The following is a 72,089-nucleotide window of genomic DNA, read 5'->3' as shown; positions in this document are numbered from 1 at the left end:
ACGTTGTACCAGTTAAAGATAAAGGAAATAAACAAACTTTCAGTTCATCCATAGAACCCGCTTCACCTAGCTGAGCAAGATATTTACTAACATGCTCCCATGTGGTTTTGCTATCCTCAACATTAAATTTAGAAAATTCAGGAACCTTATACCGGCCCGCATCAAAGTAAGATGGGTATGGCTTTTGATAAGTTTGTCCTCTAACCTTCGGTTCAACTCCAAAAGATTCAACAAACATCCTATGCATATCTTCTCGTATCCCAGCCATAACTTCTTCTAAATTGGTTGGGAGTCCTTTGGGTGATGACATAGGATTTATAGGAGTGTTGCACGTATTTAAAATCTGTGATGTAGGCATCGGCGCTGCAGACAATTGTGGCATGGTTTTACTTGGCGCCGAAACTCCCAAAGATGGTATGCTAACGATGGGATTAGGATATGTAGGCATTACCATTTATCCACCTCCAAGTTTAGCTCGCTGTCTAGGAAAGAAATTCATCGGCATGCCATATTTGGGTTGTTGCGGCAATTCCGATGAATCAATAGGTGCTGTTGGGTTAGGGTTTACTACGCTAGTGGATGCACCAGCATGTCTATTATTAGAGGGCTGTGGTGTATTTTTCTTAGCGTTCACCATATCTATCATAAATTGATTAAGAAGATTGTTATTCTGTGCAACGCAAAACTGTAATTCAGCCAACTGTTCAGGAGAAAAAGCGCTACTTACAGTATTTTGTACCGTTTCTTTGCCTTGTAGAGGAGGGAACGTGATGTCGCCAACCGCTGTGATGTTGCCCTGCCGATCCTTGTTGAAGTTGGCGAGAAACCTGTCCATATCTTCCTCATCACACTTCTTCTTATATGCCTAATAAGCTTGGCGATGCTCTTCGGATAATTCATCAAAGCTAGGCTTGATAATGTTGTCGGTGCTGATATCCGGAGGCTTTGGGATCTTATTGCCGGACATGATGGACGGCGGTGTAGATGTAACTTTATTTTCTTCTTTCCCTAGCGGAGTCGTCAAAAAGTGTGTTCGCACACGAACACGTCACGTGTGCCCCGGCGACGAGCGCGATGCGCAAGACACGTCGCAAGGGGAGTCTCGTTGGGAGCGTAATACGCAAGACACGCTGGCGAGAGATCTTGAAACCCGACACCCCACGCTCCCGGAAGGGACCCCGTCAGGGAGAATGGCGGCGATGGGCTGCCCTAGGTCGGCCTAACCGCCCTTAGGACCTTGTGCTCGCTGTCGTAACGAAGTAGACGACAACAAAGAATAAGAAGCAAAAACTAGATAGAAAATAGTAGATACAAAATAATGTAGTAGATTGATATGTCGATTGTATGTTGTCAATCAGCCGTAACCCTTTATATTTATAGGGCGGCTGGTCTTTCCGTGTACAAAATCTCTACGTTGCAGAAAACAGAGTCGGAGGCGCGTATCCTTCCTACTCACGATCGGCCAGCTACGTGAATATCTTCCTGTCCAAATATACATTTATACGTGTGTACTAATCCACCGCATGAGTACTAATCCACCGGCCAACTTGATCTCCTGAACTGCTAGCATGACTCCGATTGCACCAAGGCAGGGAAATTATTTCCTTCTTTGCCGATTCTGGCCATATTAATTTCCTGTATGGACTCAATTGTATTGCCGTGAAACTCCTGTAGACTCCGGACAGGATCGCCCCAAATATCTGGATACCCGAGACAGAAGTCATGCGAAGGCTCTGTACATCTCAGACAAAACTGCAAACTTGCCTACCGCTGCAGATATACTAGGAATAGCTGTACATGCACGAAAAGGTCCATGAAAACTTCTGTATGCTTGATGCAGCGGCCCAGATATGTTTATCATTAATAGCAGCTCCGCATATCTGTCCAAATAAAATTCTTAACAAGACTGTTAGGCTCAAATATACTCATGATGTCAAATTTGACCATCAACACATAGGACGTTGAAGGTGAAAAGCAACCGCTTGCATCCCCCACAGCTAAATCTGCTGAATTCAGGTCGATGGTTTGAGTTCCCTTGGCATCTCCGCTTTGAAGGCCTAGCCAAGGCTGCGCAAGGCAAGGACACCCGCCATGGGTCACCATGTCGCAGTGCACGACTTCCCAAAAAGAACAAGTCCTCTGCTGCTAACTCCTCTAAAAAAAGGATGATGTCTTAACTATCTATTACTTTTGTGTCTCACTGAACTACCCTTCTTGGTTACAAAAGTTTGTAGCTATCTAGTTTCGCCAATACTTTTTTGAGGATTGATGCTCTTAGTGAAATAATTCTTGTATAGCTAACAGTGGTCGTCAGTTGCTTGAATTTTAAAATCTGACCTCTGCGAAATGCAGAGACGGGAATGATGAGAAGGCATTAGAGAGGTTCAGGTGAATTTTGGGATCCACGGATGGCCAACTACCCATCCCAGAAGGATCCACGGATCCGAAGGCGGCCCATCCCCATGCGGCGGCGCACAACTACACGCAGGCGAAGACGACGGTCTGGGGGCTCCGTCCTCCGAGGAAGCAGCAACAGCCCGCACAGGGGACAGAGGCCCCATTGCCAATTCTTCAGCTGTCCGGATGACAGGGATCGAGGCGACGAGCTCCAGCAGCATTTCAGATCTTTATCTACAGAACATGGAGATTCTCTATGTCAATCCAAGCTCGCAGCAGCATCGAATCACCAAAACAGCTTGCAATCATCGAAATCGATACCACTGCCACAGTTGCACAAAAAGAGGAATCGTATTATCAAGCATGAAGCATGAAGCAAGGAGACAGAGGATTAAAAAAAAGACCATGAGAAGAAAATGCTAACCACGAACTGAGCTCCCTCTGGATCTCACCAAAATGCTAACCACGTTGGTAGATCGTACCAGTCAACCGAAGTTGCTTCTTTCAAAACTATTTCCAAGATCACAGGAGCACTTTCAAGTTGATCCACTCGTCGTGCGCAGGCAATCGGCGGCGGTGCTCCTTAGACGTCCTCTCGCCGCAGAAGGAGCTGCGCCAAAGCAAAGCAAAACCCAATCCAATCTCCACCTCCCTTGATCCTCCTTGTTCAGATCTTAAGTTTCTCCCCGCGCTAGAAGCCGTGGACGTCCTGGTCTACATACCGTGACCACACAACAGGAAGGGAGGCCAAGCAGCGCTCAAGCCGTCAAGCGCGTGCCGTAAGACCTGAGGGGAACCGCCGCAGCCTGCAGGCGGGCAGCGTTGTCCTTTGCTTATGTTCATAGATGGAAGCCACAAAAAGAAGTTGAGAATTCCTATGTTTAGACATGTTCATTCAGAGAGATTAATTATGAGGTTCTACAGAGATCTATGATCAGTGCGTTTGTTAAACGTTTTGGTTACTATATATCCTTTCCCTACGTCGTCTATCGATCATAATAACTGGTTAGAGACTGGTAGACTCCAGCTAGCAAAAGCTCAGCCGTCTGGATCTCTGCCAAGAGCATGCTTTCTTTTCTTGCCCTATTTCTTAACTATGCCCGTTGACCTTCCGTGCCGGGGTGGTTGTCGCGGAAGGTAGGACAGGCTTCCGGCACACGGGAAAGCAAGATACGAGCAAAGGCCAGGGATTAGTGGAGTTTGGACTAGATTTTGGCTAGAACGCCGCTCCTTCTGTGCCCATGCGACGAGGATGTCCATGGAGACGGGAGAGCACCGCCGCCGGCTATGGATGGCCAAACGGGCCACCTGGCCCGGGCCCACCCAAGGCACAGCCCCATGGGGATCGGGCCAGCACGGCACGGTTGACTCATCGGGCCATACCGTGCCTGTGAAAGCTCTAGTTTGATTTTGGTGAATTGATGAAACACTAAGTGCTAACCTAGTTTATCAAGTGATCATAAGATAGGTAGCACATTCCAAGTGGTGAAGCAAATAAAGATCATGACATGATGATGACGATGCCATGGTGATGATCAAGTGCTTGGACTTAAAAAGAAGAAAGAGAAAAACAAAAGGCTCAAGACATAGGTATAAGTGGAAGGAGTCATTTTGTTTTGGTGATCGAGACACTTAGTGAGTGTGATCACATTTAGGATTGATAGCCGTACTATTAAGAGGGGTGAAACTCGTATCGAAATGTGGTTATCAAAGTGCCACTAGATGCTCTAACTTATTGCATATGCATTTAGGATCTAGTGGAGTGCTAATACCCTTGAAAATGTTTGTGAAAATATGCTAACACACATGTGCACAAGGTGATACACTTGGTGGTTGGCCCATTTGAGCAAGGGTTAGAAACTTCACTAGCGGAGTGTCCGCCCATAGAGTGCGAACAGTTCGACGGTGCCACCGGCGACCTGTACAGAAAAGATAGGGTTTCAAGAGTGTAATGGACGTGTCCGATGGCTAAACTCAAGTGAACGTGGTCACTATAAGTGACCGGACGCTGGTCTCTGAAGGACCGACGCGTCCGGTCAGTGGTAGCAGTGAGCGTGCAATTTCAGTCTCATGACCAGACGCTAGCGCAAGAAATAACCGGACACTCAGGGCTTGAGTCCGGTCAGTATGACATATGATGACGTTGAGTGACCGGACGCTGGGTGTGTCTGGTCGTGATTTTTTTGCTTCTGGATGCTTACTGGAAACGACCGGACGCTGAGGTCCTGCGTCCGGTCACTTCGAAGCAGCACGTCCGGTCACAACTTAAATGTGTTGATGACCGTTGAGATCGGGTGATCAGCGTTTGAAGTAGGGGACACATGGCACACATCGCTCCAGCGTCCGGTCAATCTGACCTGCGCGTCCGGTCGCCCCGTGTTTAGTGCTGTGAGGAGCCCAACGGTCGTGGGAGCTCTCTATTTAAGCCCCATGGCCAGCTCAGCTCATCCTCTTGGCCATTTGCATTGATATAGCAACCTTGTGAGCTTAGCCATAGCGCTCCCACTCATCTCCATCATTGATTCATCATCTTTGTGAGATTGGGATTTGGGAGTGAATCCAAGTGCATTGCTTGAGTGTTTGCATCTATAGGCACTTGGTGTTCGTGTTTCGCTGCGGGATTCGCTTGTTACTCTTGGTGGTTGCCGCCACCTAGATGGCTTGGAGCAGCGAGGATCGTCGAGCGGAGGTTGGTGATTGTCTCTGGCTCCGATCATGGTGATTGTGAGGGGTTCTTGACCTTTCCTCGGCGGAGAGCCAAAAGGTACTCTAGTGGATTGCTCGTGGCTTGTGTGATCCTCATCTTGTGTTGGTTGTGCGGCACCCTATTGAGGGTTTGACGTGTGATGCCAATTAGCGCGTGAACCTCCAAGTGAGTGAATCACCACAACGAGGACTAGCTTGCCGGCAAGCAAGTGAACCTCGGTAAAAATCATTGTGCCATCATTTGATTCCGAGGTGATTGGTCTTCATTGGTATTCATTCTTGTGATTGATTAGTTCACACTCCTCGACTCGGTGGTATAACCATCTTGCTCACTCTTTTTACATTACCGCAAACTAGTTATCAAGCTCTTTAGTATAGCTAGTTGTGAGAGCTTGTTAGTTTTGTTAGCGTGGCTCTTTAGTTAGCCTTTGAAAGCACACTAACTTAGTATAGTGACATAGCCATTGTGTGGTTAGAAACTATAGAAATTAGAATTGTGGTAGGTAGCTTGCAATTTTAGTAGGCTAGCGTAACACTAGCTTCGTCGCATAATTGTCTAACCGGTTTGCTAAGTGTTGTTGTAGAATTTTTTAATAGGCTATTCACCCCCCTCTAGCCATTAGGACCTTTCAAGTGGTATCAGAGCCGAGGTCACCGTGATTTGAGGCTTAACAACATTCGGTGTAAAAATGACTCAAATTATCCCTATTAGAAAGCTAAGATGACAACTTATATCAAGTCAATCAATAGGAAGGTTTGGAAGGTGGTAGAGACAAAGATTGAGATTGAAGATAAAGAGGCTCCCACCGCCGCCGAAGAAATGCTACTCCAAAATAATGACATTGCTCTTAGTGCCATCCATGATGCTTGGGATGGGAGAACTTTTGAGCAAATCAAGAACATTGAGAGAGCACATGAGGCATGGAAGAAATTGGAGGAATCATTTGAGGGCACTCAAGCCGTGAAGGGTGCAAAGACATACCTTAAAGAGAAGCTTGCAAGCTTCAAGATGAAGGAGGATGAGAGTGTGCCAGAGATGTTTCATAGGCTTCAAGTGCTTGTCAATGATCTCAAAGCACTTGGAGAAGAGGTAAAGGACAAGGACTTCTCCCATAAGTTCTTGAGATGCTTGCCTTTAAGATTTGGCATATTGGTCACTATTCTAGTGAGGAGTGGTTTAGACACCATGACACCAAACCAAGTGTTGGGAGATATAATGACCGATGATACATATAGAGATGATGATGAGAAGGAAGAAAAGAAGGAGAAGAAAGATAAGAAGAAGGATGAGAAGAAGAAGAGCGTGGCATTCAAGGCCACATCATCTAAGGGCAAGGCAAAGCAAGATACATCAAGTGAAGATGATGGCTCATGGGATGATGATGAGAAGATGGCTCTCTTTGTCAAAAGATTTGAGAAGTTCATGATGAAGAAAGGCTACCGTGCTAGAAGAAAGAAGTCTTGATCCAAGAACAAGGAAGAGTCAAGAATGTGCTTCAATTGTGGAAGCAAAGATCATCTTGTTGCTCAATGCCCATACAATAGCGACAAAGATGATGACAAGAAGAACAAGAAGAAGGACAAGAAGAAAAAGAAAGAGAAGAAGGACAAGATGACCTTCAAGAAGAAGAAGGGTGGTTCATATGTGGTCACTTGGGATAATGATGCTTCCTCAAGTGATGATGATGAGAGTGATGATGACAAGACCACCAAGAAGAAGGCACTTGCAAGCATTGCTATCAATGAGAAGCCTTCTCTCTTTGACCCTCCATCATGCTTCATGGCTAAGGCCACTAAGGTACAAATTTGTGATGATGGAAGTGATGAAGAACATGATAATGAAAATGATAGTGATAGTGATGATGATGAACCTACTAAGGATGAACTATTTGACATGCTAGAAGATGCTAAAGAACACTTTGGCATTAAGAGAAGGGAATGCAAAAGCTTGTGTAAGGAACTAAAAGCTCTTAAGCAAGTCTTTGATGAGCTCAATGCATCTCATGAGAGGCTAGAGGAAGCCCATGAGGAGCTTGGCAAGGCTTACAAAAAGCTTGAAAAGGCTCATTCCTCTTTGCTTAATGAACATAATGATGGCGATGTTATCATTGTTGCTCCCGTTAACCCTTCTTGTAGTACTTCTACTTCCACCTCATCTAGTAGTGATGGTTTCACTTGTGATGCCTCACTAATGGTTGAGAATGAGAACCTCAAGAAGGAGGTTAATAAGCTCACTCACACCTTGGCTAAGGCCTATGGTGGTGAGGACCGCTTGCTTATGTGCTTGGGTAGCCAAAGAGCTTCTCTCTACAAAGAGAGATTGGGCTATATCCCCAAGAAAGGCAAGGCAGCCTTCGCTCCTCATAAGACTAATTTTGTGAAGAACAATGGATGGCTTTGCACTAGTTGCAAGCAAGTGGGTCATAAAGAGCATGAGTGCAAGAACAAGAGCAAAAATACTAATGTATCCTCAATTAAGATTAATTCTTTATATGTGCTTACCAAGGGTACAAATAGTGTGAAGGCTAAGTTCATTGGTAAACCTTGGATGGGCTCAAAGAAGAAAGCTATTTGGGTACCAAAGAGCTTGGTCACTAACCTTTAAGGGCCCAAGCAAGTTTGAGTACCTAAAAAGAATTGATCTTCTTTTGTAGGTCAATTACAAAGTCGAAGAAAGGCATCAGGTTCTTGATAGTGGGTGCACTCAACACATGACCGGTGATGCAAGAATGTTCAACTCAATCAACACCAATGGCAATGATGGTTATGATAGTATCACATTTGGTGATAATGGCAAAGGCAAGGTCAAAGGGCTTGGTAAGATTGCAATATCCAATGACATGAGCATATTCAATGTATTGCTAGTAGAGAGCTTGACCTTCAATTTGCTATCCGTAACTCAATTGTGTGATCTTGGATTCAAATGCATATTTGGGGTAGATGATATAGAGATCATAAGTGTAGATGGCTCTAACTTGATCCTCAAGGGCTTTAGATATGAGAATCTATACTTGGTTGATTTCAATGCTAGTGAAGCTAAATTATCTATATGTTTGTTCACTAAGTCTAGCATAGGTTGGTTATGACATAGAAGGCTTGGTCATATTGGAATGAAACAATTGAATAGATTGGTTAAGCATAACTTGGTTAGAGGCTTGAAAGATGTTGTGTTTGAGAAGGATAAACTTTGTAGCTCTTGTCAAGCCGGCAAACAAGTTGGAAACACCCATCCTAAGAAAAGCATGATGAGCACTAGTAAAACATTTGAGTTATTGCACATGGATTTGTTTGGGCCAACACAATATACTAGCATCGGTGGAAACAAATATGGCTTCGTGATAGTGGATGATTACACTAGATACACATGGGTATTCTTTCTAGTGGACAAAAGTGATGAGTTTGCAACATTCAAATCATTTGTCAAGGGCATTCACAATGAGTTTGAAGCAACCATCAAGAGAGTTAGAAGTGACAATGGTAGTGAGTTCAAGAACACTAGAATTGATGAGTTGTGTGATGAATTTGGAATTAGACATCAATTCTCGGCCAAGTACACTTCACAATCAAATGGCCTTGTTGAGAGGAAGAATAGAACACTCATTGATATGGCAAGGTCTATGCTTAGTGAGTACAATATGAGTCAATCTTTTTGGGCCGAAGCTATCAACATGGCTTGCCATTGTAGCAACCGCCTCTATTATCACCCATTGAAAGAGAAGACACGATATAAACTCTTGAATGGTAGAAAGCCCAATATTGCATATTTTCGGGTCTTTGGTTGCAAATGCTATATCTTGAAGAAAGGCACTAGATTGGGCAAGTTTGACAAGAAATGTAATGAAGGATTCTTACTTGGATACTCAACCACTAGCAAAGCATATAGAGTTTGGAATTTGGAAAATGGTACTCTTGAGGAAGTTCATGATGTTGAATTTGATGAAACCAAGGGTTCACAAGAAGAGAATGAGAACTTGGAAGATGTTAGAGGCATTCAACTTTCAAATGCCATGAAGAACATAGATGTTGGTGAATTAAGGCTTAGGCAAGTGAATGATGATGAAGATGATCAAGTGCAAGTGCTCTCTAACTCAAATGTGTAATATGACACAAATCAAGCTAGTACAAGTGGCTCTCATGATAATGAACTAGATCAAGTGGCTAGTACATTATCTCAACCTAATGATCAAGCAAGTGCAAGCAATCAAGTTCCAATCCTCCAACTAACCAATGTTGCAAGGGATCATCCATTGGACACTATCATTAGTGATATTTCAAGAGGTGTGCAAACTAGATCAAGATTGGCTTCATTTTGTGAGCACTTCTCATTTGTGTCATCCATTGAACCAAAGAAGATAGATGAAGCATTGAAGGATGTTGATTGGGTGAATGCTATGCATGAAGAATTGAATAACTTCACAAGAAATCAAGTATAGGAATGAGTAGAGAGACCAAAGGGACACAATGTGATTGGAACCAAATGGGTCTTTAGAAACAGGCAAAATCAAGATGGGATAGTAGTAAGGAACAAAGTAAGATTGGTAGCTCAAGGATATACACAAGTTGAAGAAGGCATTATATGGCTTAAAGCAAGCACCTAGAGCATGGTATGAGAGATTGAGGGACATTCTACTCTCTAAAGGGTTCATGATGGGCAAGGTTGACACCACTCTTTTCATAAAGAAGATTGGAAAATATTTATTTGTGTTGCAAATCTATGTTGATGACATCATATTTGGATCAACCAATCAAGACTTTTGTCAAGAGTTTGGAAAGATGATGGCTAATGGGTTTAAGATGTCCATGATTGGAGAGTTTTGTTACTTGCTTGGTCTTCAAATCAAGCAATTAAATAATGGTACATTTGTGAGTCAAGGCAAGTATATCAAGGACATGATCAAAAAGTTTGGCATGAGTGATAGTAAAGCCATTAGTACACCAATGGGAACAAATGGCAACTTGGATAGTGATGCAAGTAGAAATATGGTGAATCAAAAATCGTATCGGTCTATGATTGGAAGCCTACTCTATGTGACCGCATTAATGCCGGATGTCATGTTTAGTGTATGCATGTGTACAAGATTTCAAGCCTCACCAAGAGAAAGTCATTTAAAGGCTACTAAGATAATATTGAGGTACTTGAAGCATATACAAAATGTTGGTTTGTGGTATCCGAAAGGAGCAAAGTTTGAGCTAGTTGGTTACTCCGACTCGGATTATGCAGGATGCAAGGTTGAAAGGAAGAGCACCTTGGGCACATGTCAATTATTGGGAAGATCACTTATTTCATGGTCATCAAAGAAGCAAAATAGTGTTGCATTATCAATCGCCAAAGCTGAATACATATCCGCCGGTAGTTGTTGTGCACAAATACTTTGGATGAAGGCCACTTTGAGTGACTTTGGAATCAAGTTCAAGGAAGTGCCATTGTTATGTGACAATGAGAGTGCAATCAAGTTAACCAATAATCCGGTTCAACATGCAAGAACAAAGCACATTGATGTCCGCCACCATTTCATGAGATCACCAACAAAAAGGGGGCATTTGCATTGAGAGTGTAGGCACCGAAGATTGACTTGCCGATATATTCACCAAGCCATTGGATAAGAAAAGGTTTTGCAAGCTAAGGAATAAGTTAAACATATTGGATTTCTCAAATATATGTTGATGCACCCCCCCCCACTTATATGACATGTCTCTCATTCGAGCAATCCAAGGTAAAAGTTGATTGGCATGGCATACATCCTTGCTAAGGACTTGTTTAGTGCATCTAGACATCTTTCACATTGAATAGGCTCATCCATGAAAATCAAATGATTTTGATGATTGTATGGTACCACTATTGCTTCTATGCTTATTTTGATCTAGTGGTAGCATATGACATATTTGTGGGCATGCAAACCTAGTGTTTGATCTAGAAAATGAGCTCTAAGTGTTTAACTCAACATGGTACAAGATAACCCTTATTTGGAGGTATGAAGAAGCTTGTCCTTGGATCAAACTGAGTTAAATATCTTTGGCAAATGATCTAGATTAGACCAAATTTGGGAAAATGATCCTCACCCCATTGATTGACATTGATAATCTCAACCTATCTACATTTTGAACCTTTGTGGTCATTGATGACAAAGGGGGAGAAAAACAAATATATTAGTACATGGGGAGAAAAACAAAGATATTAGTGTACTAAGATAGTGAAAAGACAACAAAGGGGGAGAGATATAACAAAGGAAAGGGATCAATTAAAAATTTGAGCACACAAGTAGGGGGAGCAAGCTCATGAACTTATATGGTGCATTTGAATGTGCATTTCATATGTTTACTTGCATGGCACAAGTTTTAAATTTCAATATCCATGCTTGTGTGGTGTATGCTAGTTGTAGGTTTGAATGATAAAATGAACAATAGCATGCATAGGTTATCTAGTGATTTCATTTCCAAGTGGTATCGAGCTAACTATGGTGCTAAGGATGGTATATTGGTGCACTCCATTTGATATCACACTTCAATGGTCCATCTTTTATACCTTAGCATCATTTGGTAGACATTGTCTCCTATATTTCCTATCAAAGCATATGTGCAAGCTACAATCTAAACTCTTAGCACATATGTAGGGGGAGCAATTGCTACCATTTGGGGTTCATGAAACTTGTCCATATCCTTTTACACATAGTAAACATGCTTGGACAAGCAACATGGATTCAATTGAATTTCAATTCATATCTTTGTGAAAGGGTTGTCATCAATTGACAAAAAGGGGGAGATTGAAAGCTCTAGTTTGGTTTTGGTGAATTGATGAAACCCTAAGTGCTAACCTAGTTTATCAAGTGATCATGAGATAGGTAGCACATTCCAAGTGGTGAAGCAAATGAAGATCATGACATGATGATGGCGATGCTAGGGTGATGATCAAGTGCTTGGACTTGAAAAGAAGAAAGAGAAAAACAAAAGACTCAAGACAAAGGTATAAGTGGAAGGAGCCATTTTGTTTTGGTGATCGAGACACTTAGTGAGTGTGATCACATTTAGGATCGATAGACGTACTATTAAGAGGGGTGAAACTCGTATCGAAATGCGGTTATCAAAGTGCCACTAGATGCTCTAACTCATTGCATATGCATTTAGGATCTAGTGGAGTGCTAACACCCTTGAAAATGTTTGTGAAAATATGCTAACACACATGTGCACAAGGTGATACACTTGGTGGTTGGCCCATTTGAGCAAGGGTTAGGAACTTCACCGGCGCCCTATATAGAAAAGATAGAGTTTCACAGAGTGTAACAGACGTGTCTGGTGGCTAAACTCAAGTGAATGTGGTCACCATAAGTGACCGGACGTTGGTCTCTAAAGGACCGGCGCATCCGGTTTGTGGTAGCAGTGAGCGTGCGATTTCTGTCTCATGACCGGACGCTGGTGCAAGAAATGACCGGATGCTCAAGGCCTGAGTCCGGTCAGTATGACATATGATGACGTTGAGTGACTGGACGCTGGGTTTGTCCAGTCGGGCATGACCAGACATGTCCAGTCATGATTTTTGCTTCTGGATGCTTACTAGAAACGATCAGACGCTGAGGTCCTGCGTCTGGTCACTTCAAAGCAGCATGTCCGGTCACAACTTAAGTGTGCTAATGACCGTTGAGATCGGATGATCAACGTTTGAAGCAGGGGACATGTGGCACACATCGCGCCAGTGTCCGGTCGATCTAACCTGCGCGTCCGGTCGCCCCGTATTCAGTGCTGTGAGGAGCCCAACGGCTCTATTCGTGGGGGCTCTCTATTTAAGCCCCATGGCCAGCTTGGCTCATCCTCTTGGCTATTTGCATTGATATAGCAACCTTGTGAGCTTAGCCAAAGCCCTCCCACTCATCTCCATCATTGATTCATCATCTTTGTGAGATTGGGAGTGAATCCAAGTACATTGCTTAAGTGTTTGCATCTAGAGACACTTGGTGTTCGTATTTCACTGTGGGATTCACTGGTTACTATTGGTGGTTGCCGCCACCTAGACGGCTTGGAGCAGCGAGGATCGTCGAGCGGAGGTTGGTGATTATCTTCGGCTCCGATCATGGTGATTGTGAGGGGTTCTTGACCTTTCCCCGACGGAGAGCCAAAAGGTACTCTAGTGGATTGCTCGTGGCTTATGTGATCCTCATCTTGTGTTGGTTGTGCGGCACCCTCGACTTGGCGGTATAACCATCTTGCTCACTCTCTTTACATTACCGCAAACTAGTTATCGAGCTCTTTAGTGTAGCTAGTTGTAAGAGCATGTTAGTTTGGTTAGTGTGGCTCTTTAGTTAGCCTTTGAGAGCACACTAACCTAGTATAGTGACATAGCCATTGTGTGGTTAGAAACTATAGAAACTAGAATTGTGGTAGGTAGCTTGCAATTTTAGTAGGCTAGCGTAACACTTGCTTCACCTCATAATTGTCTAACCGGTTTGCTAAGTGTTGTTGTAGAATTTTTTAATAGGCTATTCACCCCCCTCTAGCCATTAGGACCTTTCAAGTGGTATCAGAGCCGAGGTCACCGTGATTTGCGGCTTAAGAACCTTCGGTGTAAAAATGGCTCAAATCAACAACACCAAGAAGACACCCCAATTTAATGGCTCAAATTATCCCTATTAGAAAGCTAAGATTAAGGCTAGCTTGTTAACCAAATATTCATCACAGGGCTTTACTTACCATCCCGATGTTGTGGAATGCTAGGTTCTTCAAGCAGTATCTCCTTTTGTTCGCACTCAATCAGATGGCAGCATCACTCTTCCGATTCATTGCTGGGGCAGCAAGGAACATGATTGTTGCAAACGTCTTTGGAGCATTCATGCTGCTAATCTTTATGGTGTTGGGTGGATTTATTCTAGTAAGAGGTACACCCTCACCATGTTTTTTTTCAAAAAAATAAAGAGAATAACCTCGGCGTTTTTTCTATATGTAGTACTATTTATTATTGCTCTTTTTTCTAAAAAAAGGTGGGTGCCTCTTTCTTTTTAAATTTGCAGATAAAGTGAAGAAGTGGTGGATATGGGGCTACTGGATCTCCCCACTGATGTATGCCTAGAATGCCATCTCAGTAAATGAGATGCTAGGGCACAGTTGGGACAAAATTTTGAATAGCTCTGTGTCCAATGAAACCCTAGGTGTGCAATCCCTGAAGTCCCGTGGAGTTTTCCTAGAAGCAAAGTGGTATTGGATCGGCTTAGGCGCATTGATTGGATTTGTCATGCTTTTCAATTGCCTCTTCACGCTTTCCCTAGCGTACTTGAACCGTGAGTTCCTCTAGGATTGGTTTGCTCATGGTTTTTGTATTTGAAAATACCTAAAATTAAGAAGGTTTTATTTTAAGTTTACAGCATATGGCAAGTCCCATAGATCGATATCTGAAGAGGAACTGAAGGAGAAGTATGCAAACCTCAATGGTAATGCTATGGTTGAAGACAACTTGCCACTAGGAAGTAGCCATTTAGAAACAGTTGGCATCACTAGATCCGGTTCAGCAACCGTTGAAAATCATTCGGGCACTACGCAATGGGGTATGGTTCTTCTGTTTGCCCTGCTTTCACTGACTTTCAATAACGTCAAGTACTTTGTTGACATGCCCCAGGTAAGTATTGAAATTATTTCTGTAAATCATCAGCCGTGAGCAATTAACAATCAGACAGTAATCTTTGGATGAAACTCATTCAGGAGATGAAAACACATGGTGTAGTCGGGGACCGGTTAGAGCTCCTCAAAGGTATCAGTGGATCTTTCAGACTAGGAGTGCTGACCGCACTGATGGGCGTTAGTGGTGCTGGCAAGACAACTCTAATGGATGCATTGGCTGGGAGAAAGACCAGTGGTTACATTGAAGGAAACATTAGCATTTCAGGATACCCAAAGAAACAAGAGACCTTTGCACGTGTATCAGGATACTGTGAGCAAAATGATATCCACTCGCCGCTGGTGACAATCTATGAGTCACTTGTTTTCTCAGCGTGGCTCCGCCTTCCTAGGGATGTAGATTCAAACACCAGAAAGGTCAGCCAAACAGAATAGATTCAACTTCCAGCCTCTATGTATACTTGATATATTAGACAACATTGCTTACCTTTATGCATGCAGATGTTCATTGAGGAGGTCATGGAGCTTGTGGAGCTCAAGCCATTGAGAAATGCTTTGGTTGGACTTCCTGGTGTGAATGGTCTGTCAACTGAACAGAGGAAAAGATTGACCATTGCTGTGGAGCTGGTTGCAAATCCCTCAATCATTTTCATGGATGAACCAACCTCTGGTCTTGATGCCCGAGCAGCTGTAATTGTTATGAGGACAGTGAGGAATACTATTGATACAGGTAAAACTGTAGTTTGCACGATTCATCAGCCTAGCATTGACATATTTGAATCATTCGATGAGGTGAGCTTATTTATGGTGGATCTTTGCACTTTCCAGTTATTTCTTCTTACCACCATTACTTTGCATCTGGATAACTAGGCTGATTTTGAAATGTAATTGACCTTGGTTAGTATTATAAATATGATATGAAGCAATGTTGCAAAGTCTAAGGTGTTTGATGAATTGTTGCAGCTTTTCCTTATGAAGCGAGGAGGAGAGGAGATCTACGTTGGTCCACTAGGCCATCATTCTTCTGAGCTGATTAAGTATTTTGAGGTGTTGTGATATTACAAGAATATTAAAAAAACTACTCGACTTTATTGCTTCAATTTACTGATTACATTGTATTGCTCATATTGTCTAGGGAATTCACGGAGTCAAGAAAATTAAAGATGGCTACAATCCAGCAACATGGATGTTAGAAGTAACAACAGTCTCACAAGAACAGATACTAGGTGTTGATTTCAGTGACCTGTACAAGAAATCTGAATTATACTAGTGAGTAACTTACAACTCTCCTATTCACTTCATCTCCTGACTTTCCTATTGTTACTAGGTGGTCTTTGGTTTAAACTACACCACTAGCAGCCCTGATGAGCGAAATCTATGTCGGAAGTCTTTATTAACCCTTAAAATATAGGGTCTAATCTACCCTGTAATTGTGGTGCCATTTAAATACCCTCTGAACTTATTACAAACTTTTTGTAGTCAGTACTGAAACTTTAGCTTCTAGTTTGTTCCGTTGAAGCCAAAGTCTCATACTCATATGTAAACTGGAGCGTGTGCCCCCACGTCGCCTCCCCCACGCGGGCGACTCAGGTGGCGGCCGAACCCTAACCGCCTCCCGCCCTTTCTTCCTCCTCTCCCTCCATGCCACCTCCAGAGCAGGCCACCGGTAGGGCCGCGCGGCTTGCCGGGATGGCGACAGCGGGGCTCTCCCTCGCGCTCAGCGGTGGCGGTGCCATGCGCTACAGCAGGCCAGCGGGGGCCCTTGCACAAGCCACGTGAGGCTCACCGGGGCTGCCTGCTGCGGCGGCGCCGGCCTGTGCCTGTGTCGGCTCTGGGCGGTAGCCTGGGGCTCTCCTTCCTCCTCCACTTCCTCCTCCTTTATGATCCATGGCAGCAGCGGCGGCGCACCCTGGGCCACTTCCAGGGCTTGGGCGGGCAGATCTGGTGCCTAGGAGGCTGGATCTGGAGCCAGGGCACAAGCGCCCATGGCGGCAACCATGGTGGAGGCGGTGGTGCCTACTGGGGCTACCGAGTCCGGTGCCCTAGCATCCAGATCAAGCATCCCCAGGGCAAGGGGCGACCCCCGTGGTGGTGGAGCATGCGCTCGGCGATGGCTGCCTCAGGTCAGGTGCGTTGACGATGGGTGCTTCGGTCGATGACGGCCTCGGCATGGTGTAGTGTGACACGCGCGCAGGTTAAGGCCAGTTTTGTATGTTGCCCGGTTGGAGGGGATGGCGGCCGACGTAGCTATGCGGCTGCTGTGAGCAGCCAACACGTCGATGCCCCTCTGGAGAGGCTTCTGCGGGATGACTGGGCAGTGGTGACGATGGGTCTGGTGGTAGGATAGGGTTCTGGCATCTTGGCCTGATGTACTTGCTGGGGGCACCTTGGGTGAAAGCCTTGGCGACTGTGATGCCTATGGGCGCCTCTTTCCTTGTTGGGGTTGTTGTGTTCCCCTCCAGTAATGTCTTCCACGGGTGAAAACCTGGTCCATTCCTTGGACGAGTGACAGCGGCGCTATCGGCGTCGTTCCCTTCCTAAAGGCGTCGCTTTTGGAAGTTTAGTCTCGGCGGCGATGTCGCCTTCGATGGTTGCTATGTGTTTCTTGGTGCCCGGTCAATGTGAGACGGCAGTAACTGCATCGTGAAGTCGGAGCTACTACATCAGGGGGTGTGGCTCGGCAACGATGATACGGGGTGAACCCTCCTTCGACGACTGAGATTCGGCTTGGGAAGCCCAGCAATTGCCGTGGGCGGGGTGTGAGATCAAGTCAGGAAGTCGGAGCTGCTCTTCGCGGCGTGTTTGAGCTCGGCAACGATGACCTATTGTGACCTCTTGCTTTGGGCCCGACTGCTTGGCTTCGTAGGGTGGGTCGTCTATGTGTTGTATTCTGTCGCGTCGCGTCCGCCTGCCCTTTCTTCCTCCTCTCCCACCACGCCGCCGCGGCTAGCCTTCCGTGGTGGTTGGCATCACATTGGGCTACCCTTTCATGTACATAATAAAACTTTATTCGTCCTAATTGAAAGGCAGATGGCAAAAGCATTTGAACCTGAACTGGTGGCGGGGATTTCATGATTCTCGGACTTCATCGATCTAACTAATGTAACTCAGGACTAGGGGTAGAGCATTTTAATCTAATTGGATTGTTTGTATTAAAGTTCAAAATGTTAAAGGTTGGAGCTAGAAGTCAGAGTTCTTATATGGGATCTGAATTTATTTTGAATAATTGAAAAAAAAATTCAAATATACTTTCGTCATTTTGCTTTTGATTAGAAATATAATTTCTTTGTACATATACACCTCTTTTTTTAGCGAATCACAGCACAGACAGTCACACACACACACTCATTTCTATAAACGCACGTACACACACCCTACCTGTCTTATTTGTTCAATATAGTCACCATTTTGATGACTACGTATGTATGTTTTGTATTTGTTTTGCACCTATACTTTCCTCAAGTAACTACTACACGTCGCATCTAGTTTAAAAAAAACTACTACACGTCTTATACAAGTGTAAAATGTTAGTGTTATTATTAGCAAGGAAAATATTTTGAGTAATTTTGCATCTTGGAGATTTAAAAAAAAACTTTGCTATCAAAATGAATGTAACACTTTGTTTAATGGAACTGGTATTTATGATAAGTTCATAAGTAGTGTCTACTTTCCTGGAATTTTCTTATTTCCGCATCATTGCTACACCATGATAACGATACGTCATGCCTGCGACTAGTTTTCCAATTTAAAAGTCATATATATATATATATATACATATATATATATATATATATATATATATATATATATATATATATATATATATATTATAAGTTTGCTTAGCTTAACAAGACGTTAGATACAGTTCTATTAGAGGTTCTCACATGTTCTTTTATTTTGAAAAGCTAAGTTTATTCTGGTTAAATAATACATGCTAGTTTATAAATTAAAATATGATTAGTTTAACCATATTACATATAATAGACGTAGATGCTCTCAAATATTTATTTCTTTTGCAAAGTAAATTTAAAATGACTTTAATATGTTTTTTTCATATATAGTTAAACATGTTGGTTTAATTTATATATACATGCAACTAGTTTTATAACTAAAAATCAATATATAGGTTTTATACTTCGGTATTTTATATATAAATATTAATATGATTAATTGTTATCACCAATGTACTTTTGAGTTATAAGTTATTTAGCGTAAGCCGCATGATATGTAGTTTGAGTGGGTGTTTCACATGTCCTTTTATTTTTCAAAGTTAGTGTTTAATTTTCTTAAATATATAACAAAATTGATAGGTAACATATGACTAGATTTAACTTGGCTTTTAAATTGAATTATGATTTGACTAATCTGAACTAATAACCACTCTTTGATTTTGTTCAACTAAAATTAATCAAGCTTGTAGTCATCTCTTTTCTTATATAATTTAAAACTCTGTTAGTGGTTTCTTTTTAATGATAGTTTGGCTATCGGTGTTTCTTACGTTCTCTCGGTCGTAGTAACGAGTTCTTGTTTAGTACGATGTTTTCTCCAGTGTAGTTTGTGTTGTTCTTAGTCTACTTTGTTTCCTTGTATGTTGGTTGGTGTGCTTTGATCCGCGAGTAGAACCAGAATTGTTTGTAAGCGCCGGTGATCAGAAGCTGAGTACCGAAGCTACAGAAGTTGCAAAATGGAAGATAGAGTGAGGCTTCTGAAGCAAGTTGCTTTGGGTGTAAAGCAAGACTAAGGCAAGTATAGCTTGGGTTTTCTTTCTGTGACCATGATCTTGAAACTTGATTAATGAATATGCTATAAACATAAACAAGATGACTTTTTAGCAACAGAAGGACTTGTCTTGTAACTGATTATCCAGGATTTAACGTACAGCTGTGAGGGCTATATGGCTCTGGCTCTAGTTGCCTGAGAAACCCTTTTCTAGCTGGTTAGAGGTCTGCGAGTTGGGTATAGGACAGCCTCTGTCCTGTTGAGCCTAGCTTTGGAAGCGGCCTTTTACTTTATTTTTGGAAGGGGGGTTCCTATATCTGATGACCCTGCGGCCCTGGCCGGTTAGACGAGCTCTTGGGTGGCTTTATATGGTTCTCTGTGTTTTGGGCCTAGCTAACCCGGGCATATGAGAATCATGACTCACAGTGAAAGTGTACACCTCTACGTAGAGTTAACAAACTGGTATACTAGCCGTGCTCACGGATACGAGCGGCCTTGGGACACTTACATAAGGGATGATGACTTTTACTTGTTAAGATGATCATTTATGTTAATTGTTTAAGATATTGATTATTCATGTTCATTGATCATGTGGTTATGGAATACACTACCTTGTTGTTATATTTGCTGAGTTCGACATGGACTCACCCTTGCAATTTCCCCCACACCTCAGGCTGGATATCAGTTTGCTAGAGTCTAAAGGATGTAGGCTTGTGATCAACCAGTCAGTTGGATCCAGTGGAGTGAAGTCTACACCCGGAGATCAGAGTTGTCTATCCGTTGATTGCTTTCTAAGGTTATCTCTTTTGCTAAGTTCGCTATATATTAAGCATTATGAATTGATACTGCCCCTTCATTTGTAGCTATATGTGAGGTTTGATTACCAGGGCTCACATATGGTGTGCATTCGGCTTTGTCCTTGAAACCGGGTGTTACAAGTGGTATCAGAGCAATGCTGACTGTAGGACGCAAGCCTAGTTAGCACCGGTCGATTTGCAAAGTTTATTTTGCTATCAAACTATTTTTCTAAGTTCCTTGATCATTGATTTGCTATTTCTCATCCTTGTCTTATTGTCTCCTCCTTGATAGCCTCCTTTGAGCTATTGCTTCTTAACTCCTTGTTTTCCCTATTTTCTTTGGTTTACTAAAGTTTTCTGATCTCATCTTGTTCAAATCACGATGGCCTTTCATCATCTATTAATCCACTCCTTAAGATGTCCGCCATTTCTACAGAAGCACGTGTAGTGTCGATGTGGTGCTATGTGTTGTTTTGCTTGTAGTGTTTCTTGTATGCCATCTCAATGTTTGTGTTCAAAAAAAAACTTGAAGATGAAGTTCCAAAGTCAAGTAAAGCCCTTGTTAAGTGGGGTAGCATCTGCTGCCAATGACATGAGACCTGAGTATCTCAAGCGAGAAGGAACGAAGAACTAAATCTTCATCTTTGTCTTTCTTGTCATCCTTTTTCTATCCTTGATACATGTTTTACATCACCATCAGCCTCGAACCTAAGGAGGCAGGAGATCCGTTTTATCTTTCTCCCTAGTCTCTCCGAATCTCGGGACGAGATTCCTGTTAAGTGGGGTAGAATTGTCACACCCCAAAATTTCTAATTTTGGGTTGTGCATAGAAAACACTAATTAAAATAAATGTTTTGATATTTGGATAAAATTTACCAATCTTAGTTTGAACTAGCGTAAATTTAGTTACAGGAAAAATGTGAATTTTCAAGCTTTTCCAAATCAATTTGACGAGCTATTGCTTGATGTGATGCTTGGTTGTTGATTTATTTCATGTTGTGAGAAAAGATTTTTAAAATGCGTTTAGTAAGTCGATCTTCTTTCTCCAGCAATTCTTAGTCTTTCTCACCGATCAAATTCCTTGTTTTCCGACTTAATATTTGCTTGAGAAGTATCCTAAAATATTTTCCATGAAATCCAAATCACTCCTTCCTACTCACTATTCATCAACCTATCTCCATGGATACCTCGGGAATTTCTTTGGCTTTTTCCGGAACTTGTTCTCACTTGTTTGTGAGCATAGTCTAATTTTTAAATGCTCCAAAATATCTTTTCATGAGCTCCAAATACTTTATTTGGGTTCGTCTTGTTCTAAATTATCTCTGAGAATTTTCCCTGAATTTTCGGAGCCTTCGGAGTATTTTTCGTGGCTTAAAATTCAATTCTGGGCTTTTCTAGAATTATTTTATCCATGAAATTAATTAATTCCGAAAATAATGAAATATCTCAGATTTCCTCATGCCCAAAGGCCCATGTCTTTATTTACTAATGGGCTTTAATAATTAATTAGGCCTATTAGTAAAGGTGGAGGGTGCAACATCAATTAGTACCATATTGCTAGTTGATGTAGATGTGGGGAGTTTTCTTCCTATATATATCAACCAACCCCTTGGGCAAAGCACACCAAAACTACCGTAAGGGTTATTTTATCCATGAAATTAATTAATTCCAAAAATAATGAAATATCTCAGATTTCCTCATGCCCAAAGGCCCATGTCTTTATTTACTAATGGGCTTTAATAATTAATTAGGCCTATTAGTAAAGGTGGAGAGTGCAACATCAATTATTACCATATTGCTAGTTGATGTAGATGTGGGGAGTTTTCTTCCTATATATATCAACCAACCCCTTGGGCAAAGCACACCAAAACTACCGTAAGAGGAGCCCCTAGTTTAGGAAATCCTTCGTGTAGTAAATTATATTTTTCTGCTCGTTCCCTCGCCGCCGCCGTCCCTGCCGTTCTCCAACTCGTGGCTACATCCTGTCGTTGCTCCGTGGCCATGCAATCTGCTACTCATTGCCGAGCCCTAAGGTATGTGTTCCAACTAGCCAGCAAGCCGTCATGCAGATGCCCTGCAAATCTTTCCAGCTGGACATCATGTTCATATATTCATCTCAGACACGACGGAACGAAGTTGTTCGCTGGCCAGTTCCAACAATGTTTGCACGACGTCTTATGCGTTCTATCACCGCCTGAGCTTCTCTGCATTGGTGCCCGGTGCCCTGACGTCTACAAGTCACAAGTCATCAACATCATTGATCCATCAGCTGACGGGCACACCTACGTGAAGAGTCGTTCGTCCATCGTCGGGCATGCAGCGCAAGCTCTATCAAGCTGCCGAGAACCACCAACGTGACGTGAGCTCGCCGAGCCGCCTGACGGAAGTTGCATCTGCTGCTGCAGTTCTTTGCAACTGGTGCTATGTCTAGCGTCCAGAACACTGCATCGGCTGCAAGTAAACGACAGGACACCTACGTTCAATGGTCAGCCCAGCCTTCCTTGCCCTATTATTTTATTAGCCGTAAATACTATCAACGTCATGCCTGCGACTAGTTTTCCAATTTAAAAGTCATATATATATATATATATATATATATATATATATATATATATATATATATATATATATATATATATATTATAAGTTTGCTTAGCTTAACAAGACGTTAGATACAGTTCTATTAGAGGTTCTCACATGTTCTTTTATTTTGAAAAGCTAAAGTTTATTCTGGTTAAATAATACATGCTAGTTTATAAATTAAAATATGATTAGTTTAACCATATTACATATAATAGACGTAGATGCTCTCAAATATTTATTTCTTTTGCAAAGTAAATTTAAAATGACTTTAATATGTTTTTTTCATATATAGTTAAACATGTTGGTTTAATTTATATATACATGCAACTAGTTTTATAACTAAAAATCAATATATAGGTTTTATACTTCGGTATTTTATATATAAATATTAATATGATTAATTGTTATCACCAATGTACTTTTGAGTTATAAGTTATTTAGCGTAAGCCGCATGATATGTAGTTTGAGTGGGTGTTTCACATGTCCTTTTATTTTTCAAAGTTAGTGTTTAATTTTCTTAAATATATAACAAAATTGATAGGTAACATATGACTAGATTTAACTTGGCTTTTAAATTGAATTATGATTTGACTAATCTGAACTAATAACCACTCTTTGATTTTGTTCAACTAAAATTAATCAAGCTTGTAGTCATCTCTTTTCTTATATAATTTAAAACTCCGTTAGTGGTTTCTTTTTAATGATAGTTTGGCTATCGGTGTTTCTTACGTTCTCTCGGTCGTAGTAACGAGTTCTTGTTTAGTACGATGTTTTCTCCAGTGTAGTTTGTGTTGTTCTTAGTCTACTTTGTTTCCTTGTATGTTGGTTGGTGTGCTTTGATCCGCGAGTAGAACCAGAATTGTTTGTAAGCGCCGGTGATCAGAAGCTGAGTACCGAAGCTACAGAAGTTGCAGAATGGAAGATAGAGTGAGGCTTCTGAAGCAAGTTGCTTTGGGTGTAAAGCAAGACTAAGGCAAGTATAGCTTGGGTTTTCTTTCTGTGACCATGATCTTGAAACTTGATTAATAAATATGCTATAAACATAAACAAGATGACTTTTTAGCAACAGAAGGACTTGTCTTGTAACTGATTATCCAGGATTTAACGTACAGCTGTGAGGGCTATATGGCTCTGGCTCTAGTCGCCTGAGAAACCCTTTTCTAGCTGGTTAGAGGTCTGCGAGTTGGGTATAGGACAGCCTCTGTCCTGTTGAGCCTAGTTTTGGAAGCGGCCTTTTACTTTATTTTTGGAAGGGGGGTTCCTATATCTGATGACCCTGCGGCCCTGGCCGGTTAGACGAGCTCTTGGGTGGCTTTATATGGTTCTCTGTGTTTTGGGCCTAGCTAACCCGGGCATATGAGAATCATGACTCACAGTGAAAGTGTACACCTCTACGTAGAGTTAACAAACTGGTATACTAGCCGTGCTCACGGATACGAGCGGCCTTGGGACACTTACATAAGGGATGATGACTTTTACTTGTTAAGATGATCATTTATGTTAATTGTTTAAGATATTGATTATTCATGTTCATTGATCATGTGGTTATGGAATACACTACCTTGTTGTTATATTTGCTGAGTTCGACATGGACTCACCCTTGCAATTTCCCCCACACCTCAGGCTGGATATCAGTTTGCTAGAGTCTAAAGGATGTAGGCTTGTGATCAACCAGTCAGTTGGATCCAGTGGAGTGAAGTCTGCACCCGGAGATCAGAGTTGTCTATCCGTTGATTGCTTTCTAAGGTTATCTCTTTTGCTAAGTTCGCTATATATTAAGCATTATGAATTGATACTGCCCCTTCATTTGTAGCTATATGTGAGGTTTGATTACCAGGGCTCACATATGGTGTGCATTCGGCTTTGTCCTTGAAACCGGGTGTTACAAGTGGTATCAGAGCAATGCTGACTGTAGGACGCAAGCCTAGTTAGCACCGGTCGATTTGCAAAGTTTATTTTGCTATCAAACTATTTTTCTAAGTTCCTTGATCATTGATTTGCTATTTCTCATCCTTGTCTTATTGTCTCCTCCTTGATAGCCTCCTTTGAGCTATTGCTTCTTAACTCCTTGTTTTCCCTATTTTCTTTGGTTTACTAAAGTTTTCTGATCTCATCTTGTTCAAATCACGATGGCCTTTCATCATCTATTAATCCACTCCTTAAGATGTCCGCCATTTCTACAGAAGCACGTGTAGTGTCGATGTGGTGCTATGTGTTGTTTTGCTTGTAGTGTTTCTTGTATGCCATCTCAATGTTTGTGTTCAAAAAAAAACTTGAAGATGAAGTTCCAAAGTCAAGTAAAGCCCTTGTTAAGTGGGGTAGCATCTGCTGCCAATGACATGAGACCTGAGTATCTCAAGCGAGAAGGAACGAAGAACTAAATCTTCATCTTTGTCTTTCTTGTCATCCTTTTTCTATCCTTGATACATGTTTTACATCACCATCAGCCTCGAACCTAAGGAGGCAGGAGATCCGTTTTATCTTTCTCCCTAGTCTCTCCGAATCTCGGGACGAGATTCCTGTTAAGTGGGGTAGAATTGTCACACCCCAAAATTTCTAATTTTGGGTTGTGCATAGAAAACACTAATTAAAATAAATGTTTTGATATTTGGATAAAATTTACCAATCTTAGTTTGAACTAGCGTAAATTTAGTTACAGGAAAAATGTGAATTTTCAAGCTTTTCCAAATCAATTTGACGAGCTATTGCTTGATGTGATGCTTGGTTGTTGATTTATTTCATGTTGTGAGAAAAGATTTTTAAAATGCGTTTAGTAAGTCGATCTTCTTTCTCCAGCAATTCTTAGTCTTTCTCACCGATCAAATTCCTTGTTTTCCGACTTAATATTTGCTTGAGAAGTATCCTAAAATATTTTCCATGAAATCCAAATCACTCCTTCCTACTCACTATTCATCAACCTATCTCCATGGATACCTCGGGAATTTCTTTGGCTTTTTCCGGAACTTGTTCTCACTTGTTTGTGAGCATAGTCTAATTTTTAAATGCTCCAAAATATCTTTTCATGAGCTCCAAATACTTTATTTGGGTTCGTCTTGTTCTAAATTATCTCTGAGAATTTTCCCTGAATTTTCGGAGCCTTCGGAGTATTTTTCGTGGCTTAAAATTCAATTCTGGGCTTTTCTAGAATTATTTTATCCATGAAATTAATTAATTCCGAAAATAATGAAATATCTCAGATTTCCTCATGCCCAAAGGCCCATGTCTTTATTTACTAATGGGCTTTAATAATTAATTAGGCCTATTAGTAGAGGTGGAGGGTGCAACATCAATTAGTACCATATTGCTAGTTGATGTAGATGTGGGGAGTTTTCTTCCTACATATATCAACCAACCCCTTGGGCAAAGCACACCAAAACTACCGTAAGGGTTATTTTATCCATGAAATTAATTAATTCCGAAAATAATGAAATATCTCAGATTTCCTCATGCCCAAAGGCCCATGTCTTTATTTACTAATGGGCTTTAATAATTAATTAGGCCTATTAGTAAAGGTGGAGAGTGCAACATCAATTATTACCATATTGCTAGTTGATGTAGATGTGGGGAGTTTTCTTCCTATATATATCAACCAACCCCTTGGGCAAAGCACACCAAAACTACCGTAAGAGGAGCCCCTAGTTTAGGAAATCCTTCGTGTAGTAAATTATATTTTTCTGCTCCTTCCCTCGCCGCCGCCGTCCCTGCCGTTCTCCAACTCGTGGCTACATCCTGTCGTTGCTCCGTGGCCATGCAATCTGCTACTCATTGCCGAGCCCTAAGGTATGTGTTCCAACTAGCCAGCAAGCCGTCATGCAGATGCCCTGCAAATCTTTCCAGCTGGACATCATGTTCATATATTCATCTCAGACACGACGGAACGAAGTTGTTCGCTGGCCAGTTCCAACAATGTTTGCACGACGTCTTATGCGTTCTATCACCGCCTGAGCTTCTCTGCACTGGTGCCCGGTGCCCTGACGTCTACAAGTCACAAGTCATCAACATCATTGATCCATCAGCTGACGGGCACACCTACGTGAAGAGTCGTTCGTCCATCGTCGGGCATGCAGCGCAAGCTCTATCAAGCTGCCGAGAACCACCAACGTGACGTGAGCTCGCCGAGCCGCCTGACGGAAGTTGCATCTCCTGCTGCAGTTCTTTGCAACTGGTGCTATGTCTAGCGTCCAGAACACTGCATCGGCTGCAAGTAAACGACAGGACACCTACGTTCAATGGTCAGCCCAGCCTTCCTTGCCCTATTATTTTATTAGCCGTAAATACTATCAATGTCATGCCTGCGACTAGTTTTCCAATTTAAAAGTCATATATATATATATATATATATATATATATATATATATATATATATATATATATATATATATTATAAGTTTGCTTAGCTTAACAAGACGTTAGATACAGTTCTATTAGAGGTTCTCACATGTTCTTTTATTTTGAAAAGCTAAAGTTTATTCTGGTTAAATAATACATGCTAGTTTATAAATTAAAATATGATTAGTTTAACCATATTACATATAATAGACGTAGATGCTCTCAAATATTTATTTCTTTTGCAAAGTAAATTTAAAATGACTTTAATATGTTTTTTTCATATATAGTTAAACATGTTGGTTTAATTTATATATACATGCAACTAGTTTTATAACTAAAAATCAATATATAGGTTTTATACTTCGGTATTTTATATATAAATATTAATATGATTAATTGTTATCACCAATGTACTTTTGAGTTATAAGTTATTTAGCGTAAGCCGCATGATATGTAGTTTGAGTGGGTGTTTCACATGTCCTTTTATTTTTCAAAGTTAGTGTTTAATTTTCTTAAATATATAACAAAATTGATAGGTAACATATGACTAGATTTAACTTGGCTTTTAAATTGAATTATGATTTGACTAATCTGAACTAATAACCACTCTTTGATTTTGTTCAACTAAAATTAATCAAGCTTGTAGTCATCTCTTTTCTTATATAATTTAAAACTCCGTTAGTGGTTTCTTTTTAATGATAGTTTGGCTATCGGTGTTTCTTACGTTCTCTCGGTCGTAGTAACGAGTTCTTGTTTAGTACGATGTTTTCTCCAGTGTAGTTTGTGTTGTTCTTAGTCTACTTTGTTTCCTTGTATGTTGGTTGGTGTGCTTTGATCCGCGAGTAGAACCAGAATTGTTTGTAAGCGCCGGTGATCAGAAGCTGAGTACCGAAGCTACAGAAGTTGCAGAATGGAAGATAGAGTGAGGCTTCTGAAGCAAGTTGCTTTGGGTGTAAAGCAAGACTAAGGCAAGTATAGCTTGGGTTTTCTTTCTGTGACCATGATCTTGAAACTTGATTAATGAATATGCTATAAACATAAACAAGATGACTTTTTAGCAACAGAAGGACTTGTCTTGTAACTGATTATCCAGGATTTAACGTACAGCTGTGAGGGCTATATGGCTCTGGCTCTAGTCGCCTGAGAAACCCTTTTCTAGCTGGTTAGAGGTCTGCGAGTTGGGTATAGGACAGCCTCTGTCCTGTTGAGCCTAGCTTTGGAAGCGGCCTTTTACTTTATTTTTGGAAGGGGGGTTCCTATATCTGATGACCCTGCGGCCCTGGCCGGTTAGACGAGCTCTTGGGTGGCTTTATATGGTTCTCTGTGTTTTGGGCCTAGCTAACCCGGGCATATGAGAATCATGACTCACAGTGAAAGTGTACACCTCTACGTAGAGTTAACAAACTGGTATACTAGCCGTGCTCACGGATACGAGCGGCCTTGGGACACTTACATAAGGGATGATGACTTTTACTTGTTAAGATGATCATTTATGTTAATTGTTTAAGATATTGATTATTCATGTTCATTGATCATGTGGTTATGGAATACACTACCTTGTTGTTATATTTGCTGAGTTCGACATGGACTCACCCTTGCAATTTCCCCCACACCTCAGGCTAGATATCAGTTTGCTAGAGTCTAAAGGATGTAGGCTTGTGATCAACCAGTCAGTTGGATCCAGTGGAGTGAAGTCTGCACCCGGAGATCAGAGTTGTCTATCCGTTGATTGCTTTCTAAGGTTATCTCTTTTGCTAAGTTCGCTATATATTAAGCATTATGAATTGATACTGCCCCTTCATTTGTAGCTATATGTGAGGTTTGATTACCAGGGCTCACATATGGTGTGCATTCGGCTTTGTCCTTGAAACCGGGTGTTACAAGTGGTATCAGAGCAATGCTGACTGTAGGACGCAAGCCTAGTTAGCACCGGTCGATTTGCAAAGTTTATTTTGCTATCAAACTATTTTTCTAAGTTCCTTGATCATTGATTTGCTATTTCTCATCCTTGTCTTATTGTCTCCTCCTTGATAGCCTCCTTTGAGCTATTGCTTCTTAACTCCTTGTTTTCTCTATTTTCTTTGGTTTACTAAAGTTTTCTGATCTCATCTTGTTCAAATCACGATGGCCTTTCATCATCTATTAATCCACTCCTTAAGATGTCCGCCATTTCTACAGAAGCACGTGTAGTGTCGATGTGGTGCTATGTGTTGTTTTGCTTGTAGTGTTTCTTGTATGCCATCTCAATGTTTGTGTTCAAAAAAAAACTTGAAGATGAAGTTCCAAAGTCAAGTAAAGCCCTTGTTAAGTGGGGTAGCATCTGCTGCCAATGACATGAGACCTGAGTATCTCAAGCAAGAAGGAACGAAGAACTAAATCTTCATCTTTGTCTTTCTTGTCATCCTTTTTCTATCCTTGATATATGTTTTACATCACCATCAGCCTCGAACCTAAGGAGGCAGGAGATCCGTTTTATCTTTCTCCCTAGTCTCTCCGAATCTCGGGACGAGATTCCTGTTAAGTGGGGTAGAATTGTCACACCCCAAAATTTCTAATTTTGGGTTGTGCATAGAAAACACTAATTAAAATAAATGTTTTGATATTTGGATAAAATTTACCAATCTTAGTTTGAACTAGCGTAAATTTAGTTACAGGAAAAATGTGAATTTTCAAGCTTTTCCAAATCAATTTGACGAGCTATTGCTTGATGTGATGCTTGGTTGTTGATTTATTTCATGTTGTGAGAAAAGATTTTTAAAATGCGTTTAGTAAGTCGATCTTCTTTCTCCAGCAATTCTTAGTCTTTCTCACCGATCAAATTCCTTGTTTTCCGACTTAATATTTGCTTGAGAAGTATCCTAAAATATTTTCCATGAAATCCAAATCACTCCTTCCTACTCACTATTCATCAACCTATCTCCATGGATACCTCGGGAATTTCTTTGGCTTTTTCCGGAACTTGTTCTCACTTGTTTGTGAGCATAGTCTAATTTTTAAATGCTCCAAAATATCTTTTCATGAGCTCCAAATACTTTATTTGGGTTCGTCTTGTTCTAAATTATCTCTGAGAATTTTCCCTGAATTTTCGGAGCCTTGGAGTATTTTTCGTGGCTTAAAATTCAATTCTGGGCTTTTCTAGAATTATTTTATCCATGAAATTAATTAATTCCGAAAATAATGAAATATCTCAGATTTCCTCATGCCCAAAGGCCCATGTCTTTATTTACTAATGGGCTTTAATAATTAATTAGGCCTATTAGTAAAGGTGGAGGGTGCAACATCAATTAGTACCATATTGCTAGTTGATGTAGATGTGGGGAGTTTTCTTCCTACATATATCAACCAACCCCTTGGGCAAAGCACACCAAAACTACCGTAAGGGTTATTTTATCCATGAAATTAATTAATTCCGAAAATAATGAAATATCTCAGATTTCCTCATGCCCAAAGGCCCATGTCTTTATTTACTAATGGGCTTTAATAATTAATTAGGCCTATTAGTAAAGGTGGAGAGTGCAACATCAATTATTACCATATTGCTAGTTGATGTAGATGTGGGGAGTTTTCTTCCTATATATATCAACCAACCCCTTGGGCAAAGCACACCAAAACTACCGTAAGGGGAGCCCCTAGTTTGGGAAATCCTTCGTGTAGTAAATTATATTTTTCTGCTCCTTCCCTACATCCTGTCGTTGCTCCGTGGCCATGCAATCTGCTACTCATTGCCGAGCCCTAAGGTATGTGTTCCAACTAGCCAGCAAGCCGTCATGCAGATGCCCTGCAAATCTTTCCAGCTGGACATCATGTTCATATATTCATCTCAGACACGACGGAACGAAGTTGTTCGCTGGCCAGTTCCAACAATGTTTGCACGACGTCTTATGCGTTCTATCACCGCCTGAGCTTCTCTGCACTGGTGCCCGGTGCCCTGACGTCTACAAGTCACAAGTCATCAACATCATTGATCCATCAGCTGACGGGCACACCTACGTGAAGAGTCGTTCGTCCATCGTCGGGCATGCAGCGCAAGCTCTATCAAGCTACCGAGAACCACCAACGTGACGTGAGCTCGCCGAGCCGCCTGACGGAAGTTGCATCTGCTGCTGCAGTTCTTTGCAACTGGTGCTATGTCTAGCGTCCAAAACACTGCATCGGCTGCAAGTAAACGACAGGACACCTACGTTTATCTCCAAGCGAGCCTCCAAAGTATAAGGCAAGGTTAGTTGCTAAAGGCTACAGTCAAATTCCGGGTGTTGACTACAATGATGTGTTCTCTCCAGTGGTAAAACACAGTTCAATTCGTACTTTCCTTAGTATTGTTGCTTCACATGATCTTGAGCTTGAGCAGTTAGATGTGAAGACTGCGTTTTTGCATGGAGAGCTTGAGGAGGACATATACATGGACCAACCAGAAGGGTTCATAGTGCTTGGCAAGGAAAAATATGTGTGCAAGTTGAAGAGATCCTTGTATGGTTTGAAACAGTCCCCTCGTCAGTGGAACAAGAGGTTTGATTCATTTATGTTAGCACACAGTTTTAAAAGATCTAAGTATGATAGCTGTGTTTACATCAAGCATGTTAATGGATCACCTATATATTTGCTGTTATATGTTGATGATATGCTGATTGCTGCCAAGTGCAAGATTGAAATCACTAAGTTAAAGAAGCTATTGAGTAGTGGTTTTGATATGAAAGATCTTGGTAGTGCTAAGAAAATTCTTGGTATGGAAATTAGTAGAGACAGAAAATCTGGTTTGCTATTTCTTAGTCAACAAAATTATATCAAGAAAGTTCTTCAGCGTTTCAACATGCAAAATGCTAAGGTTGTTAGTACCCCTATTGCACCTCACTTTAAATTGTCAGCTGCTTAGTGTCCTAGTACAGATGAAGAGATTGAATACATGTCAAGGGTTCCTTATTCTAGTGCTGTTGGGTCTTTGATGTATGCCATGGTTTGCTCTCGTCCAGATTTGTCATATGCTATGAGTCTTGTTAGTAGATATATGTCTAATCCTGGCAAAGAACATTGGAGGGCAGTTCAGTGGATTTTCAGGTACCTCAGAGGCACAGCAGATTCCTGTTTAAAGTTTGGAAGAACTGATAAGGGTCTTATTGGCTATGTGGATTCTGATTATGCTGCTGATCTGGACAGGCGAAGATCACTTACAGGTTATGTGTTTACTGTTGGCAGTTGTGCTGTGAGTTGGAGGGCTACTTTACAGTCAGTTGTTGCTTTGTCTACTACTGAAGCAGAATATATGGCTATTTGTGAAGCGTGCAAAGAATTAATTTGGCTGAAAGGTTTGTACGCTGAGCTTTGTGGAGTTGAATCTTGCATAAGTTTGCACTGTGACAGTCAAAGTGCAATTTACCTCACTAAAGATCAGATGTTCCATGAGAGAACTAAACACATAGATATCAAGTATCATTTTGTGCGTGATGTGATTGAAGAAGGTAAGCTGAAGGTATGCAAGATTAGTACTCATGATAATCCTGCTGATATGATGACAAAATCTGTTCCTGTTGCTAAGTTTGAGCTGTGCTCAAGCTTAGTTGGTTTAATTGGATAGTCCAAGAGACTATTGTTGGCACCAGTGGTTTTCTATCTTTGTTATGTTCAGGATGAAGGGTTGATTTATGATACAAGATGAATTTGTCTCAAGGTGGAGTTTGTTGGAGTTGTTCCAAATTCACTCCAGGATATAGGCCAAGCTTCTGACGGAGCGAAGCGGAGGCCCGTCGCCGGAGGCTTGGGCCGGAGCGTAGCGGAGTCTGAAGCTGGCCCATCGGGTCTCGCCCCTGTGTTCGGGGGGTGCGGGGGGCGGAGCCCCCCGCGGTACAGTACGGTATATATACCCTTGCTAGGGTTTCGTGGAGACTTGATTCTCTTGTAAGCCGCCATAGGCGTGTAACCCAAAACTCTTGAGATAGTGAGATTGTTGCTGGCTGGTGCCCGTGGTTTTTCCCCTTCACATCGGAGGGGTTTTCCACGTTAAATCGTGTGTCTCCTCTGTGGCTTGATTCTTTACTTTATATTCCTATACGTCGTTCATAACACGTCCCACATTCCATCTTGGAAGGGGAAGATGTTGAATCTGGCAGCCGAGCAACGCTGACCGCAGTAACACTTTCTGCAATCCTGACACACACAGCCATCTCCCTCTGCCTCTCGCCCTGGGCCCCATTGATGCCATCAACAAGCGGTGCAGATCGTTCCTGTGGACCGCTGGTGACCAGGCACTTGGCAAAAACTATCATGTGGCATGGCTGACCGTGTGTTTTCCAAGGGACCTCGGTGGTCTTGGACCGTGTGTTTTCCGCATGATCGGGGAGGAGCGCGCATGGACATCGCTACTGGAGTCACTGGAACACGCAGAGGTGGCCTTCTCTACTGCCACTGAATCGCTCGTCGGTGATGGCAGAACAACCTTGTTCTGGCTTGATCGGTGGGTAGATGGGCAGCATATCAAGTCCCTCGCCCCGGCGCTCTTCGTTGTAGTTCCAAAGAGGCGCCATTGTCGCACATTAGCTGAAGCAGTGATCAACAATAGATGGGTCCAAGATTTGGCTAGGGCCCTGACTGTTCAAATGCTATTGGATTACCTGTGGGTTTGGGACATGGTGCAACAGGTTTAGCTTTCTGATGTTTTGGATTCATTGAGCTAGCATTGGTCTGCTGATGGAGTATACTCAGCACAATCGACATAGCGGGCCCCATTTAGTGGATCGAGCAGGCCACTAGGTGCTAAGGAATTATGGAATGATGCTTCGAGAAGAGTCAATCATTTTATATGGTTGGCAATGCATAGGCATTGCTGGACAACCACTCGATGTCGCCGCCATGGGCTGTAGGATTCGAACTCATGTGTGCTTTGTGACCAGGCACCGGAAGAAATTGATCACCAGCTATTGAGTTGTGTTTACAACAGAGCTGTCTGGGCATTAGTTTTACAGTCCATCGGGTTGATGCTTCTTGCTCCTCAGAACCAAGTGTGTCTCTGGTCATGGTGGTTGCAGTCCAGGTAGGCGGTGCCAAAGCCAACACGCAGGGGTTTTGGTTCCTTGATTGCTCTAGTAGGTTGGATGCTGTGGAAACAGAGGAACGAGAGGATCTTCAACGACCAGTCGAGGTCGGTGCAATCTCTTGTTCAAGGAATTGCCGAGGAGTGTAGAGTTTGGAACCTTACCGGGTCTAGGCACTTGCGCTCGTTGCTTCCAGTGTCGCCAGAGTGCCAGACATTGTATTTTCGTAGTCTGCAGGATTGTTTTACGTTGTTGATTGTTTTAGCACGGTAACCCTCAGATTACTGCTTATGTAATTTTTAAAAACTCTACCTCCTCTTAATGAAAAACGTACCTTGTGGTACGGTCGAGAAAAAAATTAAGCAATAAAAAATCAGTTACATCTATCTTGCAAGGATCAAAGGAATCAACCATAAGCCACTAACTGTTCTTCTAAGCACATTATCCTACGCTCAGGGCATCCTAGATGCACAAAGGTTAGCTTGTATGTGCACAAAGAAATATTCATATTTGGGCTCTGAGTATTATAAAGCCCAAAAGATTCCAAATCTAAGCATGTAACATTGTAGCCGGCAATGTAAGGCTCATTGCTCTCTGGTTTTGATCCAAAAATTCACCTGAACCTCTCTAATGCCTTCTCATCATTCCCATCTCTGCATTTCGCAGAGGTCAGATTTTAAAATTCAAGCAATTGACGACCACCGTCAGCTATACAAGAATTATTTCACTAAGAGCATCAATCCTCAAAAAAGTATTGGCGAAACTGGATAGCTACAAACTTTTATAAGGGTAGCTCTACTGTTTAGCGTCCGGTCAGTACTTGACTGTAGCTGCTGATCAAATGAATCGATCGGACTCTTCAAGCTGCGTCCGGTCACAACCAAACCAGCGGCCGGTCAGTACATGACTGTAGCTGCTGATCAAATGAACTGACCGGACTCTTCAAGTTGCGTCCGGTCATAACCAAACCAGCGTCCGGTCAGTCATTTGACCCTCAATTCACTTTCAATTCAAAATCCTTCGAGAATGAAGTTGACTTCTATCGATCTTAGGGCTATTCCTGAGCTACCTAGTGCTAAGTTTGACACGTGTGCACCACACCTAATCCATTAGACTCACCTAGGTCAAGCTACTAGTCCATACCCCCCTTAATAGTACGGCCAAAGGAAAAACAAAGTTCTAAAATACTCTAAGTGTCTCTCTAACGCCAAACGACACTTAGAACTAGTCTATCCTTAACCTTGTCGTCCATCCTTTGAAAACCGAAATGATTTCCATCGATAGAGGCATGACAACCATGATTGCCTAATCAATTTCCATTACCATGACCTAACTCAAATTGCCTCTGCAAAACACACGTTAGTCATAGTAATCTCGTGTCGTCATTAATCACCGAAACCCAACTAGGGGCCTAGATGCTTTCAGGCGGCCCTAGGCCAGGTGGCCCGTTTGGCCATCTATAGCTGGCGGCGGTGCTCTCCCGTCTCCATGGACATCCTCGTCGCATGGGCACAGAAGGAGCGGCGTTCCAGCCAAAATCTAATCCAAACTCCACCAATCCCTGGCCTTTGCTCGTATCTTGCTTACCCGGAGATGGAGTGCATCTCCTACCTTCCGCGATGACCACCCCGGCACGAAAGGTCAACGGGCATAGTTAAGAAATAGGGCAAGAAAAGAAAGCATGCTCCTAGCAGAGATCCTGACGGCTGAGCTGGAGTCTGCTAGTCTCTAACCAGTTATTATGATCGACATACGACGTAGGGAAAGGATACATAGTAACCAAAACGTTTAACAAACGCACTGATCATACTGTAGACTTCTGTAAAACCTCATAATTAATCTCTCTGAATGAACATGCACGGACATCTCTGAACGTAGGAATTTTCAACTTCTTTTTGTAGCTTCCATCTATGAACATAAGGAAAGGACAACGCTGCCCGCCTGCAGGCTGCGGCGGTTCCCCTCAGGTCTTACGGCACGCGCTTGACGGCTTGAGCGCTGCTTGGCGGCGTCATTAGCCTCCCTCCCTGGGGCGTGGTCATGATATGTAGACCAGGACGTCCACGGCTTCTAGCGTGGTGAGAAACTTAAGATCTGAACAAGGAGGATAAGGGAGGTGGAGATTGGATTCGGTTTTGCTTTGCTTTGACGCAGCTCCTTCTGCGGCGAGAGGACGTCTAAGGAGCACCACCGCCGATTGCCTGCGCACGACGAAACGGAAGGTGCGGGAACAGAAAGGAGGGCATGGATGACAGATGAGTTTAGAGTGCAATTGAGCCGGAGATGGGCTGGGACAGGCCAAGCCCAGACAGGACCATGGGAAATAATTACAAAAATATTTAATTAATTAAATGGGTTGCTTTAAGATGTATGCAATTTTTAAAAGGAGTACATCCATGCTAATAGCTTTCCATTGACAGTGGATCAACTTGAAAGTGCTCCTGTGATCTTGGAAATAGTTTTGAAAGAAGCAACTTCGGTTGACTGGTACGATCTACCAACGTGGTTAGCATTTTGGTGAGATCCAGAGGGAGCTCAGTTCGTGGTTAGCATTTTCTTCTCATGGTCTTTTTTTTTAATCCTCTGTCTCCTTGCTTCATGCTTCATGCTTGATAATACGATTCCTCTTTTTGTGCAGCTGTGGCAGTGGTATCGATTTCGATGATTGCAAGCTGTTTTGGTGATTCGATGCTGCTGCGTGCTTGGATTGACCTAGAGAATCTCCATGTTCTGTAGATAAAGATCTGAAAGATGCATATGTAACAGTAATATATGTAACGTATGGATCCCGATGTAGCACAGTTGAATTGAATATATATAAAAGATGCATATGCGGCCTTGTTCGTCGCAGCCACGTCTGCGAATGCGAGCACACGACCTCCACGACGATGGGCATTGGTTATACGAATGCAGTGGCCATGCCCAGAGGTGCTGGAGCAGGACTCGATGCTATGGGATGAGTGCCCATGTACGACACCGATTGGAGGTCCAATCATGATGAAGGTACACGTGCACCAACTCAGTCACGTTTTCTACGTACTCAGACGTAGGCAGGGTCGGAACGAGCGGACGCCGGCGTCGACGCAGCCATGAACGACCACGTACCCAGCTTGTTCACGGGCTTCCCCGACGACGCCGGGAGGACAGGCTGCCTCCTTTTCGCAGATCGGGTTGTCGCACCCTGCGCAGCGTTTGGGGCCTCGCGTCAGCAGCAACCGGAGCGTCGCGCTGCCTGACACCGATGGCTGGCAGCACGTTCTGCCGCGACCAAGCCAGGCGTAGCCGCCAGCACACCGCCAGGCGCCCCAGTTGCTTTTCGGCCGTCCTCGAGGCCTCGAGGGAAGATGCCTTAACTACTTGTCGCAGAGCCACCGTCGCGCTACTTGCAAGCTGCCGCCACGGTGCTTGCGTTGCAAAGGGTTCTGTCACATCGCCAAGGCCAAGGACTGCAAGAGGCCACGACGTCAAGCGGATGCAGCAACAGCAAGGAGACCACAAAATACTCAAGAACACCAGGATCCCAGGGTCAGCCATCGCTCGGACTCCTCGATCTTGGTGGGGTCTGTTCAATGCCCGTTGGCCACTGGGGATGTCGAGCCGGTACGGTCGTCGACGCCGAACCATGCAGCCAGGTCTCGTGCGCTCTAGCGTGACGCGGCATGCTCCAGAACGCAGGCGACGACGGGTGACCCACGACACGAGTCCGAGTCTGCCTATGTCATCTGGGGCCAGGACTGCCAGAGTGATTCGGACCCCTTTGCTCGAGCTGGATCCACTGCTGCGGCTACGCCATGCCGTGACGCCCGCGTTCCTTCCCGGGTTCGATCCATTGACGTTGTCGCTGCGCATGGATGCGGGACATGCTGGTCGGGACGTAGCAGATGACCCGATGCTGCTGGAGCTCGTCGCCTCGATCCCTGTCATCCGGACAGCTGAAGAATTGGCAATGGGGCCTCTGTCCCCTGTGCGGGCTGTTGCTGCTTCCTCGGAGGACGGAGCCCCCAGACCGTCGTCTTCGCCTGCGCGTAGTTGTGCGCCGCCGCATGGGGATGGGCCGCCTTCGGATCCGTGGATCCTTCTGGGATGGGTAGTTGGCCATCCGTGGATCCCAAAATTCACCTGAACCTCTCTAAGGTCAGTCTCAATTGGGATTTCATAGAGTTTCATGAACATTAAATATGCTGACATGGCACTGTCTTGATGAAGAGAGAGAAGATAAAAGTTTCATGGGAGTAGAGAGAGTTTTATGGGGATGAAACTCTTCTGCACTATTTCCAAAATATGGGTGTGATGGAAACTGGAAGATGAAACCTCCACTGAGACTAGCCTAATGCCTTCTCATCATTCCCATCTCTGCATTTCGCAGAGGTCAGATTTTAAAATTCAAGCAATTGACGACCACTGTTAGCTATACAAGAATTATTTCACTAAGAGCATCAATCCTCAAAAAAGTATTGGCGAAACTGAATAGCTATAAACTTTTGTAACCAAGAAGGGTAGTTCAGTGAGACACAAAACTAATAGATAGTTAGGACATCATCCCTTTTTGAGAGGAGTTAGCAGCAGAGGACTTGTTCTTTTTGGGAAGTCGTGCACTGCGACATGGCGACCCATGGCGGGCGTCCTTGCCTTGCGCAGCATTGGCTGGGCCTTCAAAGCGGGGATGCCAAGGGAACTCAAACCAACGACCTGAATTCAGCAGCTTTAGCTGTGGTGGATGCAAGCGGTTGCTTTTCACCTTCAACGTCCTATGTGTTGATGGTCAAATTTGACATCATGAGTATATATGAGCTTAACAGTCTTGTTAAGAATTTTATTTGGACAGATATGCGGAGCTGCTATTAATGATAAACATATATGGGCTGCTGCATGAAGCATACAGAAGTTTTCATGGACCTTTTCTTGCATGTACAGCTATTCCTAGTATATCTGCAGCGGTAGGCAAGTTTGCAGTTTTGTCTGAGATGTACAGAGCCTTCGCATGACTTCTGTCTCGGGTGTCCAGATATTTGGGGCGATCCTGTCCGGAGTCTACAGGAGTTTCACGGCAATACAATTGAGTCCAGACTCAGGAAATTAATATGGCCAGAATCGGCAAAGAAGGAAATAATTTCCCTGCCTTGGTGCAATCGGAGTCATGGTAGTAGTTCAGGAGATCAAGTTGGCCGGTGGATTAGTACTCATGCGGTGGATTAGTACACACGTATACATGTATATTTGGACAGGAAGATATTCACGTAGCTGGCCGATCGTGAGTAGGAAGGATACGCGGCTCCGACTCTGTTTTATGCACCGTAGAGATTTTGTACACGGAAAGATCAGTCGCCCTATAAATATAAAGGGTTATGTCCGATTCACAACACACAATCAACATATCAATCTACTACATTATTTTGCATCTACTATTTTCTTTTTAGTTTTTGCTTCTTGTTCTTCGTTGCCGTCTACTTCGTTACGACAGCGAGCACAAGGTCCTAAGGGCGGTCAGGCCGACCAAGGGCAGCCCATCGCCACCATTCTCCCTGACGGGGCCCCTCCCGGGAGCGTGGGGCGCCGGGTTTCAAGAGCTCCCGACGAGACTCCCCTTGCGACATATCTTGCGCATCGCGCTCGTCGCTGGGGCACACGTGACGTGTTCGTGTGCGAACACACTTTTTGGCCTGCCCCCCCCCCCCCCCCCCCCCCCCCCCTGTTTTTTTGGCAAAGCTTGCATGCCAAAAAAAATATACTTCTTTCTTATGCCAAGACTAAGGACGATGTCAACACACCCATCAGCCATGTTTATATTTGTTCTAAGGGCGGCCATGTTTATTTTGTTCTAAGGGCGATAACCAAGTATTGACCATACGTGCTTAAGCTTCTTGCCACACGCTTGGATGAAATTTCTTCGACTATCTGCCATTGAGAGCACGTGGCAGCAAAGTACCTTGTAATAACTCTACCAAATATGAATTTCCAGGAACCACTCTTGCAATTTTGAAAGGACCTTCCGAACTTAGAGACCACTTCCCGAACTTATTATCCTTCGAGCCAATTGGTAGAATCACCTTCCACACTAGATCACCAACTTGAAAGCTTTTGAATTAAACTTTCTTGTTGTATGCTCTTGCCACCCGTAACTTCTCTCTAAATAGCCCTCAATGCTTCTAATCTCTTATCGGCGACCTCGTCAATGTTGTCCATCATTAAATTGTGAAAATCCACCGCCGATAAGCCATTTTACTTGGCTAGTCTCAAGGCGTCCAGATTTACCTCCACGCGTAAAACGGCCTCTTATCCATACACAAGCTCATATGGAGTTACTTTAGTTGCAGCATGCCTTGAGATCCTATGCGCCCAAAGAGCCTTGGACAGCACCTCATGCCATCTTCTAGGATTATCTTCAATCTTAATCTTGATGAGCTTGATCAAAATTTTATTTGTAGACTCCACTTGTCCATTGGCTTGGGCATAATATGGAGAGGAATTTAGCAACTTTATCTTATATAATTCGGCAAACTCTCGAATTTGTGATGATATAAAAGAAGAACCTTTGATCTGAAGTTAATGTTTGAGGAATGCCGAATCTATGGATAATGTGCTCAGTTATGAATTGAATTACCTCCACATGTGTCATATTTTTTAGAGGTACTGCTTGAGACCATTTGGTAAAGTAATCAGTAGCAACTAGCACAAACTAATGCCCCTTTGACGATGGAGGATGAATCTGTCCAATAAAGTCCAATCCCCAACCTCTGAATGGCCATGGCTTGACAATAGGATGCAACATAGCAGCGGGAGCTAGCTGAATATTACCAAACTTTTGACAAGCTTCACACTCTTTGTAATATCTGAAGCAATCATTAATCATTGTCGGCCAATAGAAACCAGCACGCCGTAGCAACCACTTCATCTTTTGTGTCGACTAATGTGTACCACATATGCCTTCATGCACCTCTCTCATAGCAACTCTTGCTTGGTCCTCATCCAAGCACTTCAAAAGAACACCATCAATAGTTCGGTGATAAACATCATTGTCAATCAATATATACTTAAAAGCCATCCGCTGAACAATCTTGTCCACCCTCTTGCTAGGATCTTGCAAATAATCAACAATGGGCTTCCTCCAATCTTTGTCCTCACCTGCATAAGCTTTAAAATTAGTGGCTGAATCGGTGGGCTATGGTTCGGCCTTGCCTATGTTAGCAACACAAGACATCGGCTCTTGAGAGATGTAAAACACGCTATGATGAACGTGATAGCTGGAAGCTTGCTGCGCCAACTCATTTGCTCTGAAATTTTAATGTCTAGATACATGAGCAATGCTAAAGGAATCCAAGGTAGCAATGATATCTAGACATGTATCAAGGTAAACATTAAGTGATTCGTCAAAACAGTGAAAAACCTTGGATACTTGCTTCACTACTAACAATTAATCACCAAAAGCCTCATATGTGTAGCACCTATAGCAACCAACAGCTCTAGCCCAAATAGCAAAGCTTCATATTCGGCTTGATTATTTGTACAAAAGAATTCTAAGCGGCATGAGGCTTAAAAAACAGCACCATATGGAGAAATATAAACAACACCAACACCTTGGCCATTGCTACAAACTGAACCACCAAAATATAATCTCCATGGTACTAGAGAAACAAGGTCAAGATCAACATTATGCCTATCATCAATCCGATGCTCAACAATAAAATCAGCAATAATTTGGTCCTTCATAGCTTTCAAAGGTTCATAAGACAAATCATATTCAATTAAAGCATAAGCCCACTTACCAATCCTACCACAAAGAATTGGTCTATGCAACATATATTTAATGACATCAGTTTGACACGCTACTGTGCAAGCACTAGATAATAAATAATGTCTCAACTTTGTGCAAGCAGAATATAGCGAAATACATAATTTTTCAGTAAAAGTGTACCTTGTTTCAGCGTCCAATAAACATCGGCTCAGGTATGCAATAGGATGCTCCTTTCCTTCGGTTTCTTGTGTCAAAACAGCACCAATTACTCCATCTTTTGCTGCAATATAAAGCCTAAAAGGCTGTCCATGTTTGGGCGCTCTCAATACCGGTGGAGTAACCAAATAATGCTTGATCTTTTCAAATGCTTCTTGTTGTTTTGCCCCCCAAGTGAAATCAGTGTCATTCTTCAACCAAAGCATAGGTGTAAAAGCATCAACTTTCCTCAACAAGTTAGCTATGAATCTCCTCAAATAATTGACCTTGCCAAGGAACTTTTGCACATCTCTTTTACATTCAAGAATCTGAATTTTCTGGATAATTTCAATTTTCTCAGGATCTATTTCTATGCCATGCTCATGAATAATGAAGCCTAAAACTTTCCAGTCGATACAGCAAAAGCACACTTTAAAGGATTCATCTTCAGATTATATTTTCTCATTCTATCAAAAGCTAAACACAAATCGGCCAAACGTGGTTCAATGGCATCCGATTTGACAACAATATCATCAATATAAACCTCCAAGATGACCCCAAGCAAGTCATGAAAGATTAAATTCATAGCTCTTTGATACGTAGCGCCGGCGTTCTTCAAACCAAAGGTCATTACGATCCATTCAAATAAACCAAGAAAACCGGGACAACGAAAAGCCGTTTTGGATATGTCCTCTTCGGCCATAAAAATCTGGTTATACCCGCGTTACCATCAAGAAAGCTAATGACCTTATGTCCAGAAGCATCGTTAATAAGCATATTGGCTATAGGCATAGGTTACTCATCTTTTGGTGTAGCTCTATTCAAATCTCTGAAGTCAATGCACACCCTTAATTTGCCGGATCCTTTCTTCTCCACAGACACAATATTGGAGATCCGATCAGCATACCTGCAAGGTCTAATAAAGTTAGCTTTTAGCAACCGATCGATCTCCTCCTTGATCCGGTCATACATCTTGGGATTGAACCTTCTAGCCGGCTGTTTGAAAGGTCTAAAACCACTCTTAATGGGCAGCCGATGTTCTACTAACTCTCGGCTCAAGCAAAGATATCGACATACTCCTTTAATAGCTCGATTAATTTCAACTTTTAATTGACTTTCAGATTTTTATTTATAAAAGTCGGCTTAGGAACTGACCCATCACCGATATCTATCTTCTCTAATGGATCAGCCGATGTAAAACCTTGTCCTAGCTTATCCATATTTTCTAGCTCTTCTATAGATTCATGCATATCGTTCTCTTGAGACCGATAATTTTAAAGACGCTTTTGCAACCAATCTAAGCTAGGATCCATCTATTCATAACATATTTTTGAGCCGATCACCACCAATCAGCTTTAACATGATGGGCACAAACCATTTTTTGTAGCACTAAGGAAATCAAACTCCGGAAGATCATTACGTCCCGTCAAACAAGTAGCTTCAGGATGTTGCCAATCCACCGTAGCATCGGCCAAGGCAACACAAGCCGATGCATCTGCATAAATAATCTCCACCTCATCCTCAACCCATTGGATCAGAAATTGGTGCATGGTAGATGGCACGCACTGGTTAGCATGTGCCCAATCGTGGCCTAATATCACATTGTAATTACCTTGCACCTCAGCGACAAAGAACGCAGTAGGCAGAGTCTTGCTTCCAACCGTGAGCTCCACACAAATAACTCTTTGGCCTCTGTCCCTTCTTTGCCTTCAAAGCCATTGAGCACCATATTGGTCTTCTTCAAGTCTTCATCTCGCAGCCCTAATTTCTTGAAAACTGAATATGACATAAGGTTCCCACAGCTCCACCATCAACAAGCATTCTAGCAACCGGCAATCCATTGATGTGACCCAGCGGCTTCAAGTGCTTCACCAGTTCTTTAGGCTTCTCAAAGATGGCATTCTTAGGGCCAAAATCGAGCTGGGCTACCTCTCCATCTTCATCAACAACATGATACTCAGCGGGTAAGTAATAAACCATATTAATATCCATACCTTCCCTGCTGGGTGTCGGCTCAAAATCCACCATCTCATCGTCATCTCCTAAGGTGAATACTGATGTTTGTGATGAAGGAGATGCTGTAGGTGACATGGGTGAGGTGGGAATAGCTTCAGACACTTCCTGAATTGGAGTAACAGCTGCTGGAACAGGTGGAGGTGCTGCTGTTTTTTCATCAACCTTAGGTTTCCACACTTGTTTTGGACTGATGACGGGCCAAAATAGGTTAAAGAATTCGTCCCTGTACTTCTTGCTCTTTTCCTCCTCCTTTTGCTGAATTCTCATGCGCTGCAACCTCCTCTTCTTAGTCTTGGACAAGCCGGGAGGATACCACCTCGGCTGGGTATACTTAGGATCAATCTTCTTGGTGCCGCTGGTACTAGCTTCATGATCATTAGCTGCTGAACCTGACTGTATAGCAACCACAGTACCACTAGATTTAGCCGGATTATCAATAATATTCGGCCCTTCACCCAGCTCCTTCATCTCTACATCTTTAGTGCCAATTTTGATAATGTCGGCACTTGTTGACCTCCCTTCTTGCTTGCTTGCTAATTCTGAAATTTCAGCATGTGGTAACTTAGGACGCCATTCTTGCTTCATGATCTTCTTCTTTAGGGAGGCTTGTGATGGCCGATTAGTACCACTGTCCAAACGACCTTTTGTGGAGTGAATTAGCCTCTCAAATACATGTCTTCTAGGTGCTGCCCACCCAGGATGAAAAGCATATGGAGCCATTGGTGGCTGCTCCCATACTCCATAATAATCTCTCGCATAATATGGCCCATAGGGAAGTGGCGCCATCCATGGTGCAGGAGCCCGTGGTCCATATGGACCATGTTGATGCTGAAATTGATGGCGTGGAGGTGACCTTGGATGCTTCAACTGTAATGACCAATTAGAGCTAGAATAGGCCGCTTGTTTAGCATACTTGGACAACAGCATATCAAATGTTGGCTTGACTTTCTTCTGCAGCACTTTTGACTCATTCACCTTCCACTTGCCAACCTCTGGACCTTTGGGCTTGATGAATTTTACATGACCTCCTTGCTGCACTTGCCCCCTAGGTACAGAAGTTTTCATAGTGATTTTTAATGTCTCCTTGCCATTGGGGGCCTTCCCAAGCATAACCCTTTTTCCCAAGACCTTATCATCGGCGGTTATGACCCTAGGTTCGCCGATAATAACTAGGGACGGACCCACAGGGTATGCAGGGTGAGCCACCGCATACCCTAGGGTCCGCCAGTCATAGAGATAGGTAGAAATTTTCAATGTAAAAATAAAATAAAAAAGGAAACGATCGGCGCTTTGGCTTCCGTCCTGGACTCTCGGTTCCGCGATCTCGCTAGCACCTAGCAGGCGCGGACTCTGCGGACGGAGTAACTACTGGGCGGCATTGTGACACATCTCGAATTCTCAATCGAGGACGAGGAGAACTGGAGAAGCCGAGAAGACGACTAGATGGGAGAGTTGGAGACGGCGACGGTCGACGGCGATCCACGGGATTTCCTGGCCGCGAGTCCACGATGATCTGCTCCTGCCTGGCTCCTTCAGGGTGACGCCACGACGGGAAAGGAGAAGCCGCGATCCCGCGATAATCCGGCGAGGTGACGACGGCAATCTGCTCGGCTCCTCAGGACGACGCGCGAGGTCCGGAACTCCAGCAAGTTCATCAGCGCCAGTCGGTAAGTTCCAAAGTCCAAACATGAGTCAATAACTCAATATCGCATGTGACTATACTATTTGAGTTTCGCACGTTTGGTAATTATAAACTATTTTTTAGAAGAATTGTTGAATGATGAAGAGAAACGGCGACATTCGATCCTTTTTTGGCAAAGCAGCAAAGAAGCCGGCTGCAGCTGCTTTGAACCCTACCCCTCCTCCGGTTGAAACTATTGTGGAAGAGCATAATCGAGAAGATAGAGCTGAAGTTGAAGAAATTGCAGATCCTTCGCCCCCGCTAGCGTCATCGCCACCGCCACCGCCCGCATCAAAGCCACTAGTGTATGACATCAATCTTCTACCATATGATCCAGGTGAAAGGCTGCCCATAAAAGATTATCATGTTAATGATCAAGATGCAATCCGTAGAGCATATATTACTAAAGGTCCTTGCAAACCTTATATACATGATTTCCTGTATCGAAACATTGGAGACACACCTCGTCGATTAAGTTTACAGTGGTTGTATAATTATGAGTGGCTTGAATATAGTATCAAGAAGGATTCTATATTTTGCTTTATATGCTACTTGTTCAAGAAGGGCAGTGGGTCAGATGCATTTGTTGTTGATGGATGGGATAATTGGAATATAGGAAACGGCGCACTCATCAAACATAGTGGTTCTAAGGCACACAAAGCAGCTCAGGAGAGGTATATTGGTTTTATAAATCCCAAGGTAGCAATTGATTATCACATTGACAAGTGGACTGATGAGGAGCTTCGTCTTTACAAGAAAAGATTGACATATTCACTTTGATGTATCAAGTTTCTTTTGCTTCAAGGATTGGCATTCCGTGGAAATGATGAAAGTGAAGAGTCTAGCAACAGAGGCAACTTCATTGAACTTTTGAAGTTTCTTGCAGGAAATAGTGATGAAGTGAACAAGCATGTCTTGAACAATGCACCAGGTAATTGCACTTTGACTAGCCCAAAGATACAAAAGCAAATTATTCATTGTTGTGCCATAGAAACTAAAAAGAAAATAATTGAGGAACTTGGTGATAAGCCCTTTGTAATTTTAGCCGATGAGTCTAGTGACATATCACATAAAGAACAACTAGCTCTTTGCTTGCGTTTTGTTGATAAACTTGGAAGGCCATGTGAGCACTTCATTGGAGTTGTTCATGTAGATGATACTACGTCTTTGTCAATTAAGGAAGCAATCAAAGGTTTACTTGATAGTAATGGATTGAGTATGACTCAGATTAGAAGTCAAGGTTATGATGGGGCTAGCAATATGAAAGGTGATATTAAAGGGCTAAAAACATTAATCATGAAAGAATCACCTTCTGCTTATTATATTCATTGCTTTGCACATCAACTCCAACTAGTTCTTGTAGCTGTTGCTAAGGGAAATACTGATTGCAAGACCTTTTTTGATCAAGTATCTATCTTGTTGAACATTGTTGGGGTTTCTTGCAAGCGTCATGGTATGCTTCGAAATGCTAGGCTGGAGAATGTCAAGAAATCACTACAGTGTGGTGAGCTTGAATCAGGGAGTGGTTTAAATCAAGAGATGGGTTTGCCTAGGCCTGGTGACACTCGGTGGGCTCGCATTACAAAACTATATGTAGCATCATCACTATGTATTCCTCAATCCATGATGTGCTCATTGAGCTTGGTGTTGATATTGCATATAAGGATGATTGGACAAAGATTTATTTTGTGCTTAGAGCATTTGAAACCTTTGAGTTTGTTTTCTTTGTGCATTTAATGTATGTTATTCTTGATACACAAATGAGTTATCCGAGTGTTTGCAGCGAAGGGATCAAGATATTCTTAATGCAATCTCACTTGTTAATGTGGCAAAGAGTAGAATGCAACAGTTGAGGTCTGATGGTTGGGATAAATTTCATAAGACGGTCACTTCTTTTTGTATTACACATGATGTTGAAGTTCCTGCTATGGATGATGCTTATGTGCCTTATGGAAAATCAGCAAGGTATGCTCGTGCCCGAAACCAAAAAAATGATGACCATTTTAGAAGAGAAGTGTACATTGGTGTCATTGATCAAATTAGTCAAGAGCTTGATAATCGGTTTGATGAGATCAACATGGAGCTACTCTCTTGTATGTCAGCCTTTAGTCCTTCCAAGTCCTTTGCTTCATTTGATGCACAGAAGCTGTGTAGATTGGCTGAATTTTATCCTAATGACTTCTCCAACAACAATTTGGTACAGCTAGAATTGCAACTTGATAATTATATTGATGACATGAAATGAACTGAATGCTTCCAAGGTCTAGACAACATTGTTGATCTCTCAGTTAAGCTTGTTGATACAAATAGGCACAAAGTGTATGATATGGTGTACTCGCTTCTCAAATTGGTATTGCTTTTATCGGTCGCAACTGCGAGCGTTGAAAGGGTATTTTCTGCATTGGTTATAGTGAAAACAAAATCAAGGAATAAGCTAGGTGATATTGTTCTGGATGATTGTCAATAAACATTTATTGAGCGGGATATTTTCTTTCAAGTTGATGAAGATGATATAATTGAGACATTCATGTCGTTGAGAAAGCGACGGATCAACAAGTAATATTGTAAGTCTCTTATATGGCTATATTTTAAAGTATTTTGTATTTCATTTGAACAATTTATATGGTTTTACCGAATGAGAATATGGTTTTATCAAATTATATATGGTTTACCGAATTGCATAAGAAATTTTTTGCTGCGCATACCTAGAGGTAAAAACCTAGGTCCGTCACTGATAATAACATTTGACTTCCCTTTAGCAGTTTCGGCTTGTTTAGGCCGAAGTAACACCTTCTTGCCCTCCAAATTTAAAGTGTTCATGGGAAAGGGAGCCTTGTCAACTTGCATTTCAGCAAAACTCAATCATCCATCATTGATAGCCGATTGGATCTGTCACCGAAAAACATTACAATTGTTAGTAGCATGAGAAAAAGAATTATGATACTTGCAATAAGCTCACCATTTCAGCTCCTCAAACGGCGGTAAAGTATGTGAAATTTTAATGAACTTGTCTTGCATGAAAGCATAAAAAATCTTATCACATTTAGCAATATCAAAAGTGAATTTCATCTCTTCTTCACGATTCTTGCGAATCGGCATAAGAGCACTACAAGCATATGGTTTGGCCTTTGAGGGCCAAACAAATTCAGCAGCACAGACATCAACTTCATCATCCGAACCAGAATTATAATCAATAACATGCATGCGAGGGCGATCAGTTTTAGTCTTATAACTATCTTTAACATCTTTGCTTCGGCTCTCTTGAGCCAAAGCTCGCTGCAAGACTTGGTTAACAGTTAGAAATTCATAGCCTTCTCATTTTTCTTCAATGTGAGTTTTGAAACCATTAAGCACAAGATCAGCCAAGTCTCTTTCTCCTATCACAAGACTATAGCACCGGTTTTTAACATCTCTAAATCTTTTGACATAATCTGAAACTGATTCATCATGTTTTTGCCGAACCGATGTAAGATGTGATAGCTTAAGTTCATTATCGCTGCTGTAAAAATGATCATGAAATTTTTGTTCTAGCTGTGACCATGTAGTAATAGAACTAGGGGACAAAGCAGAAAACCATGAAAACGTTGTACCAGTTAAAGATAAAGGAAATAAACAAACTTTCAGTTCATCCATAGAACCCGCTTCACCTAGCTGAGCAAGATATTGACTAACATGCTCCCATGTGGTTTTGCTATCCTCAACATTAAATTTAGAAAATTCAGGAACCTTATACCGGCCCGCATCAAAGTAAGATGGGTATGGCTTTTGATAAGTTTGTCCTCTAACCTTCGGTTCAACTCCAAAAGATTCAACAAACATCCTATGCATATCTTCTCGTATCCCAGCCATAACTTCTTCTAAATTGGTTGGGAGTCCTTTGGGTGATGACATAGGATTTATAGGAGTGTTGCACGTATTTAAAATCTGTGACGTAGGCATCGGCGCTGTAGACAATTGTGGCATGGTTTTACTTGGCGCCGAAACTCCCAAAGATGGTATGCTAACGATGGGATTAGGATATGTAGGCATTACCATTTATCCACCTCCAAGTTTAGCTCGCTGTCTAGGAAAGAAATTCATCGGCATGCCATATTTGGGTTGTTGCGGCAATTCCGATGAATCAATAGGTGCTGTTGGGTTAGGGTTTACTACGCTAGTGGATGCACCAGCATGTCTATTATTAGAGGGCTGTGGTGTATTTTTCTTAGCGTTCACCATATCTATCATAAATTGATTAAGAAGATTGTTATTCTGTGCAACGCAAAACTGTAATTCAGCCAACTGTTCAGGAGAAAAAGCGCTACTTACAGTATTTTGTACCGTTTCTTTGCCTTGTAGAGGAGGGAACGTGATGTCGCCAACCGCTGTGATGTTGCCCTGCCGATCCTTGTTGAAGTTGGCGAGAAACCTGTCCATATCTTCCTCATCACGCTTCTTCTTATATGCCTCATAAGCTTGGCGATGCTCTTCGGATAATTCATCAAAGCTAGGCTTGATAATGTTGTCGGTGCTGATATCCGGAGGCTTTGGGATCTTATTGCCGGACATGATGGACGGCGGTGTAGATGTAACTTTATTTTCTTCTTTCCCTAGCGGAGTCGTCAAAAAGTGTGTTCGCACACGAACACGTCACGTGTGCCCCGGCGACGAGCGCGATGCGCAAGACACGTCGCAAGGGGAGTCTCGTTGGGAGCGTAATACGCAAGACACGCTGGCGAGAGATCTTGAAACCCGACACCCCACGCTCCCGGAAGGGACCCCGTCAGGGAGAATGGCGGCGATGGGCTGCCCTAGGTCGGCCTAACCGCCCTTAGGACCTTGTGCTCGCTGTCGTAACGAAGTAGACGACAACAAAGAATAAGAAGCAAAAACTAGATAGAAAATAGTAGATACAAAATAATGTAGTAGATTGATATGTCGATTGTGTGTTGTCAATCAGCCGTAACCCTTTATATTTATAGGGCGGCTGGTCTTTCCGTGTACAAAATCTCTACGTTGCAGAAAACAGAGTCGGAGGCGCGTATCCTTCCTACTCACGATCGGCCAGCTACGTGAATATCTTCCTGTCCAAATATACATTTATACGTGTGTACTAATCCACCGCATGAGTACTAATCCACCGGCCAACTTGATCTCCTGAACTGCTAGCATGACTCCGATTGCACCAAGGCAGGGAAATTATTTCCTTCTTTGCCGATTCTGGCCATATTAATTTCCTGTATGGACTCAATTGTATTGCCGTGAAACTCCTGTAGACTCCGGACAGGATCGCCCCAAATATCTGGATACCCGAGACAGAAGTCATGCGAAGGCTCTGTACATCTCAGACAAAACTGCAAACTTGCCTACCGCTGCAGATATACTAGGAATAGCTGTACATGCACGAAAAGGTCCATGAAAACTTCTGTATGCTTGATGCAGCGGCCCAGATATGTTTATCATTAATAGCAGCTCCGCATATCTGTCCAAATAAAATTCTTAACAAGACTGTTAGGCTCAAATATACTCATGATGTCAAATTTGACCATCAACACATAGGACGTTGAAGGTGAAAAGCAACCGCTTGCATCCCCCACAGCTAAATCTGCTGAATTCAGGTCGATGGTTTGAGTTCCCTTGGCATCTCCGCTTTGAAGGCCTAGCCAAGGCTGCGCAAGGCAAGGACACCCGCCATGGGTCACCATGTCGCAGTGCACGACTTCCCAAAAAGAACAAGTCCTCTGCTGCTAACTCCTCTAAAAAAAGGATGATGTCTTAACTATCTATTACTTTTGTGTCTCACTGAACTACCCTTCTTGGTTACAAAAGTTTGTAGCTATCTAGTTTCGCCAATACTTTTTTGAGGATTGATGCTCTTAGTGAAATAATTCTTGTATAGCTAACAGTGGTCGTCAGTTGCTTGAATTTTAAAATCTGACCTCTGCGAAATGCAGAGACGGGAATGATGAGAAGGCATTAGAGAGGTTCAGGTGAATTTTGGGATCCACGGATGGCCAACTACCCATCCCAGAAGGATCCACGGATCCGAAGGCGGCCCATCCCCATGCGGCGGCGCACAACTACACGCAGGCGAAGACGACGGTCTGGGGGCTCCGTCCTCCGAGGAAGCAGCAACAGCCCGCACAGGGGACAGAGGCCCCATTGCCAATTCTTCAGCTGTCCGGATGACAGGGATCGAGGCGACGAGCTCCAGCAGCATTTCAGATCTTTATCTACAGAACATGGAGATTCTCTATGTCAATCCAAGCTCGCAGCAGCATCGAATCACCAAAACAGCTTGCAATCATCGAAATCGATACCACTGCCACAGTTGCACAAAAAGAGGAATCGTATTATCAAGCATGAAGCATGAAGCAAGGAGACAGAGGATTAAAAAAAAGACCATGAGAAGAAAATGCTAACCACGAACTGAGCTCCCTCTGGATCTCACCAAAATGCTAACCACGTTGGTAGATCGTACCAGTCAACCGAAGTTGCTTCTTTCAAAACTATTTCCAAGATCACAGGAGCACTTTCAAGTTGATCCACTCGTCGTGCGCAGGCAATCGGCGGCGGTGCTCCTTAGACGTCCTCTCGCCGCAGAAGGAGCTGCGCCAAAGCAAAGCAAAACCCAATCCAATCTCCACCTCCCTTGATCCTCCTTGTTCAGATCTTAAGTTTCTCCCCGCGCTAGAAGCCGTGGACGTCCTGGTCTACATACCGTGACCACACAACAGGAAGGGAGGCCAAGCAGCGCTCAAGCCGTCAAGCGCGTGCCGTAAGACCTGAGGGGAACCGCCGCAGCCTGCAGGTGGGCAGCGTTGTCCTTTGCTTATGTTCATAGATGGAAGCCACAAAAAGAAGTTGAGAATTCCTATGTTTAGACATGTTCATTCAGAGAGATTAATTATGTGGTTCTACAGAGATCTATGATCAGTGCGTTTGTTAAACGTTTTGGTTACTATATATCCTTTCCCTACGTCGTCTATCGATCATAATAACTGGTTAGAGACTGGTAGACTCCAGCTAGCAAAAGCTCAGCCGTCTGGATCTCTGCCAAGAGCATGCTTTCTTTTCTTGCCCTATTTCTTAACTATGCCCGTTGACCTTCCGTGCCGGGGTGGTTGTCGCGGAAGGTAGGACAGGCTTCCGGCACACGGGAAAGCAAGATACGAGCAAAGGCCAGGGATTAGTGGAGTTTGGACTAGATTTTGGCTAGAACGCCGCTCCTTCTGTGCCCATGCGACGAGGATGTCCATGGAGACGGGAGAGCACCGCCGCCGGCTATGGATGGCCAAACGGGCCACCTGGCCCGGGCCCACCCAAGGCACAGCCCCATGGGGATCGGGCCAGCACGACACGGTTGACTCATCGGGCCATACCGTGCCTGTGAAAGCTCTAGTTTGATTTTGGTGAATTGATGAAACACTAAGTGCTAACCTAGTTTATCAAGTGATCATGAGATAGGTAGCACATTCCAAGTGGTGAAGCAAATGAAGATCATGACATGATGATGACGATGCCATGGTGATGATCAAGTGCTTGGACTTGAAAAGAAGAAAGAGAAAAACAAAAGGCTCAAGACATAGGTATAAGTGGAAGGAGTCATTTTGTTTTGGTGATCGAGACACTTAGTGAGTGTGATCACATTTAGGATTGATAGCCGTACTATTAAGAGGGGTGAAACTCGTATCGAAATACGGTTATCAAAGTGCCACTAGATGCTCTAACTCATTGCATATGCATTTAGGATCTAGTGGAGTGCTAATACCCTTGAAAATGTTTGTGAAAATATGCTAACACACATGTGCACAAGGTGATACACTTGGTGGTTGGCCCATTTGAGCAAGGGTTAGAAACTTCACTAGCGGAGTGTCCGCCCATAGAGTGCGAACAGTTCGACGGTGCCACCGGCGACCTGTACAGAAAAGATAGGGTTTCAAGAGTGTAATGGACGTGTCCGATGGCTAAACTCAAGTGAACGTGGTCACTATAAGTGACCGGACGCGTCGGTCCTTCATAGTGACCGGACGCTGGTCTCTGAAGGACCGACGCGTCCGGTCAGTGGTAGCAGTGAGCGTGCGATTTCAGTCTCATGACCAGACGCTAGCGCAAGAAATAACCGGACACTCAGGGCTTGAGTCCGGTCAGTATGACATATGATGACGTTGAGTGACCGGACGCTGGGTGTGTTCGGTCGTGATTTTTTTGCTTCTGGATGCTTAGTGGAAACGACCGGACGCTGAGGTCCTGCGTTCGGTCACTTCGAAGCAGCACGTCTGGTCACAACTTAAATGTGTTGATGACCGTTGAGATCGGGTGATCAGCGTTTGAAGCAGGGGACACGTGGCACACATCACTCCAGCGTCCGATCAATCTGACCTGCGCGTCCGGTCGCCCTGTGTTTAGTGCTGTGAGGAGCCCAACGGTCGTGGGAGCTCTCTATTTAAGCCCCATGGCCAGCTCAGCTCATCCTCTTGGCCATTTGCATTGATATAGCAACCTTGTGAGCTTAGCCATAGTGCTCCCACTCATCTCCATCATTGATTCATCATCTTTGTGAGATTGGGATTTGGGAGTGAATCCAAGTGCATTGCTTGAGTGTTTGCATCTATAGGCACTTGGTGTTCGTGTTTCGCTGCGGGATTCGCTTGTTACTCTTGGTGGTTGCCGCCACCTAGATGGCTTGGAGCAGCGAGGATCGTCGAGCGGAGGTTGGTGATTGTCTCTAGCTCCAATCATGGTGATTGTGAGGGGTTCTTGACCTTTCCTCGGCGGAGAGCCAAAAGGTACTCTAGTGGATTGCTCGTGGCTTGTGTGATCCTCATCTTGTGTTGGTTGTGCGGCACCCTATTGAGGGTTTGACGTGTGATGCCAATTAGCGCGTGAACCTCCAAGTGAGTGAATCACCACAACGAGGACTAGCTTGCCAGCAAGCAAGTGAACCTCGGTAAAAATCATTGTGCCATCATTTGATTCTGAGGTGATTGGTCTTCATTGGTATTCATTCTTGTGATTGATTGGTTCACTCCTCGACTCGGTGGTATAACCATCTTGCTCACTCTTTTTACATTACCGCAAACTAGTTATCAAGCTCTTTAGTATAGCTAGTTGTGAGAGCTTGTTAGTTTTGTTAGCGTGGCTCTTTAGTTAGCCTTTGAGAGCACACTAACTTAGTATAGTGACATAGCCATTGTGTGGTTAGAAACTATAGAAATTAGAATTGTGGTAGGTAGCTTGTAATTTTAGTAGGCTAGCGTAACACTAGCTTCGTCGCATAATTGTCTAACCGGTTTGCTAAGTGTTGTTGTAGAATTTTTTAATAGGCTATTCACCCTCCCTCTAGCCATTAGGACCTTTCAAGTGGTATCAGAGCCGAGGTCACCGTGATTTGAGGCTTAACAACATTCGGTGTAAAAATGACTCAAATTATCCCTATTAGAAAGCTAAGATGACAACTTATATCAAGTCAATCAATAGGAAGGTTTGGAAGGTGGTAGAGACAAAGATTGAGATTGAAGATAAAGAGGCTCCCACCGCCGCCGAAGAAATGCTACTCCAAAATAATGACATTGCTCTTAGTGCCATCCATGATGCTTAGGATGGGAGAACTTTTGAGCAAATCAAGAACATTGAGAGAGCTCATGAGGCATGGAAGAAATTGGAGGAATCATTTGAGGGCACTCAAGCCGTGAAGGGTGCAAAGACATACCTTAAAGAGAAGCTTGCAAGCTTCAAGATGAAGGAGGATGAGAGTGTGCCAGAGATGTTTCATAGGCTTCAAGTGCTTGTCAATGATCTCAAAGCACTTGGAGAAGAGGTAAAGGACAAGGACTTCTCCCACAAGTTCTTGAGATACTTGCCTTCAAGATTTGGCATATTGGTCACTATTCTAGTGAGGAGTGGTTTAGACACCATGACACCAAACCAAGTGTTGGGAGATATAATGACCGATGATACATATAGAGATGATGATGAGAAGGAAGAAAAGAAGGAGAAGAAAGATAAGAAGAAGGATGAGAAGAAGAAGAGCGTGGCATTCAAGGCCACATCATCTAAGGGCAAGGCAAAGCAAGATACATCAAGTGAAGATGATGGCTCATGGGATGATGATGAGAAGATGGCTCTCTTTGTCAAAAGATTTGAGAAGTTCATGATGAAGAAAGGCTACCGTGCTAGAAGAAAGAAGTCTTGATCCAAGAACAAGGAAGAGTCAAGAATGTGCTTCAATTGTGGAAGCAAAGATCATCTTGTTGCTCAATGCCCATACAATAGCGACAAAGATGATGACAAGAAGAACAAGAAGAAGGACAAGAAGGAAAAGAAAGAGAAGAAGGACAAGATGACCTTCAAGAAGAAGAAGGGTGGTTCATATGTGGTCACTTGGGATAGTGATGCTTCCTCAAGTGATGATGATGAGAGTGATGATGACAAGACCACCAAGAAGAAGGCACTTGCAAGCATTGCTATCAATGAGAAGCCTTCTCTCTTTGACCCTCCATCATGCTTCATGGCTAAGGCCACTAAGGTACAAATTTGTGATGATGGAAGTGATGAAGAACATGATAATGAAAATGATAGTGATAGTGATGATGATGAACCTACTAAGGATGAACTATTTGACATGCTAGAAGATGCTAAAGAACACTTTGGCATTAAGAGAAGGGAATGCAAAAGCTTGTGTAAGGAACTAAAAGCTCTTAAGCAAGTCTTTGATGAGCTCAATGCATCTCATGAGAGGCTAGAGGAAGCCCATGAGGAGCTTGGCAAGGCTTACAAAAAGCTTGAAAAGGCTCATTCCTCTTTGCTTAATGAACATAATGATGGCGATGTTATCATTGTTGCTCCCGTTAACCCTTCTTGTAGTACTTCTACTTCCACCTCATCTAGTAGTGATGGTTTCACTTGTGATGCCTCACTAATGGTTGAGAATGAGAACCTCAAGAAGGAGGTTAATAAGCTCACTCACACCTTGGCTAAGGCCTATGGTGGTGAGGACCGCTTGCTTATGTGCTTGGGTAGCCAAAGAGCTTCTCTCTACAAAGAGAGATTGGGCTATATCCCCAAGAAAGGCAAGGCAACCTTCGCTCCTCATAAGACTAATTTTGTGAAGAACAATGGACGACTTTGCACTAGTTGCAAGCAAGTGGGTCATAAAGAGCATGAGTGCAAGAACAAGAGCAAAAATACTAATGTATCCTCAATTAAGATTAATTCTTTATATGTGCTTACCAAGGGTATAAATAGTGTGAAGGCTAAGTTCATTGGTAAACCTTGGATGGGCTCAAAGAAGAAAGCTATTTGGGCACCAAAGAGCTTGGTCACTAACCTTTAAGGGCCCAAGCAAGTTTGAGTACCTAAAAAGAATTGATCTTCTTTTGTAGGTCAATTACAAAGCCGAAGAAAGGCATCAGGTTCTTGATAGTGGGTGCACTCAACACATGACCGGTGATGCAAGAATGTTCAACTCAATCAACACCAATGGCAATGATGGTTATGATAGTATCACATTTGGTGACAATGGCAAAGGCAAGGTCAAAGGGCTTGGTAAGATTGCAATATCCAATGACATGAGCATATTCAATGTATTGCTAGTAGAGAGCTTGACCTTCAATTTGCTATCCGTGACTCAATTGTGTGATCTTAGATTCAAATGCATATTTGGGGTAGATGATATAGAGATCATAAGTGTAGATGGCTCTAACTTGATCCTCAAGGGCTTTAGATATGAGAATCTATACTTGGTTGATTTCAATGCTAGTGAAGCTAAATTATCTATATGTTTGTTCACTAAGTCTAGCATAGGTTGGTTATGGCATAGAAGGCTTGGTCATATTGGAATGAAACAATTAAATAGATTGGTTAAGCATGACTTGGTTAGAGGCTTGAAAGATGTTGTGTTTGAGAAGGATAAACTTTGTAGCTCTTGTCAAGCCGGCAAACAAGTTGGAAACACCCATCCTAAGAAAAGCATGATGAGCACTAGTAAAACATTTGAGTTATTGCACATAGATTTGTTTGGGCCAACACAATATACTAGCATCGGTGGAAACAAATATGGCTTCGTGATAGTGGATGATTACACTAGATACACATGGGTATTCTTTCTAGTGGACAAAAGTGATGAGTTTGCAACATTCAAATCATTTGTCAAGGGCATTCACAATGAGTTTGAAGCAACCATCAAGAGAGTTAGAAGTGACAATGGTAGTGAGTTCAAGAACACTAGAATTGATGAGTTGTGTGATGAATTTGGAATTAGACATCAATTCTCGGCCAAGTACACTTCATAATCAAATAGCCTTGTTGAGAGGAAGAATAGAACACTCATTGATATGGCAAGGTCTATGCTTAGTGAGTACAATATGAGTCAATCTTTTTGGGCCAAAGCTACCAACACGGCTTGCCATTGTAGCAATCGCCTCTATTATCACCCATTGAAAGAGAAAACACCATATAAACTCTTGAATGGTAGAAAGCCCAATATTGCATATTTTCGGGTCTTTGGTTGCAAATGCTATATCTTGAAGAAAGGCACTAGATTGGGCAAGTTTGACAAGAAATGTAATGAAGGATTCTTACTTGGATACTCAACCACTAGCAAAGCATATAGAGTTTGGAATTTGGAAAGTGGTACTCTTGAGGAAGTTCATGATGTTGAATTTGATGAAACCAAGGGTTCACAAGAAGAGAATGAGAACTTGGAAGATGTTAGAGGCATTCAACTTTCAAATGCCATGAAGAACATAGATGTTGGTGAATTGAGGCTTAGGAAAGTGAATGATGATGAAGATGATCAAGTGCAAGTGCTCTCTAACTCAAATGTGTAATATGACACAAATCAAGATAGTACAAGTGGCTCTCATGATAATGAACTAGATCAAGTGGCTAGTACATCATCTCAACCTAATGATCAAGCAAGTGCAAGCAATCAAGTTCCAATCCTCCAACCAACCAATGTTGCAAGGGATCATCCATTGGACACTATCATTGGTGATATTTCAAGAGGTGTGCAAACTAGATCAAGATTGGCTTCATTTTGTGAGCACTTCTCATTTGTGTCATCCATTGAACCAAAGAAGATAGATGAAGCATTGAAGGATGTTGATTGGGTGAATGCTATGCATGAAGAATTGAATAACTTCACAAGAAATCAAGTATAGGAATGAGTAGAGAGACCAAAGGGACACAATGTGATTGGAACCAAATGGGTCTTTAGAAACAGGCAAAATCAAGATGGGATAGTAGTAAGGAACAAAGCAAGATTGGTAGCTCAAGGATATACACAAGTTGAAGAAGGCATTATATGGCTTAAAGCAAGCACCTAGAGCATGGTATAAGAGATTGAGGGACATTCTACTCTCTAAAGGGTTCATGATGGGCAAGGTTGACACCACTCTTTTCATAAAGAAGATTGGAAAATATTTATTTATGTTGCAAATCTATGTTGATGACATCATATTTGGATCAACCAATCAAGACTTTTGTCAAGAGTTTGGAAAGATGATGGCTAATGGGTTTAAGATGTCCATGATTGGAGAGTTTTGTTACTTGCTTGGTCTTCAAATCAAGCAATTGAATAATGGTACATTTATGAGTCAAGGCAAGTATATCAAGGACATGATTAAAAAGTTTGGCATGAGTGATAGTAAAGCCATTAGTACACCAATGGGAACAAATGGCAACTTGGATAGTGATGCAAGTGGAAATATGGTGAATCAAAAATCGTATCGGTCTATGATTGGAAGCCTACTCTATGTGACCGCATTAATGCCGGATGTCATGTTTAGTGTATGCATGTGTGCAAGATTTCAAGCCTCACCAAGAGAAAGTCATTTAAAGGCTACTAAGATAATATTGAGGTACTTGAAGCATATACAAAATGTTGGTTTGTGGTATCCGAAAGGAGCAAAGTTTGAGCTAGTTGGTTACTCTGACTCGGATTATGCAGGATGCAAGGTTGAAAGGAAGAGCACCTTGGGCACATGTCAATTATTGGGAAGATCACTTGTTTCATGGTCATCAAAGAAGCAAAATAGTGTTGCATTATCAATCGCCAAAGCTGAATACATATCCGCCGGTAGTTGTTGTGCACAAATACTTTGGATGAAGGCCACTTTGAGTGACTTTGGAATCAAGTTCAAGGAAGTGCCATTGTTATGTGACAATGAGAGTGCAATCAAGTTAACCAACAATCTGGTTCAACATGCAAGAACAAAGCACATTGATGTCCGCCACCATTTCATGAGATCACCAACAAAAAGGGGGCATTTGCATTGAGAGTGTAGGCACCGAAGATTGACTTGCCGATATATTCACCAAGCCATTGGATAAGAAAAGGTTTTGCAAGCTAAGGAATAAGTTGAACATATTGGATTTCTCAAATATATGTTGATGCACCCCCCCCACTTATATGACATGTCTCTCATTCAAGCAATCCAAGGTAAAAGTTGATTGGCATGGCATACATCCTTGCTAAGGACTTGTTTAGTGCATCTAGACATCTTTCACATTGAATAGGCTCATCCATGAAAATCAAATGATTTTGATGATTGTATGGTACCACTATTGCTTCTATGCTTATTTTGATCTAGTGGTAGCATATGACATATTTGTGGGCATGTAAACCTAGTGTTTGATCTAGAAAATGAGCTCTAAGTGTTTAACTCAACATAGTACAAGATAACCCTTATTTGGAGGTATGAAGAAGCTTGTCCTTGGATCAAACCGAGTTAAATATCTTTGGCAAATGATCTAGATTAGACCAAATTTGGGAAAATGATCCTCACCCCATTGATTGACATTGATAATCTCAACCTATCTACATTTTGAACCTTTGTGGTCATTGATGACAAAGGGGGAGAAAAACAAATATATTAGTACATGGGGAGAAAAACAAAGATATTAGTGTACTAAGATAGTGAAAAGACAACAAAGGGGGAGAGATATGACAAAGGAAAGGGATCAATTAAAAATTTGAGCACACAAGTAGGGGGAGCAAGCTCATGAACTTATATGGTGCATTTGAATGTGCATTTCATATGTTTACTTGCATGGCACAAGTTTTAAATTTCAATATCCATGCTTGTGTGGTGTATGCTAGTTGTAGGTTTGAATGATAAAATGAACAATAGCATGCATAGGTTATCTAGTGATTTCATTTCCAAGTGGTATCGAGCTAACTATGGTGCTAAGGATGGTATATTGGTGCACTCCATTTGATATCACGCTTCAATGGTCCATCTTTTATACCTTAGCATCATTTGGTAGACATTGTCTCCTATATTTCCTATCAAAACATATGTGCAAGCTACAATCTAAACTCTTAGCACATATGTAGGGGGAGCAATTGCTACCATTTGGGGTTCATGAAACTTGTCCATATCCTTTTACACATAGTAAACATGCTTGGACAAGCAACATGGATTCAATTGAATTTCAATTCATATCTTTGTGAAAGGGTTGTCATCAATTGCCAAAAAGGGGGAGATTGAAAGCTCTAGTTTGGTTTTGGTGAATTGATGAAACCCTAAGTGCTAACCTAGTTTATCAAGTGATCATGAGATAGGTAGCACATTCCAAGTGGTGAAGCAAATGAAGATTATGACATGATGATGGCGATGCCACGGTGATGATCAAGTGCTTGGACTTGAAAAGAAGAAAGAGAAAAACAAAAGACTCAGGACAAAGGTATAAGTGGAAGGAGCCATTTTGTTTTGGTGATCGAGACACTTAGTGAGTGTGATCACATTTAGGATCGATAGACGTACTATTAAGAGGGGTGAAACTCGTATCGAAATGCGGTTATCAAAGTGCCACTAGATGCTCTAACTCATTGCATATGCATTTAGGATCTAGTGGAGTGCTAACACCCTTGAAAATGTTTGTGAAAATATGCTAACACACATGTGCACAAGGTGATACACTTGGTGGTTAGCCCATTTGAGCAAGGGTTAGGAACTTCACCGGCGCCCTATATAGAAAAGATAGGGTTTCACAGAGTGTAACAGACGTGTCTGGTGGCTAAACTCAAGTGAATGTGGTCACCATAAGTGACCGGACGTTGGTCTCTAAAGGACCGGCGCATCCGGTTTGTGGTAGCAGTGAGCGTGCGATTTCTGTCTCATGACCGGACGCTGGTGCAAGAAATGACCGGATGCTCAAGGCCTGAGTCCGGTCAGTATGACATATGATGACGTTGAGTGACTAGACGCCGGGTTTGTCCAGTCGGGCATGACCAGACATGTCCGGTCATGATTTTTGCTTCTGGATGCTTACTAGAAACGATCGGACGCTGAGGTCCTGCGTCCGATCACTTCAAAGCAGCACGTCCGGTCACAACTTAAGTGTGCTAATGACCATTGAGATCGGATGATCAGCGTTTGAAGCAGGGGACACGTGGCACACATCGCGCCAGCGTCCGGTCGATCTAACCTGCGCGTCCGGTCGCCCCGTATTCAGTGCTGTGAGGAGCCCAACGGCTCTATTCGTGGGGGCTCTCTATTTAAGCCCCATGGCCAGCTCGGCTCATCCTCTTGGCTATTTGCATTGATATAGCAACCTTGTGAGCTTAGCCAAAGCCCTCCCACTCATCTCCATCATTGATTCATCATCTTTGTGAGATTGGGAGTGAATCCAAGTACATTGCTTAAGTGTTTGCATCTAGAGACACTTGGTGTTCGTATTTCACTGTGGGATTCACTGGTTACTATTGGTGGTTGCCACCACCTAGACGGCTTGGAGCAGCGAGGATCGTCGAGCGAAGGTTGGTGATTATCTCCGACTCCGATCATGGTGATTGTGAGGGGTTCTTGACCTTTCCCCGGCGGAGAGCCAAAAGGTACTCTAGTGGATTGCTCGTGGCTTATGTGATCCTCATCTTGTGTTGGTTGTGCGGCACCCTCGACTTGGCGGTATAACCATCTTGCTCACTCTCTTTACATTACCGCAAACTAGTTATCGAGCTCTTTAGTGTAGCTAGTTGTAAGAGCATGTTAGTTTGGTTAGTGTGACTCTTTAGTTAGCCTTTGAGAGCACACTAACCTAGTATAGTGACATAGCCATTGTGTGGTTAGAAACTATAGAAACTAGAATTGTGGTAGGTAGCTTGCAATTTTAGTAGGCTAGCGTAACACTTGCTTCACCTCATAATTGTCTAACCGGTTTGCTAAGTGTTGTTGTAGAATTTTTTAATAGGCTATTCACCCCCCTCTAGCCATTAGGACCTTTCAAGTGGTATCAGAGCCGAGGTCACCGTGATTTGCGGCTTAAGAACCTTCGGTGTAAAAATGGCTCAAATCAACAACACCAAGAAGACACCCCAATTTAATGGCTCAAATTATCCCTATTAGAAAGCTAAGATTAAGGCTAGCTTGTTAACCAAATATTCATCACAGGGCTTTACTTACCATCCCGATGTTGTGGAATGCTAGGTTCTTCAAGCAGTATCTCCTTTTGTTCGCACTCAATCAGATGGCAGCATCACTCTTCCGATTCATTGCTGGGGCAGCAAGGAACATGATTGTTGCAAACGTCTTTGGAGCATTCATGCTGCTAATCTTTATGGTGTTGGGTGGATTTATTCTAGTAAGAGGTACACCCTCACCATGTTTTTTTCAAAAAAATAAAGAGAAAACCTCGCCGTTTTTTTCTATATGTAGTACTATTTATTATTGCTCTTTTTTCTAAAAAAAGGTGGGTGCCTCTTTCTTTTTAAATTTGCAGATAAAGTGAAGAAGTGGTGGATATGGGGCTACTGGATCTCCCCACTGATGTATGCCCAGAATGCCATCTCAGTAAATGAGATGCTAGGGCACAGTTGGGACAAAATTTTGAATAGCTCTGTGTCCAATGAAACCCTAGGTGTGCAATCCCTGAAGTCCCGTGGAGTTTTCCCAGAAGCAAAGTGGTATTGGATCGGCTTAGGCGCATTGATTGGATTTGTCATGCTTTTCAATTGCCTCTTCACGCTTTCCCTAGCGTACTTGAACCGTGAGTTCCTCTAGGATTGGTTTGCTCATGGTTTTTGTATTTGAAAATACCTAAAATTAAGAAGGTTTTATTTTAAGTTTACAGCATATGGCAAGTCCCATAGATCGATATCTGAAGAGGAACTGAAGGAGAAGTATGCAAACCTCAATGGTAATGCTGTGGTTGAAGACAGCTTGCCACTAGGAAGTAGCCATTTAGAAACAGTTGGCATCACTAGATCCGGTTCAGCAACCGTTGAAAATCATTCGGGCACTACGCAATGGGGTATGGTTCTTCTGTTTGCCCTGCTTTCACTGACTTTCAATAACATCAAGTACTTTGTTGACATGCCCCAGGTAAGTATTGAAATTATTTCTATAAATCATCAGCCGTGAGCAATTAACAATCAGACAGTAATCTTTGGATGAAACTCATTCAGGAGATGAAAACACATGGTGTAGTCGGGGACCGGTTAGAGCTCCTCAAAGGTATCAGTGGATCTTTCAGACCAGGAGTGCTGACCGCACTGATGGGCGTTAGTGGTGCTGGCAAGACAACTCTAATGGATGCATTGGCTGGGAGAAAGACCAGTGGTTACATTGAAGGAAACATTAGCATTTCAGGATACCCAAAGAAACAAGAGACCTTTGCACGTGTATCAGGATACTGTGAGCAAAATGATATCCACTCGCCGCTGGTGACAGTCTATGAGTCACTTGTTTTCTCAGCGTGGCTCCGCCTTCCTAGGGATGTAGATTCAAACACCAGAAAGGTCAGCCAAACAGAATAGATTCAACTTCTAGCCTCTATGTATACTTGATATATTAGACAACATTGCTTACCTTTATGCATGCAGATGTTCATTGAGGAGGTCATGGAGCTTGTGGAGCTCAAGCCATTGAGAAATGCTTTGGTTGGACTTCCTGGTGTGAATGGTCTGTCAACTGAACAGAGGAAAAGATTGACCATTGCTGTGGAGCTGGTTGCAAATCCCTCAATCATTTTCATGGATGAACCAACCTCTGGTCTTGATGCCCGAGCAGCTGCAATTGTTATGAGGACAGTGAGGAATACTGTTGATACAGGTAAAACTGTAGTTTGCACGATTCATCAGCCTAGCATTGACATATTTGAATCATTCGATGAGGTGAGCTTATTTATGGTGGATCTTTGCACTTTCCAGTGATTTCTTCTTACCACCATTACTTTGCATCTGGATAACTAGGCTGATTTTGAAATGTAATTGACCTTGGTTAGTATTATAAATATGATATGAAGCAATGTTGCAAAGTCTAAGGTGTTTGATGAATTGTTGAGAGGAGATCTACGTTGGTCCACTAGGCCATCATTCTTCTGAGCTGATTAAGTATTTTGAGGTGTTGTGATATTACAAGAATATTAAAAAAACTACTCGACTTTATTGCTTCAATTTACTGATTACATTGTATTGCTCATATTGTCTAGGGAATTCACGGAGTCAAGAAAATTAAAGATGGCTACAATCCAGCAACATGGATGTTAGAAGTAACAACAGTCTCACAAGAACAGATACTAGGTGTTGATTTCAGTGACCTGTACAAGAAATCTGAATTATACCAGTGAGTAACTTACAACCCTCCTATTCACTTCATCTCCTGACTTTCCTATTGTTACTAGGTGGTCTTTGGTTTAAACTACACCACTAGCAGCCCTGATGAGCGAAATCTATGTCGGAAGTCTTTATTAACCCTTAAAATATAGGGTCTAATCTACCCTGTAATTGTGGTGCCATTTAAATACCCTCTGAACTTATTACAAACTTTTTGTAGTCAGTACTGAAACTTTAGCTTCTAGTTTGTTCCGTTGAAGCCAAAGTCTCATACTCATGTAAACTGGAGCGTGTGCCCCCACGTCGCCTCCCCCACGCGGGCGACTCAGGTGGCGGCCGAACCCTAACCACCTCCCGCCCTTTCTTCCTCCTCTCCCGCCATGCCACCTCCAGAGCAGGCCACCGGTAGGGCCGCGTGGCTTGCCGGGATGGCGACAGCAGGGCTCTCCCTCGCGCTCAACGGTGGCGGTGCCATGCGCTGCAGCAGGCCAGCGGGGGCCCTTGCACAAGCCACGTGAGGCTCACCGGGGCTGCTTGCCGCGGCTGCGGCGGCGCCGGCCTGTGCCTGTGCCGGCTCTGGGCGGTAGCCTGGGGCTCTCCTTCCTCCTCCACTTCCTCCTCCTTTATGATCCATGGCAGCAGCGGCGGCGCACCCTGGGCCACTTCCAGGGCTTGGGTGGGCAGATCTGGTGCCTAGGAGGCTGGATCCGGAGCCAGGGCACAAGCGCCCATGGCAGCAACCATGGTGGAGGCGGTGGCGCCTACTGGGGCTACCGAGTCCGGTGCCCTAGCGTCCAGATCAAGCATCCACAGGGCAAGGGGCGACCCCCATGGTGGTGGAGCATGCGCTCGGCGGTGGCTGCCTCAGGTCAGGTGCGTTGACGATGGGTGCTTCGGTCGATGACGGCCTCGGCGTGGTGTAGTGTGACACGCGCGCAGGTTAAGGCCAGTTCTGTATGTTGCCCGGTTGGAGGGGGTGGCGGTCGACGTAGCTATGCGGCTGCTGTGAGCAGCCGACACGTCGATGCCCCTCTGGAGAGGCTTCTGCGGGATGACAGGGCAGTGGTGACGACGGGTCTGGTGGTAGGATAGGGTTCTGGCATCTTGGCCTGATGTACTTGCTGGGGGCACCTTGGGTGAAAGCCTTGGCGACTGTGATGCCTATGGGCGCCTCTTTCCTTGTTGGGGTTGTTGTGTTCCCCTCCAGTAATGTCTTCCACGGGTGAAAACCTGGTCCATTCCTTGGACGAGTGACAGCGGCGCTATCGGCGTCGTTCCCTTCCTAAAGGCGTCGCTTTTGGAAGTTTAGTCTCGGCGGCGATGTCGCCTTCGATGGTTGCTATGTGTTTCTTGGTGCCCGGTCAATGTGAGACGGCAGTAACTGCATCGTGAAGTCGGAGCTACTGCATCAGGGGGTGTGGCTCGGCAACGATGATACGGGGTGAACCCTCCTTCGACGACTGAGATTCGGCTTGGGAAGCCCAGCAATTGCCGTGGGCGGGGTGTGAGATCAAGTCAGGAAGTCGGAGCTGCTCTTCGCGGCATGTTTGAGCTCGGCAACGATGACCTATTGTGACCTCTTGCTTTGGGCCCGACTGCTTGGCTTCGTAGGGTGGGTCGTCTATGTGTTGTATTATGTCGCGTCGCGTCCGCCTGCCCTTTCTTCCTCCTCTCCCACCACGCCGCCGCGGCTAGCCTTCCGTGGTGGTTGGCATCACATTGGGCTACCCTTTCATGTACATAATAAAACTTTATTCGTCCTAATTGAAAGGCAGATGGCAAAAGCATTTGAACCTGAACTGGTGGCGGGGATTTCATGATTCTCGGACTTCATCGATCTAACTAATGTAACTCAGGACTAGGGGTAGAGCATTTTAATCTAATTGGATTGTTTGTATTAAAGTTCAAAATGTTAAAGGTTGGAGCTAGAAGTCAGAGTTCTTATATGGGATCTGAATTTATTTTGAATAATTGAAAAAAAAAATTCAAATATACTTTCGTCATTTTGCTTTTGATTAGAAATATAATTTCTTTGTACATATACACCTCTTTTTTTAGCGAATCACAGCACAGACAGTCACACACACACACACTCATTTCTATAAACGCACGTACACACACCCTACCTGTCTTATTTGTTCAATATAGTCACCATTTTGATGACTACGTATGTATGTTTTGTATTTGTTTTGCACCTATACTTTCCTCAAGTAACTACTACACGTCGCATCTAGTTTAAAAAAAACTACTACACGTCTTATACAAGTGTAAAATGTTAGTGTTATTATTAGCAAGGAAAATATTTCGAGTAATTTTGCATCTTGGAGATTTAAAAAAAAACTTTGCTATCAAAATGAATGTAACACTTTGTTTAATGGAACTGGTATTTATGATAAGTTCATAAGTAGTGTCTACTTTCCTGGAATTTTCTTATTTCCGCATCATTGCTACACCATGATAACGATGATTTTAATGTTATGTTCTTCAGGAGGAACAAGGCCTTGATACAAGAGTTAAGCCAACCACCAGCAGGCTCAACTGACCTTCATTTCCGTAACCAGTACTCGCAGCCTTTCTTCATGCAATGCCTGGCTTGCTTGTGGAAGCAGAACCTGTCATATTGGAGGAACCCTGCTTACAATGCCGTTAGGCTAGTTTTTACAACTGTCATAGCGCTTATCTTTGGCACCATCTTCTGGGACCTTGGTGGTAAAATGTAAGTATCTGCCACATCGCACCTATCTAGTGTGTGAACATCTCAAAGAAAAAGAATCTGAACCATTTGAGTCTTTACCTGCCAGGGGTCAACCACAAGATTTGTTCAACGCCATGGGGTCCATGTATGCTGCAGTGATGTTCATCGGCATCTTGAATGCTACATCTGTCCAGCCAGTAGTCTCTGTGGAGCGGACTGTGTTTTACCGCGAAAGAGCTGCCGGCATGTACTCAGCTTTGCCATATGCATTTGGACAGGTGAGCGGCTCTCATATAAACTCCTGATATATATAGTACCTTCTATCGATGAGAGATCACTGACGACATCGCTAAAATTTCCGTTGTATATATATAGGTTACCATTGAACTCCCATACACTCTGGCTCAGTCCACCATATACGGGATCATAGTGTACTCCATGATGGGGTTTGAATGGACAGTTGCCAAATTCTTCTGGTACCTCTTCTTCATGTACTTCACCAGCTGGCTCTACTTCACGTTCTACGGAATGATGGCTGTCGGCTTGACGCCGAGCTACCATGTCGCGTCGATCGTCTCCACGTTGTTCTATGCCATCTGGAACCTCTTCTCTGGATTCTTCATCCCTCGCCCCGTAAGTCCCGTTATATATTGCTCCATCCCCATCAACTAATTACCCACGTCTACAAATTTAATTTTGTCGTTGACTGTGGAACTCATCATTGCCCTTTTTGGCATGGCAATGTGTTCAGAAAGTCCCGATCTGGTGGAAGTGGTACTGTTGGGCGTGCCCTGTGGCGTGGACGATGTACGGGCTGGTCGTGTCTCAGTTTGGGGACATCACGACGCCCATGGACAACGGCGTCCCCGTGAACGTTTTCGTGGAGAAGTACTTCGGCTTCAAGCACAGCTGGTTGGGCGTGGTGGCCGCAGTGGTCGTGGCGTTCGCTGTCCTCTTTGCTTTCCTGTTCGGCTTCGCCATCATGCAGCTCAACTTCCAGAGGAGGTAGCGATGCTACATGTATGTGTAGCAACTACGCGAAATTAACATGCCCCGCTGGTAGAAGTCCATCAATTGCTCCGATCTAAAGAATCTTATTTATTTGATTTTGATTTTGATTTTATCATGTATATATGTAAGGGTCGTGTAATTTTATAATGGATGTTGTATATATAATATGGATACTCTGATCTTCTCACAAAGAATCTTGGGTTTAAGCAGTAGCGGGCCTGGCTCGGCGCTCAAATGGAACTTGACGAAGCTCCAGACGCTGTTGAAGCTTGCAACATAGCATGATGCGATAAATACCTTAAGCGTGCGCTAGCACCAGAGTCTGGGCAGGCGTCCAGGGTTGCCGGGACCTGGGTCCGCCACCGTTTAAGGTCCGGGCTGTTAGGCTACTTCACCAGCAAAGTACGGCCGTTTTATCCTAAAATCAAAGCCGTCTGATTCGTCTAGGGCGGCAGCACCTATAGGCTCTAGAACCTTCACGAGCATACTCCATCACTGGTGATCCTTTCTTTGGAGTATATCAGTGTACAGGAGCGGCCCGAGCACAAGCGTCTGCCCGGTCGCCGGACCACCACTGCTACTGCTCCCGACGATGAGCGTCGCCGCCATAAGGCCAGGGCAACAAGTAGACAGCGGGGGGTGGCAGCCACCCCACGCGCGCGGGTGTTTGTTGAGTCAGCTCAAGCCATAGGCGCCTTCTCCTTTTCACTACAAGCTTTGTTGTCCTTGCAGTTTCTCTTTCTTTTCCTGTTGTGATTTCATTTTGAGGCTTGATGGCTAGTTGTAAGCGGTTTTTTTTTCTTTTTCTGTTGTCTAATAAAATTTACAGCAAAACTCTTATCGTCCATTCTAAAAAAGATTCTTCATATTTACACTATCTGGGTGCAAAGCCATCAGTGAAATTAAGATCATTTTCAACATCTCTTAAAGCGGCTAACATCTCTGAAAGTATTTCTTTTCCATAAACCCAAATCTTAATAGCCACCCCTCAATTCCAAAATTATAAGACGATTTGGCCACCGTTAGTACACTGTGTTCTGCACTTCGGCGGGACTCGGCGTGGTGGCTTCTCCCACATCCCTACCCACTAGACGAGCATGAGGTCCAAGAGGTCTTAGACGCCAGCGGACATCTTAGATGGTGGAGAGTTGTTCCTATGATGTGTTCTATCTTCACTAGATCACTACCGGAGATGTCCTCTTTGCTGAGGGCTTCTGAGTTTGCCGAGGGCTAGATCTCGGGCACTCGGCAAAGGGGGTCTTTGTCCGAGGGCCAACCCCAGTAGCCCTCGGCAAACAAAAGGCCCTCGGCAAAATAAATCTTTGCCGAGGGCCTAGCCCTTGGCAAATTGGCCCTCGGCAAATATGGCCGGATGGGTCACGGCGGCCAATGGCGTTAGTCTTTGCCGAGTGCCCGCCGTCAGGCACTCGACAAAGATTTTTTATTTTTTTTAAATATTCTTTGCCGAGGGCCATTGGCCAGGCCCTCGGCAAAGACCCCCTTTGCCGAGGGCCAGGCAAGACCCTCGGCAAAGAGTTTTTTTTGGTTTTTTGAACCCAGCTTTTTTGTGGTGCTATAATACATTATTTAAATCTCAATTTTAAAATTTGGGCCAAATTTGACTTTTTTTTATATATTTCCCTAATTTATTTCTTTTCGTTGATTTTTTTCGAATATTTCAAATTTGAACTGCAGGTGGATGGAATAATGCAATTTAGTGATTCAAAAAATGTTATTCATGGTATTTGGTGTATGTTGAGTCCCTCCACGAACTCGCATCAAATTTCGGACATCTTCTTCACGTAACATGACGAGGAACTTGTTGGAAAAGTGTTTTTAAATTATATAAAATCCATACAAAGTCCGAAAATCATAAAACTTGTCGAGGTGTCATGTTATCGCATGTGTAGGCTGTGGTAAAAGTTTGAGAAGGTTTCGAGCAAGTTGTGACGTCGGATGCCTAAAACCCAGACATGATCACATGTGGAGATGTCTGGGTTTTAGGCATCCGACGTCACAACTTACTCAAAACCTTCTCAAATTTTTACCACGGCCTACACATGCAATAACATGACACCTCGATAAGTTTCATGATTTTCGGACTTCGTATGGATTTTATATAATTTAAAAACACTTTTCCGACAAGTTCCTTGTCATGTTACGTGAAGAAGATGCCCGAAATTTGATGCGAGTTCGTGGATAGGGACTCAACATACACCAAATACCATGAATAACATTTTTCGAATCACTAAATTGCATTATTCCATCCACTTGCAGTTCAAATTTGAAATATTCGAAAAAAATCAACGAAAAGAAATAAATTAGGGAAATATATAAAAAAAAGTCAAATTTGGCCCAAATTTTAAAATTGAGATTTAAATAATGTATTATAGCACCACAAAAAAATTGGGTTCAAAAAACCAAAAAAAAAACTCTTTGCCGAGGGTCTAGCCTGGCCCTCGGCAAAGGGGGGTCTTTGCCGAGGGCCTGGCCAATGGCCCTCGGCAAAGAATATTTAAAAAAAAATAAAAAATCTTTGCCGAGGGCCCTCGATCCGGGCCCTCGGCAAAGGGCCAACCCTAAATTGGCCGCGGCCAAATTTCCCGCCCACAGATAAAAAAAATCTTTGCCGAGGGCCTAGCCTGGCCCTCGGCAAAGGGGGTCTTTGCCGAGGGCATGGCCAATGGCCCTCGGCAAAGAATATTTAAAAAAAATAAAAAATCTTTGCCGAGGGCCCTGGATCTGGGCCCTCGGCAAAGGGCCCAACCGTAAATCGGCCAGAGCCTTCCCCGCCCACAGAACGCTTGACGCCGCCGCTGCTTTGCCCCGCCGCTGCCCCGCGCCCCGCCGCCCTCCCGGCCCGCCGCTGCTTCACGCCCCGCGCGGCCCGCCGCAGCGCGCCCGGCTGCCCCGCGCCCCCCGTCGTAGCGCGGCTGGCCGCCCCGCGCACCTTGCCGCCCAACACCGCGCCGCCCCGCGTGCCCCGTGCCCAGCCGCCACCACCACCCCGCGTGCCCCCAGCCCCTGGAGGAGCCCCACCCCGCCGCTCGCCTCAACCCGCCGGAGGTGCCC

General features: G+C 43.3%; 1 protein-coding gene across 1 annotated transcript; it reads left to right on the top strand.

Annotated features, from left to right (window-relative positions):
- Positions 1-14,677: 14,677 nt before the first annotated feature.
- On the top strand, positions 14,678-69,015 carry LOC136458481 (ABC transporter G family member 34-like). The gene is made up of 9 exons (XM_066458423.1): positions 14,678-14,701; positions 14,785-15,117; positions 15,202-15,492; positions 15,664-15,747; positions 65,188-65,321; positions 67,800-68,027; positions 68,113-68,284; positions 68,382-68,639; positions 68,758-69,015. The coding sequence occupies exons 1-9, from the start codon at positions 14,693-14,695 to the stop codon at positions 69,013-69,015; spliced, it is 1,767 nt and encodes a 588-aa protein (XP_066314520.1). The 5' UTR covers positions 14,678-14,692.
- The last annotated feature ends 3,074 nt before the right edge of the window (positions 69,016-72,089 follow it).

The sequence above is a fragment of the Miscanthus floridulus genome, chromosome 6 (assembly GCF_019320115.1).
Source record: "Miscanthus floridulus cultivar M001 chromosome 6, ASM1932011v1, whole genome shotgun sequence".
Taxonomy (NCBI): domain Eukaryota; kingdom Viridiplantae; phylum Streptophyta; class Magnoliopsida; order Poales; family Poaceae; genus Miscanthus; species Miscanthus floridulus.
This window is presented reverse-complemented; position numbering and strand designations above follow the sequence as displayed.

Bases quoted from the DNA above. Each gene is read 5' to 3' on its own strand.
- LOC136458481 (XM_066458423.1), top strand. The intron at 65,322-67,799 runs GTGAGTAACTTA...TATGTTCTTCAG, and splicing joins AAGAAATCTGAATTATACCA to GAGGAACAAGGCCTTGATAC. The intron at 68,640-68,757 runs GTAAGTCCCGTT...CAATGTGTTCAG, and splicing joins GATTCTTCATCCCTCGCCCC to AAAGTCCCGATCTGGTGGAA.